General features: G+C 48.2%; 1 protein-coding gene and 1 long non-coding RNA gene across 2 annotated transcripts; one reads left to right on the plus strand and one right to left on the minus strand.

Annotated features, from left to right (window-relative positions):
- Nucleotides 1–10837: 10837 nt before the first annotated feature.
- LOC138737569 (uncharacterized) lies at nucleotides 10838–14819 on the minus strand. The gene is made up of 2 exons (XR_011341026.1): nucleotides 14181–14819; nucleotides 10838–11081 (listed from the first exon to the last, which is right to left on the minus strand). It is a non-coding gene; the product is annotated as an uncharacterized lncRNA (long non-coding RNA).
- LOC138737568 (fatty acid-binding protein, intestinal-like) lies at nucleotides 14541–56141 on the plus strand. Its single transcript, XM_069888233.1, has 5 exons — nucleotides 14541–14790; nucleotides 20173–20265; nucleotides 35052–35224; nucleotides 53413–53523; nucleotides 55895–56141. Exons 2-5 carry the CDS (start codon nucleotides 20199–20201, stop codon nucleotides 55943–55945), a joined length of 402 nt encoding a protein of 133 aa, XP_069744334.1. The 5' UTR covers nucleotides 14541–14790; nucleotides 20173–20198; the 3' UTR covers nucleotides 55946–56141.
- The last annotated feature ends 15948 nt before the right edge of the window (nucleotides 56142–72089 follow it).

Raw genomic sequence — 72089 nt, forward strand, 5'->3', positions numbered from 1 at the left:
ATTAATAGTTTGGACTTACTAACCTAGACTTGTTTTCCCCTTTTACCACTACCACTTGCGCTCTCTACGAGCTGGTGCTAGGTTCGATGAGACCTTCATTGAGCAGACATTGTGTCTCAGACTTTTTAAAATCTCAATCTGCTGCACTGTAATCCTGCTCTTGGTAGCAATAGGTTTGCAGTCCAAGGACAGATTCAGGAAGAGAGGTCGGGGGTGGGGGGGTGGGGGGGATCGATATTTAGTGTGAAGAGGCTGCATGTGGGTTCTGATATTAGGGGCCCTCCGTTCTGAACTGTTACCGGGGGAAGGGACTAGAATACTCCAAGGCCACACTTTTAAGGTGACACAGGAAGTCCAGACCCAATAACACCAGAGCACACAGTTCATCAAGTACATACAGGTGAAATTTACAGAATTCCCCCCTTCAAATGACAGATGTACCATACAATGTAGTTGAACACGCATAGAATGTGAATGAGATGCAAGGAATATGTGGTAATTGGAAGGATACATATTTAGGTTGTACTCTTGCACAACCCGTGAGTCTATGAAGCTTTCAGTAGAGCCCGTGTCGATTAGACATTTAGTGGAATGTCCGTTTACTTTCACAGTCACTATGGAGTTGATGAGCTGATGAAGTCTGTCCTGATCTAGGACCATCGAGGCCAGGACCCCAGGGACTCCATACTCCTCACTTGAGTGGCCCTCACCATCCTGGGTTGCCCTGTGTGGACAAGATGGCCAACTTCCTTCCACCTCCGACTATAATGGCAGTGAGTTTGAATTTGGGTCCCGGCAAGATGGCCATTGACCCTTTTCGTGTCGTTTCCTCACTGCCACCCTCCGTCAGCATGTAGCACAGCAAGTGGGTGGGGCTGGAATCGGATCCAGGAGCGGTGCAGGCTGTGGACTTCCCCAGGCTTCCCCTCGCACGGCAAACCCTCGGCCAATGCCCTTTCTTGCCACAGCTGGAACGCACTGAGTCTTTTGCCGGGCAACGCGATCAGGGATGCTGGCTCTTGCCGGAGAAAATGCACAGAAGTGGCAGTCATTAGGGCTGGAGTTGTGGGAGCAGCTGGTCCTTGGAAGGGTCACCTGGGTGATCGAGCTCGCTGCCTTTGAGGTCATCGTCCCCGAGCTTGGCCTGTTCCAATGATTTAGCCAGTTTAACATGACTAGCCAGGCCCTTCTTATCTGACTCGAGCAGTCACTACCTTGAGCAGAGCCCCGTGATTAGAATGTCCCGGATCTGTTCTTCCTCACGAACACATAGACCCTTTGTACCTGCACTTCTTGGCAAGTGATCCAGCAGGTAGTCATCGATGGAGTCCCCTGGCCACTGGCAACATAGAGCGAGTCAGTGCCTCGCTAGGACCTCGCTTGCAACATTAGGTACCGAGCCTTCAACATATTGATAGCAACATCATAAGTAGAGCAGTCCCTGATGACTGCATACCCTTTCATTCCTACCCTCGAAACGAGTGCAGACCTCCTGAGCTCATCAGTGTGGAAGACGTCTCTGGTCGCATTCAGGTAGGCCTGGATGCAGTCTAGCCAGTACGTGAAGTCCTCCGCTGCGTCGGGGGACAGAGGGTCGATCAGCAGCAGGTCTGGCTTGAGTAGCGCTCCCATCGTTTGGGAATAAGCTAATAAAATTGTAGCGCGAATAACAGCTCTCACGACTGGAGGGAGAACAAATGCTTTTATTAGCTTATAACTAAGGGTAGGGTCTCACAGTTATCTTCAGAAGAGTTCTGGGTTTAGATGGCAATCCAGGGTTATATGTGAGCAGATGGGGTGGAGCTGGGAGGCAGGGCCAGCCATCAGCACAACACACTACCACCGAACCCCAGTTTGCTGCATGCTGACACATTCTCATCCTGTTTTCTTCAATCCCTGCCACTGTATCTTTATGTGAAGGTGTAAACAGGGCACTAGTACAGGGTTGATAGGTTAATTGAGCGTAATTGAGTTTCCTGGGCTGAAAGAGCTTTCTAGTGGCTGTATCGTTCATGCTTAAATCCTTCAGTTGTTTGAGGAAGTGAAGCCAATCTGCTCAAGTTACACAGGATGCAGTCACGTGTTTGAGCACACCCGGCTGGTTCCTGAACAGCTGGTTTTCTTCCAAGGCTGAATAAGATATTTTGAAGATATTTGTCAGTTTTTCCGTGAGTTTCCTCCATACGTTCTAGCTCCCTCCCACCTTTCAAAACATACAGGGGTTCTGTTAATTGGTGTGTTTGGGCGACACGGACTCATGGGCTGGAAGAGCCTGCTATGTATGTCTAAATTAACCAAGTAAATTGTCAACAATTAGAACCATAGAAGAGCCATGCAGCACAGAAACAGGCCCTTCAGCCCTTTTAGTCAGTGCCAAACTATTTTTCACCTAGTCCCACTGACCTCCACTCTGGCCATAGCCCTCCATACCTCTCCCATCCAAGTACCTGTTCAAATTCTTCTTAAAAATTAAAACTGAGCCCACGTTCACCACTTCAGCTGGCAGTTCGTTCCACACCCCCACCGTGTTCCCCTCATGTTCCCCTTAAACTTCTCCCCTTTCACACTGATGCACCATCAATAACTTCAAAGACTAGAAGTTGTTGAGAAACTGATCGGCTTTTATTAACAACAGAGTGGAGGCACGTCCATGCTGGTCGACTGTCCTGGACTGAGGAGGGGGCTGTGGCACAGTCGCCTTTATTCAGGAATCTGTGGGAGGAGCCTGAGGCACAGTCAGCAAGGGCGCGTCTGGAAGAACTATAACAAGAGCTAACACTAACACATTCACCCATTGTTTTAGAAAGAGCCCGGTGGGCTGAAGTGAATTGAATATTCTTACAAACTGAGTCTTTCAAGTAGTCTGGTCTGCCACCGTGACCATCAGAGTACTGGGTGAGGGGCAGGTGTTGAATCCTGGATGGTCTGGGACACCTTATTTTGCTGTCGGTGTCATCTTGGTGATGGATCTGACATGCCATCCACTGGGGCTGGAGTAACAGGCCTTGGCCCTGGTGCATCGTGGGTAGCGCTAGGTGAAGGGGGTGTGGGGTGGTCTCAGGGACTCCTGAGGGCACCACGTCCCGAACAGAGACCATGTCCTCGAGCCCATCAGGGTTCACCACATAGGCATATTGGGGGTTGGTGGAGATGGACCCTTTCGACCAGTGGGTCAGACATGGCTCATCATGAGCTTCCAGAGTAGGACCGGCCCTGCAGACATCAGCCAGGACAGCAGCATGGTCCCTGAAGTGGATCCTTCCATGTGGAGTGGCATCGGTGGTGGTACATAGAAGTGGAGTGCATCGGGGAGGACCTATGCCAGCAGGAGACTGGAAGACTCCAGACCTCAGGGCTAGGAGGATGGTCTTCCAGACAGCAGCATTCCACCTTTCCCCCTGCCGATTCCCTCGGGGGTCATAGCTGGTGGTCCTGCTCATGTCGATGCCTCTAGTCAGCAGGTACTGACACAGCTCGTCACTCATAAAAGAGGACCCCTGGTCACCATGGATATAGCAGGGGTACCTGAACAGGATGAAGAGATTGTGATGGGCCTTGGGGACTATGGCAGTGGTTGTGTCCTGGCAGGGGATGGTGAATGGGAAACGTGAGTACTCATCAATGAGGTTGAGGAAGTACACGTTGTGGTCAAAGGAGGAGAGGGGTCCCTTGAAATTAATGCTCAGGCCTTTATCAGATGCACTCTGTCTGGTCGATAGAAGTACGGTTTGCATTCTGGTCAGAACTGGCAGGTTCTGGTCATGGCCCTGATCTCCTCAATGGAGTAAGGTAGGTTGTGGGCTTTGATAAAGCCGAAGGACCTGACCCCGGGTGGCAAAGGTCATGTGGAGGGCCTTTAACCAGTCTATTTGTGTGCTGGCACATGTTCCATGGGATAGAGCATCTGAGGGCTCATTGAGTTTCCCAGGCTGGTACAAAATATCGTAATTGTAGGTGGAAAGTTCAATTCTCCACCTCAATATCTTGTCGTTTTTGATTTTACCTCACTGCTGATTGTTAAACATGAAAGAGACTGCACGTTGGTCAGTCAGTAAGGTAAATTGTTTGTCAGTGAAGTAGTTCTCCAGTGCCGAACCGCCTCAACAATGACCTGGGGTTCCTTCTCGATCAAGGAGTGCTGAATTTCAGGGCTCTGGAGGGTGTAGGAGAAAAAGGCTATGGGTCTACCCACCTGGTTAAGGGTAGCGGCCAGGACAGAGTCAGACGCATCGGTCTCCATCTGGAACAGGGTGGATTCGTCCACCACGTGCATCGCGGCCATAGCAATCTCTGCCTTGATGTGGCTGTAGGCCGCACAGGGCTCTGATGTCAGGGGAAAAGGTGGATTTGATGAGGGGACAGCCTTGTTCGCATAATTGGGGACCCACTGGGCATAGTAGGAGAAGATGCCCAGGCATCTTTACAGACCCTTGAGGAGTTGGGGAAGGCGTAGTTCCAAATGTGGGCACATGCAGTCAGGATCAAGACCAATTACTCTGTTCTCTACAACATAGCCAAGGACAGAAATCTGTACTTTATATAGCAAAGTTAAAGATACAATGGACAAACAAGAAGATTGGACAATTGGGGCATTGAGAAACATCTAAAATTCAACAACAGCACTGGGATACCTCTATGCTATTGAATTGGCCCACTGCTGTGGAAGTGAGCCCTCCAGTCCTTGGTGCCAAGTAGCGCCGGCAGCCGAGGGAATGGATGTGGTGCAAGGGACGGCTGGCTGAGTTCAAGAAGTGGTGGCAGAACGACCAGTTTTGGAGCTTGGAGGATCGAGAGTCGGGATTTACACGCAGGCTCTCGTGGAGACCTGCGGCTCTGTGGACTGGAGAATGGCGCAGAGACCCACGGAGGAGTGGGAAGGTGAGGTCGGCTGGGGCTACTGGTCACAGCAGGCACTTCAGAGAACAGTGTCAGAGGGAGTCGGTGGCCGTGGACACAGAGTGGGGGGATTCCCCTTCTGGACAATGACGCAAAGTCATTGAACTCTGGGGTCAATTGACTGAATGCGTGTATGTATTGGAAGTCATGGTTGTTTAAGATCTTGCCTGTTACTGTTGTGGAATCAAGCCTGTGTTGGCCCTACTGATTGTTGTATTGTAGTCACTGGGCAGTAATGAGTGGGGGGGGGGGTAATATGTTGATTAGGGTCGTTGGTGAATGTTGTGGGTTTTTTTGTATCTGTTTGGTGTGTCCTTGCTAAAGACGGCTGTGTATATCTACAGCAGCTCTGTGGGCGAGTAAACTGGTTTGGACTTGGTTGTATCTTGGCGCGTAGATTCGCAGTGGCTTCCATGGTTGGCTGAGTGGCGGTGCATGGGGTGTCTTGGTTGGTCTTGGTTGGTCTTAGTTAGTCTTGGCTGATCTTGGTTGGTCTTGGCTGGTCTTGGGCTACTCTTGTCTGGTCTTGTCTGGTTTAGAATAGTCATGGCCTAGTCGGGCTAGTCTTGGCTGGATGGCTAGTCTGGGCTTGTTGGGCTAGTCATGGCTGGGTTTGGCTGGTCTTTGCTAGTCTTGGCTGGTCAGGCTAGTCTTCGGCTAGTCTTGGCTGGTTTTGGCTAGTCTTGGGCTAGTCTTGGCTGGTCTTGGCTAGTCTAGGCTAGTCTGGGTTAGTTGGGCTGGTCTTGGCCTAGTCTTGGGCTAGTCTTGGCTAGTCTTGGCTGGTCTTGGCTGGTCTTGGTTAGTCGGCTAGTCTTGGCTAGTCTTGGGCTAGTCTTGGCTGGTCTTGGCTAGTCTAGGCTAGTCTGGGCTAGTTGGGCTGGTCTTGGCCTAGTCGGGCTAGTCTTGGCTAGTCTTGGCTAGTTTTGGCTGGTCTTGGCTGGTCTTGGTTAGTCGGCTAGTCTTGGCTAGTCTTGGGCTAGTCTTGGCTGGTCTTGGCTGGTCTTGGTTAGTCGGCTAGTCTTGGCTAGTCTTGGGCTAGTCTTGGCTGGTCTTGGCTGGTCTTGTTTGCTAGATTGTTTTTGGCTGGGGCCTCGTCTCGTGTTTAGGGGCACTATTCAGGGAAACGCAGGTTCGTTTTTATCCCTTCAGCATGGAAATGGCAATGAAGTAACTCTGAGTCTGACATAACCAATATTTCAGGCTTGAGCCCTTCGTCAAGGTATGGAAAAATCTTGTCAGGCATCTGAACAAAATGGTAAAGGGGAGTGGTGTGGGGGTAATAGGTGTAGAAGGGAGGGAGGAAACAGCAGCAAGCGGGGGGAGGAGGGATGGCTGGGTGAATAGACAAGGAAGTGGGTGGAGAGCTGAGAGAAATAAAACAGGGGAAGGAAAAGAATGGAGAATGGTTAACAGAAACCGGAGAAGTCGATGTTGATGCCATCCAGCTGGAGGGGGCGCAGACTGAAAATCATGTGTTGTTCCTCCAATTTGCAGGTGGTCTGAGTGGGATAGTACATGAGGCCACGGATGACAAGTGAACGTGGGAGTGTATCACAGAACTGAAATGGTTGGCTACTGGGAGGTCTCTGTCAATGGTGTGGGCAGAGCGAAGGTGCTCAGCGAAGTGATCTATCAATCTGCGCCAAGTCTTGCCTTTGTAGGGAAGGCCACGAAGGGAGCACCAGATGCAGTAAATCAGTCCTGCGGATACGCAAGCAAAGTGTGTTGGGGCCCCAAACTGTTGTGAGGGAGGAGCTGTGGGCATAGATGGGCATAGGTGTGACACCATCGTGGAAGATGCTGGCTGCATGGGGGTGGGGTGAAATTTGGTGGGGAGGGATAAGTGCACGAGGGAGTCATGGAGGAAGCAGTCTCTATAGAAGGCAGAGAGGGGAGGAGAGGGGAAGATAGTGGTAGGATCCTGTTGTAAGTGCTGGAAATTCCAGAGGATAATGTGTTGGATGTGGAGGCTGGTGGGATGGGAGATGACGATGAGGGGGATTTGATGTTTGTTATGTCTGGGGGGTGGGGAAGGGGCAGGGCAGATGAGCAGGACATGGGGGAGATGCGAGTGAGGGCTGAGTTGATGATGGTGGAGGGGAAGCCACATTTGTGGAAGAAGGCTGACATTACAGAAGATCTGGTCTGGAAGATCTGATCTCGGGAACAAATGGGGTGGAGAGGGAGATATTGAGAGAAGGGGATTGAATCCTTGCAGGGGCTGTGATGTGAGGACGAGTAGTCAAGGTAGTTGTGGGAGTTGGAAGGTATGTCGGTGGAAAGCTTGTCTCCTGAGATGGAGACAGAGAGATCCAGTGTTGTTGGAGATGGACCAGGAGGGTTTGAGATCAGGGTGGAAGTTGGTCGTGAAGTTGACAAGCTCATCGTGGGTGCATGTGGCAGCCCCAATGTAGTCATCGAAGGGGTGAGTGGTCGTGCCAGTGTAGGCTTACAGCATGGATTGCTCCACAAAGATTACAAACAAGCTGGCATCACTGGGACTCATATGGGCACCCATGGCTACTCCTTTAATTTGAGACAAGTTAAAGAAGTAGTTTTTTTAAATGAGGACAATTCTGCCAGTCAGTGGAGGGTGGTGGTGGTAGAGGGTGATTGGTTGGGTCTTTGGTCCAGAAAGAAGTGAAGTGCTTTAAGACCTTGTGTATGGGGATTCGACTCCATTGTGAAGATGAGGCGGTCCAGTTTGGGGGAATCTGAAGTTATTGAGATGATGGAGGGCATGTGAGGTATCGTGGATGTAGGTGGGGAGGAATTGGGCCAGTGGATAGAAAATAGAGTCAAGGTAAGATTAAACTAGATTGGTGGGGCAAGAGCAGGCAAAAACAAAGGGTCTACCTGGATGTTTGGGTTTGTGTATCTTGGGCAACCAACCAACCAATCTTCCCTTGCAACCACTGCAACCGTGTCTGCCTGTCCCGCATCGGACTTGTCAGCCACAAACGAGCCTGCAGCTGACATGGATATTACCCCTCCATAAATCTTCGTCCGCGAAGCCAAGCCAAAGAAAGATCTTGGGTAGAAGGTAGAATTGAGCAATGTAGGGATGGGAGACAATGAGGTTAGAAGCCGTGGGAGGGAGGTGACCAGAGGTGATGAGGTTGGAGATGGTGGCTTTATGTGCCGTGGTGGGGTCCTGTGGGGCAGGTAGGAGGATCTGTTTGAGAACTCTCATCTGGCGTTAGCACAGTAGGAGTCAGTGTGGCAGATGACCACAGCACCACCCTTGCCTGCAAGTTTGATAGTGAGGTTCGGATTGTTGTAGAGAGTGTAGAGGGCAGAGGTTCAGGTGAGGTGAGATTAGAATAGGAAAGGGGAGTGGTGACGTTGAGTCGATTATATGTGCAATATAAAATTTGACCTGCTGTGTTTCTACAGTGTTGTGTTTTTCCAATACTCAGTACTTTGATTTATGAAGACCAAGATGCCAAAAGCTCTCTTTACCACCCTGTCCACTGGTGATGCCAGTTTCAGGGAATTATGTATCTGTATTCCTAGATCCCTCTGTTCTACCGCACTCCTCAGTGCCTGACCATTTATCGGGTGTCCTTTCTTGGTTTGTCCTTCCAAAATGTAACACTTCACACTCACCTGCATGAAATTCCATCTGCCATTTTCCAGGTGGTCCAGATCCCTCTGCAAGCTTTGAAATCCTTCCTCGCTGTCCACAACGCCCCCAATCTTAATGTCATCTGCAAATTTTTTGATCCAATTTTTCACATTGATATAGACAACAACGGTCTCACCACCGATCCCTGGGGCACATCACTAGTCACAGGCCTCCAGTCTGAGCAGAAATCATCCACCCACTACTCTCTGGCTTCTCCCGTCCATCCATTGTCGAATCCAATTTATTCATTAATCCCTAGTGTCTGACCCTTCCTGACTAACCTCTCATGTGGGACCTTGTCAAGACCTTATTAAAGTCCATGTTGGCAACATCCACAGCCTTTCCTTCATCAACATTTCTGGTAATCTCCTCGGAAAAACTTTATCAGATTGGTTAAACACGGCCTATAACACACAAAGCCATGTTGACTATCCTTCATCAGTTGCTGCCTATCCAAATATTTGTATACCTGATTCTTATACCTTCCAATAACTTATCTACTACTGACGTCAGGCTTACTGGTCTAGAATTTCCAGGGTTTACTTTTGGAGCCTTTTTTAAGCAATGAAACAATGTGAGCTCCCCTCCAATCCTCTGACACCTCCCCCGTGGTTAAAGATATTTTAAATATTTCTTCCAGAGCTACTGCACTTTCTTCACAAGTCTCCCTCGAGGTCTGAATGGACTTCATCTCAGGCCCTGGGATTTATCCACCCTTATTTACTTTCAGCCAGCAAGCACTTCCTCCTCTTTAATCTGTAAAAGTTGCATGACCTCACTGCTTGTTTTCTTGACTTCCCACGACCTATTTCCTGAGTGAATACTGATTGGGGGAAAAAAGCACAAGATCACCCCCATCTCTTTTCACTCCATACTAAACTGACCATTCTGATCTTCCATGGACCCATTTTGTCCCTTACTGTCCTTTTGCTCTTAATATACTTGTCGAAACCCTTAGGATTTTCCTTCACATTATCTCCCAAAGCAACCTCATGTCTTCTTTTAGCCTTCCTGATTTATTTCTTGAGTTTTTTCTTGCATTGTCTATACTCCTTGAGTACCTTATTACAAGCCTAAATTCCTTGCAATGTTCCAGGCATACTTCCTGACCAGCCCCCCCCCCCCCCCCCCCCCACGAGTGATGAAAATTAAACTCTGGATGAACAGGCCCAATTTATATTTGTATGGAAGAACAAAAAAGTGTAAATGAATTCTTCATTCAAACAGAGTTTGGGTGGTGTGGCAGTCCCACAGCACTACACATCGGTCCAGACCTTTCCATTGAGTTTGCTTGTTCTTCCAGTGACCAGTCTCTTTGGTTTCCCCACATCCCAATGGATGGAGGCTGCTTGATCATTTGGCCTCCATGGATGGTCTTTGGTGTGTCAGTGAGTGGTGGAATCTGGGAAGAGTTGAGGGGGATGTGTAGAGAATAAAGAATGGGATTGATGTACGTAGATGATTCTCGTTTGAAGGTCATGCATTTGAAGGTCCTACATCTGATGGTCCTGCATCAAATGGCCCTGTGGACATACTATGCTCTTTCTGTGCTCTAGGGGCTTGGTCATTAACTCTCCCTAGAATCAACAGTGGGGCCCTCACTTTGACCAACATTGGAGCCATTCAGAAATCATCATAAAATCTACAATATACAGTTCACAAATTTTTTTTTTAGACATACAGCATAGTAACATGCCCTTTTATTTTGAATGGTGGGAAGAAACCGAAGTCCCTACATCAAACCCACACAGACATGGGAGAGAGCATACAAACTCCTCACTCACCAGGCAGAATTTGAACCCCAGTCCCAATCGCTGCCGCTGTAACGTGTTGCACTAACCGCTAAGCCAACCGTGCCCCCCACTTCTGACAACATTGAGGTAAAGAAGTCAGTGCATGCTGGGGCCTAGTACAGATTTGTAGTGCACAGCAGGTCACGGTGATTAACGCTTAAGGCCTGAGCCCTTTGTCAAGAGCAAAAAAAGACAGACTCCAAATTAAAAAGGGTGAGGGGAAAGGGGGGAGGAGAGGAGGGAGGAAGGGTTGGGGGGGGCGATTCCAGGCTAACAAGTCATAGGTAGATACAGGTGAGGGAGTAGAATAGAATAAATCTGAGATGATAAGGGGAGCGATAGCTATCAAAATGGAGAGGGAAGGGAAGGGCTGAGGAGCTGGAGGGAAGGAGAGACAGAGAGAGAGGTTTGGGGGGCAGGGTTAAACGGAGGTTGATGTTCATGCCGTCTGGTTGGAGGATGCCAAGATGGAATATTAGGTGTTTGTAGCACAATCAATAACCACCCGCAGATATGAAGCAAGAAGTCAAAGGCTTTATTAATCAGAAAATCCAGACATGCTTCTACACGCTGCTGGCTCGCATCCAAGGCAGGTATGGTGTAGGTGACAAGGGCTCTCGGCCTTTATTAGGGACCCCATAGGGAGGGGCTACAGGTACGGAAGGCGGTCCGGCCCTGCCTGGCCCAGTGAGGACATGCCCGGACAGTGTTGTTCCTCCAATTTGCAGGTGGCCTCCGTTGTCCCCGGCTGCCCGAGGTCATTTCTATAAAGGAGTGTAACTGAGCTATTATGACAGAAACAAACCCGTTAAACAACAAGTAGACATTTCTACAGAGGCCTTGGGGCAGAGTTGGTGCAGGAAGGAAAACCAATAGCTTTCGCCTCAAAAGCCCTGACAACAGTAGAGACCCAGATATGCCATTATCGAGAGGGAGCTGTTGGCAGCCGTGTACGAATGCGAAAAATTCCACAAATTCCTCTGCGGGAGAGAGTTTGTGGTGGAGATTGATCATTGCCCCCTGGAACACATCCAGAAAAAGAACCTCAGCAAGGTACCAGCCAGACTGCAGACACTACTCATTGGCTCCAATGCTATGACTTCACCTTGAAGGACAAACCAGGAAAGGAAATGGTGCTTGTCGATGCCTTGTAACACTTTTCCCCAAATGAAAAGTCCAAGATGAAGGGCATGGGGATCGAGGTACATCACCTTGTTGGTGTGACCAGCACCAAGCCCGATCAGGGAAGAATCCACTCAGCTGCTCTCCCAACAAGTGCAGCTTGCAATATGTCAGTATTGGTCTGTCAGAAATGACACATCTCTGGGAGAATGGTGTTTTGCTGACGATGCAAAAAGAAATTCTCCAGAAAATAGGCCGCATGTGAAGGGAGAAACGCAAACTTAGAGCAACGTCAGCAATGTCCTGGACGAGCATCTATGAAGGCAGAGAAAAGGTGATGGCTGCATGTCAGACATGCCAATAGGACATATGGTGCGCTGAGGTAGCAGCGAGCAAGCACACACTCAGAAAAAACTGTACAACAGGCTTTATTTCAGTCAAGGTCTGAACACCAGTTCAACCCTTGGTGGCTCCCCATGTGATTGGCTCAGGAGGGGCCAGCTCAGGTTTCTATTCGGGTCGGCTGATTGACAGCCGTCCAGGTGGAGTCAGCCCCTTAGGTGACCTTCCTGCAGGTAGGGAGATCACCCCCCTGCAGCCAGCTGGTGGTCGTATCACCACAATGACGGAACACACAACAGAAGGAGGAGATGATTCTGCTGAAATACCTGCCAGGCCATGGCACACAGTGGGAGCACAGTGAGTACTAAGGGTGGTAGCTAACTGTGTCCTGTTACTACACTAAGTTCCCACCATTTCAGTGGTGCAAGCACTCTTTGCAGAACAGGGGATGCCTGGGCAAGTGATATGTGACAATGGGCCCCAATTCACATCGCATGAATTCAGAGAGCTCTGGCTGCAGGATATGGATTCACTATCACAGCATCGTCCCCACACTACCCCAAGGGCCATGGGTTCACGGAGAGACACGTGCAGACAGTCAAACGCACACTCACCAAGGGTCAAGGGATGAAAGAGCACCCTCACCTCGCTCTTCTGTCACTACGGGCTGACATGAAATCCCCGGCAGGGATTTTGAATGGAAGGAAATACCAAACCACCCCGCCAAGCAAAATTCATCCTTCAGATGATCAGGAGGAAACCAGAGGAAAGTTGGCGGTCGTACAGGAGGGAGGGCGTCAGTACTACTACAGACATGGGCAATCCTTACCAGAGGAGAAAGGGGAGTAGATGGGAGGAGAGAGGGGAGAGAAAGGGAGTAGATGGGGAGGAGAGAGGGGAGAGGAAGGGAGTAGATGGGGAGAGGAGGGGAGTAGATGGGGAGGAGAGAGGGGAGAGGAGGGGAGTAGATGGTGAAGGAGAGAGGGGAGAGGAGGGGAGTAGATGGGGAGGAGATGGGGAGGAGAGAGGGGAGAGGAGGGGAGTAGATGGGGAGGAGGAGAGAGGGAAGAGGAGGGGAGTAGATGGGGAAGGAAAGAGGGGAGAGAAAGGGAGGAGATGGAGGAGGAGAGAGGGGGATTTTGTATACTCGATACCTGTGATGATTTTGTTGCTAGGAGCATGAAGAAACATAGAAACATAGAAACATGGAAGATAGGAGCAGGAGTAGGTCATTCGACCCTTCAAGCCTGCTCCGCCATACAACGAGATCATGGCTGATCTTAAAGTTCAGTACCCCATTCCCGCCTTCTCTCCGTAACCTTTAATACCCTTATACTGAAGAAATAGATCTAATTCCCTCTTAAATATATTTAATGAACCTGCCTCTACTGCCCTCTGTGGCAATGAATTCCACAGATTCACCACCCTCTGGGTATAGAAATTCCTCCTCATCTCGGTCCTAAATGGTTTGCCTATTATCCTCAAACCATGGCCCCGGGTTCTGGATTTTCACATCATTGGAAACATCCCATCTGCATCCATTCTGTCCAGTCCTGCCAGAATTTTATATGTCTCTATGAGATCCCCTCTCAATCTTCTAAACTCCAGGGAGTACAATACCAATTTGTGCAATCTTTCCTCATAAGTCATTCCTGCCATTCCAGGTATCAGCCTGGTGAATCGCCTCTGCACTCCCTCCATTGCAAGAACAGCCTTCCTTAGATAAGGTGATCAAAACTGCACACAATATTCCAGGTGTGGTCTCACCAAGGCCCTGTACAGCTGCAGTAAGGTATCCTTGTTCCTATACTCAAACCCTCTTGATATGAAGGCCTTTTTAACCGCCTGCTGTACCTGCATGCTCGTCTTCAGAGACTGGTGTACAAGTACCCCTCGGTCTCTCTGCACTTCCCCATCTCTTAATCTATTGCCATTCAAATAGTAATCTGCCCTCCGGTTTGTATTTCCAAAGTGGATAACCTCACATTTATCCACATTGTAGTGCATTTGCCATGTATCTACCCAGTCCCTCAATTTATCCAAATCACACTGGAGCTTCCTGACCCCCGGGGAAGAAGAGAGGGGGAGGAGATGGGGAGAGGAGATGGCGGGAGGAGAGAGGGGGAGGAGGGGAGGAGAGGAGATGCCAGGAGGAGGGGAGGAGATGGGGGGGAGGAGAGAGTGGGGTATTGTATACTCGATACCTGTGACTATTTTGTTGCGAGGAGCATGGACTCTAAGGCCCTATCACACTGATGAGCGGTGCCTGTGCACAATCATATTAATGAGTTGTTACACACGCCAGTAAACATGGCATAATTACAACCAGAAAGTTTTAGCTGTAAATTGCATCTCTCGAATGCTTTATTTTGACCCCCCCCCCCCCCCCCCCCACTTACAAAAGGGACACAAGGTGTGTCATGAAATTTGTTGTAAAGCGATACTGCCTCTTGGAGACGTCCTCAATGGAGCTTTAACACTTCCTGAAACTGCAGGGAGAATCCACAGAGATGCACGTCGACATTCCCTCTGGAGGGGAGGTTCCAGGCTGTTAAAGTGGTTGGCTCTGGGTTCATTGTTGCCAACACCACTGGATACTCTGCATCCACCAGCACAGCGCGGGTTAATAAAATCTGCGGCTTTTGTGCTTTTTCCCTTTCCACTGAGGCTTGTCATGAAGCTGGTCATTTCATTGGTAAATTCAAGTCCTGGCAGCCCGTGCTGACATGTCCCATTCCTCCATCAGTGTCAATTCACAGGGTGAGCAAGCAACGACTTGCCGAGACGTCGTTAATACAGTCAGGAAGCAAAGAACAAGTAACAACTAAATCTGGAGCCACCTGAGGAGATGAAACACCCCACATTACCCACCTCACCGTGGCGCTGAGGTGTGAACAGATCCAGCTGAAGTTTTACAGCGCCTCTGTTGATAGTCACCTGGCGCTGAGCGGAACTAGCAGGACTGCGGGAAGGGCACAGCCCATTAGGATCCTGGTGTTCCAGGAACAAGTAAGTGTTTTGTACATTCAAGGGGTACAACGACTTCAACAGCCTATTTCTGCTCCTATGTCTTGTGGTCTTAAAGATATGGGCTTCTCAGACTGAGCCAGTATTGAGTTGGCGTTGAGTAGCCTTCCAGAACCGCTGCAGTCCCTGAGGGGTGGAGACACCCCCCAGAACTGGTAGAGAGGGAGTTCCAGGGTTTACACTCAGTGGAGGTGAAGGAAAGGTGAGATATTTCAAAGTCAGAATGGTGTGTAACAAGAGGGTAATGTCAGGTGGCAACCCTGTGATCTTGCTGCCCTTGGCCTTCTGGAAGGAGTCTCAGAGAGTCGAGGCAGTGCGTCCTGCAGACGGTGCAAACTGCTCCCCCTGGGCGTGGGTGGGGGAGTGAGTGGGGGGAGGGATGTGGATGGAGTGCCTGTCAGACAGGCTGCTGCGATCTGTGTAGTGTCGAGTTTTCTGCGAGCTGTAAAACCTGCCCTCGCCCAGAGCCTTGGAAACTCTGGGGAGTTGGGAGGCTAGTGACGTGCCCCAGAGTTCCTTGTGAAACTGCAAGTACATGATAGCCTTTGCAATGCCCAATTGGGCAGTAATGTTCAGTGAAAACAGACATTCTGAAGGAACATCTGGCCTCACAGCACCCAGTGGAGGTGTACCCCCAGTGGAGGTGTACCCCCAGTGGAGGTGTACTCCCAGTGGAGGTGTACATACAGTGGAGGTGTACACACAGTGGAGTTGTACACGCAGTGGAGGTGTACACGCAATGGAGATATACTACAGTGGAGGTGGAGGTGTACCCACAGTAGAGGTGTACCCACAGTGGAGGTGTACACACAGTGGAGGTATACTACAGTGGAGGTGTACATACCGTGGAGGTGTACTGTGGTGAATGTCTGCCAAGCTGCCTGTCACCCCTCTGGCGAGCCTTGCTGCACTAACATTGGCTGTGCATTATCTCTACTGTTAAGGACACTCCCCTTGGATATAACTGTATATGCACCTATTGTCTTTCATCATGAGTTTCTGATAATAAAAGCCATGATTATTGTTTGACCACATCATCTTTGTTTACTTCATCAACTGGTACTTCATGTACACACAGTGGAGGTATACCACAGTGGAGGTGTACATACAGTGGAGGTATACTACAGTGGATGTGTACATACAGTGGAGTTTTACACGCAGTGGAGGAATACTACAGTGGAGGTATGCTACACTGGAAGTGTACACACAGTGGATGTGTACATACAGTGGAGGTATACTACAGTGGATGTGTACATACAGTGGAGTTTTACACACAGTGGAGGAATACTACAGTGGAGGTATACTACAGTGGAAGTGTACACACAGTGGAGGTGTACCTACGGTGGAGGTGTACATACAGTGGAGGTGTACAACCAGTGGATGTGTACATACAGTGGAAGTATACTACAGTGGAGTTGTACACACAGTGGATGTGTACATACAGTGGAGTTGTACACGCAGTGGAGGAATACTACAATGGAGGTGTACACAAAATGGAGTTGTACACGCAGTAGAGGTGTACACACAGTGGAGGAATACTACAGTGGAGGTATACTACAGTGGAGGTGTACACTCAGTGGAGGTGTACACACAGTAAAAGTGTACACACAGTGGAGGTATACTACAGTGGAGGTGTACACAAAATGGAGGTGTACATGCAGTGGAGGTGTACACACAGTAAAAGTGTATACACAGTGGAGGAATACTACGGTGGTGGTGTACATACAGTGGAGGTGTACATGCAGTGGTGGTGTACATACAGTGGAGGTGTACATACAGTGGAGGTAAATACATTTTTTCCTTTATTTGCCCCTGTGCTCCACAGTGTTAAATTTATAATCAAACAATTCACATGTGATTAATGTATATATTCCAGTTATTTGTATTCATTTTGGTTTGACCATGTAGAAATTGCAGCACTTTTTGTACATCGTCCCTTCATTTCAGGGCACCATAATATTTGGGACAGAGCAATGGTTTATTTATTAGGTTATGTTTCATACTTTGTTACTTATCCCTTTCATGCAATGACTGCTTGAAGTCTATGATTCACAGACATCACCAGGTGCCGAGCATCTTCTCCAGTTATGCTCTGACAGGTTTCTACTGCAGCCGTCTTCAGCCCCTGCTTGTTTCGGAAGCTTGTCTCCTTAAGCTTTTCTCTCTAGAACATGGAAGGCGTGTCCCGTTGGATTTAGATCAGCTGACTGACTTGGCCATTCAAGAATTTTCCAGTTTTTATCTTTGGAAAAACTCCTTTGTTGCTTTAGCAGTGTTTGTCTTGTAGTAGAGTGAAGTGCCGTCCGATAAGTTCGATCCTGAGCAGAGGAGATGTTTCTGTACACTCGAATTCATTTTGCTACTGATATCAGCAGTTACATCATCAGTGAAGATAAGTGTCCCAGTGCCTGTGGCAGCTGTAAATGCCCAGGCCATAACACCCCTCCACCATGTTTCCAGATGCTTTGATCTTGGGCAATTGCTTTATGCCTCCACACTTTGCTCTTGCCATCTCTCTGAAACAGGTTAATCTTGGTCTCATCTCTTCTCAAGACCTTTGTCCAGAATTCTGCAGGCTCTTGGCAAACTGTGATCTGGCCATCCTGTTTCTGTGGCTAACTAATGGTTTGCATCTTGCAGTGTAGCCTCTGTATTTCTGTTCATGAAGTCTTCTGCGGACGGTAGTCATTGACGCAACCACACCTGCCTCCTGAAGAGTGTTTCTGATCTGTCGGACAGGGGTTTGGGGATTTGCCTTCATTACTCTGTCATCAGCACTGGAGGTCATTCCATGGGATAGCAGTCACTTTACGATTACTGAGCTCACCAGGACGTCCTTTCTTCTTAATGATGTTCCTTGAGGTGCACCTGTGTTGATAATCAGTGAGGAGGAGACGTTCCCAATTTGTACTGACTGATCTTCCGATGAGAAAGTCAAGGATCCAGTTGCAGAGGGGGGCATAGAGGCCAAGAGTTTGTAGCTTCTTGACTAGCACTGAGGTAACAATGGGATTGAAGGCTGAGCTGCAGTTGATGAAGAGCAGCCATATTTATGAGTTGCTGTTTTCAGGGTGATCCAGAGCTGAGTGGAGAGCCAGCGATATTGCATCTGCCATGGAGCGATTGTGACGATAGGAGAATTGCAGTGGCTTCAGTTCTTTGTTTAGGTACATGTTAATTCTGGCCATGACCAGCCTCTCGAAGCATTTAATCACAGTAGAAGTTTAGTGCTACTGGGTGGTAGTTATTGAGGCAGATCACACTATTCCTCTTGGGTATCGGGATAATTGATGCCCGATAATTGAAGCTGGTGGGAACCACCAACTGCAGCAATGACAGGTTGAAAATATCCGTTAGTTGGTTGGTGCAGATTTTCAGTCCCCTGCCAGGTTCGCCATCAGGGTCTTGCAAGGGTTTACCCTCTGTCATCGCCCTCAGAGACAGATATCACAGGGTCCTCTGCCTTTTCAGGGATTGTAGTCAGCACTGTTTGGTTCTTCTTCTGGTTTCTGTGGCTTTGTATTTGAGTTGTAATTGTTCTGAATGGAAATATGTTCAGTCAGAATGCTCTCCGCGGAGACAAAGAATGGTTGATGTTTTGAGCCAAAACCCTTAGAAAATTTGATGAGAGCTCTGAGAGGGTCTACACAACAAGTCCTCAGATCCCTTCCAATGTGATTGGAATGCTGGTTCTCAAACACCCGGATGAGTTCCAGGAATCAGGAAGGATGGGACGCAGAGGGATTGCTGGGATGGGATGGGATTTCTGGTACGCAGAGAGATTTTTCCACCTGGGAGTGATGACCTAATAAATGTTTTCTGGTTAATTGGATAGAAAAAAAGTTATTCCCTCTGACGAACAGAACAATAAATGAAGTTTATTATTTCAAAATCACGAGCAAGATATCCAAAGGTGGGGGGGGGGGGAGGGGAGGGGAGGAGGATGAGGAAACATCTTCTATCATGCGGTTGTTGGAGACGAATAAGCTCCTGAAGTGATTCTCAATCATTTTAACACTTAAGTTTGCGAAGAACTTACTGGGGAGGGGGCTTCCAGTATGTGGAACAGAGGGTGGGTGCAGGGGCAAAGCCTTTGAAAGAGCCAGGAAGGTGCAGCAGTGCCTACACTTCCTGAGGAGATGAGGAGGGCAGGGCAACTGGCCCCCATTGTGACAGGACCACAACTGGGGGGTGTCCTGTCTGGCTGGGTGGGACGGGAGCTGCAAAGCATCAGATTAGAACTCAATACAGAGGATCAGCAAAATGGCCCAGAAGATATTTGGGGTCTCCCCTTTCTCCATTGAAGACATGCACTGGGAGTATTGTTGAAACAGGGCTCAAAGAATTATTGAGGACCCTTTCCAAATCTTTAACCCTTTACCTTCAGGAAGGAGGTACAGGGCCTTTAACATCAGGACTTTTTCCCACAGGCTGGGAAATTGTATCCTCTAACCAAGCAAATCATCCCAAAGTATTTTAGCATGGTTACCATAGTGGTTAACAAATCGCTATTACAGCAGGTGGTCGGTGATTAAACCAGCTCCCCCTCCAGGCATGCCTGGCGCAGAGGGTGGCTAGACACCCTGCAGGATGAAAAATTTGTCAAAGGGCGGACGAACCCTCTCGGAGGGTTAGCGGCCATCAAGCAAACGCATGCCATGAGACGTGGACAGGGCATCCCTTGCATCGAAACTCAGTCTGGCCATTCACTGCAACGGAACTTCCCCCAGCCATCGTGGACCTCACCATGCCACTGGATCCGGGAGGGAATATCGAGAGGGTGGGTCTGGACCTGTGCAATCCCCCTCCTCACCTCAATCCATTCACGCACATGCTGTTCTTTTCTGATGAGTGGGGTATTCTCATATCAAATCCCAGAAACTGACTGAAAGGAAGCATCATCATCCTGTGGGATGGACGGCCAGAAGAATTACTGCACCAGTGACCCGGATTTGAATCTGCCGCTGTCAGTCAGGAGTTTGTAAGTTCTCCCCGTATCTGCGTGGGTTTCCTCCGGGTGCTCTGGTTTCCTCCCACTGTTCAAAATGTACGGGGTTGTAGGTTAATTGGTGCATGTGGGTGGCGTGGGCTTATGGGCTAGAAGGGCCTGTTACTGTGCTGTATGTCTAAATTTAAAAATATTTATTTGCCTGTATATTTATTTTAAATGATTTTATTTGGTATTCATGCAATTATTATGTGCTGTGTAAGCATGTGCACCGTGGTCCGGAGAAACTCTGCCTTGTCTGGTTGTAATGTACAGTTGGGTGGTAATGAACTTGAAGATGAGCTGATCTGCTTTCCTTGGGCCCTGTCATTCCATCTCCCAGTTTGGACAGTGCTAATTCTTGCCTCTTTCACCAGGTTCGAGTTTCAAGAAAAACTGAGCCATGGCTTTCGAAGGTGATTGGAAAGTCTGTGAAAATAATAATTTTGAAGCATTCCTCATTGCCTTTGGTAAGTCAGTCCTTCCTCACCTCTGTGGTGTGCTGTCGTACAGAAAGCAGACACAAAACTTAAAGACTGTTCAACAGGCTTTATTCCACTTAAAGTCCCTGCTGCAGTGAGCTGTAGATCTGAGTGACTGACCTCCAGGGGCCAGATGTGGCTTATATCCTGGCAGATGATTGGCAGCCGACTGGGTGGGGCTTGGTCCATTCAGGTCAGCTGATTGACAGCTGGCCATGTGTGGCCTTGTCCTCCAGTGCTCTTCCTGCAGGTACACAGGTCACCCCTGCAGTCGGCTAGTGGTGTATCACCACAACCTCCAGAAGCAACGTCAAAGACTAATTGGTGTGTTACTGTGCTGTCATTCTTGAAATTTGTTTTTGTCACATTGGACATGGTTCAGTGAGAAGGGTTCCTCCTCCTGCCGCAGGTCAACTCTAACGTGCTGCACAAACTCAGCAGTTCATACAGCATCTATCGGAAGTAAAAGGAAACCAACATTTTGGGCCTGAATCCCTTTGTCAAGGTGTGAGGAAACTGATGCTAACCTATAAAATGGAGGAGCCAGACCCAATATTCTGCCTGGGAATTCTCCAAACAGGGGGCATTAACGTCAACTTCCCCAGCCTCCGCTAAAGCCCTCCCCGAGTTGGTGGAAAGCTGAAGAGATTTGCTTTTACCTTGATGAAGAGCTCAGGCCCGAAACATTGGCTTCTCTTTACTTCCTATATGTCTCGCAGCCACCACCCCCGCTCTCCCGGGGCCGTATCCAATGGACCGCTGCCTTTTAAAAAAAAAAATTGACACTTACGCTGTGGGATGAAAATTGTGACTGTCTACTCTATCAACTCCTGGCACGGGTTTATCCATCCTCTCCCTTTATAGTCAATATTTTCCAATCCACTTCTCCTAAACCTGCATATCCTTCCCAAAATGTCGCATCCAGATCTGCACACAACTATGTCAAATGCAGCCTAACCAAGGCTTCATTCGCCTTCAACATGACTTAGAACGTAGCACACAGTCCAGCACAGTACAAGCCCTGAGGCCCACAGTGTTGTGCTGACCCAATGGCCTAGTCTAACAACTACCTAGAATTTCCTGTCTGCAAAACCCTCCATTTCTCTCTGTTCTATTTACCTATCTGTAGTCTCGTAAAAGATCCTATTGTACCTACCTCCACTACCATTGCCAGCAGTGCATTCCATCCACCCACCACTCAGCATTAAGGAAAACATAACCTATAACTTGAGGGGAAGGTACAGCACCTTCCAAAAAATTTGGCAGCTGTACCTAAACCATATAGGAGCTTCGGGGCCCAGTTCTGGGGTGGGGGGGGGGGGTGGGGGGGGTGGGGGGGAAGGGTGGGGGAAACAAGGGGTCTGTCTCAGACCAGCAAGTAAGTCAGGGAAAAAAAAAGGAAAATCGGCCCGATCTCTGACCACTGGACCATTAACTCCCCAACATGATTTTTTCCCATGCTGTGAATGTTTTAATGTCTTAAATCAGGGGTGTCAAACTCAAATTCATGGAGGGTAAAATTAAAAACTTGGACTAAGTCGAGGGCCAAACTAAATATTTATTGAAAATTTTTAACAACATCTGCATGTTTTCTCTTCTTTCAACATATGTAATGTTAAACTTTAGGATATAACTTTAGGAGGATAATGTTACAGGTCAGGAGTAGGTAGCTCAAGTTCACCCTTTGCTTGACCTGAGGGAAACATATTTGGTCCCTGTGGAGATGTAGTCAGCATTCACAGGCTGTGTCCATTTTGGCCTGCATCAGGACTCAGCATTTCCTGCTCACTCCTCAGGCTCTAGGCCTCTATTCACCCTCGACCCACCATCCCTCTACCTGACCAGTCCTTTACCCAACCTCTACTCACCCTTCACTCCACTCGCTCTGCCTCTACCCACCCCATCCTATACACGCCCCTCTACTGCCTCTCCCCTCAACCTGTTCCTCACTCTACCTGTCTCTTACCCTCTAATCACCCCTCCCCTACTCGCCCAGCCCTCCCCTTTTACCTCTTCCCTATCCACCCCTCCTTCTACTCATCCCTCCCTCTAACTGCCCCTCGCACCACTATAACTTCCCCTGCCCATTACTCCTCACCTACACCCTCTGCCCACCCCTGCTTACCCACCCACTCAGGCCCAGCGCGCTGCCGATCAGCCTTTGCGGACAGCCACCATCTCTCTCTTCACGTGCAGGGCCGAACCAGCTATCCCTGGGGTCCGCGCAGGTGCAAGTGCTGAAGGCCGTGGTGACCGGGAGAAGTGCGCTCGCGCTGTGGAAGGGCCATCCGGTGCCAGTCGTGCGGGTCTCGCGCTGCCCGGGGTCCGTGCGCAGCCTGCCATGCCCGTCGCGCCGACAGGAAATCACAGGCGCTCGCCCATCCGCCGCACCGCTCGACAGGTGGGAGAAGTGACTGGTTGTGCGGGGAGCCTTCCAACTGGCTTGCCGGCTGATGACATCGACAGACTTCTCATGTTACAATTTCTCGTGTTACAATGGGGAAGGATGTGCAATGAAGGGGGAGGATGGTGGGGGTGGCATTACTAAAAAACAGCATCGGCTCTCGCTGTAGGGTGGGCCACCTCTAATACATTTTTGAAATGATCTTGCGGGCCAAATATAATTATATCGCGGGCCAAATTTGGCCCGCGGGCCAGAGTTTGACATGTGTGTCTTAAATGTTCAGTTTTGGTTGTTTATGTGTTAAGTGTTTGATGTTGAGGGAATGAGGCGGGAGGGGGGAGAGAAAGGGGAAGGGGTGTTAGGTTTGGACTCGATAGAAAATTTGCATAAATTGGATAAGTTGTAGTTGACACAGATTTGTAAATAATGTTGATGACAGAGTTGTAAACTGATGAGTTCAAATCTGGAAAACTATAAATAAATTATTCAGAAAAAAATCCAGAACTTTCTTCTTGTATCTGTACTTAACTCCCAAGAACTTTAAAACTATGCCCCTTCAGATTTGTCCTGGGAAAGAGCCTCTGGCCATCCATATAATGTCTCTCATCATCTATCAGGCCACCCCTCATCTTCTGACACTCCAAGGAGAAACCTATCCTCATAAGGCATGTTCTCCAATCCAGGTAGCATCCTTGTAAATCTCCTCTTTCTACACCCTCTCCCTAGCTTCCACGTGATATGGGGGCACCTATAGCCCTGAGCGTAAAGCCCTGCAAAAGGTAGTAGGCGCAGCCCAGGACATCACAGGCAAAACTCTCCCCACCATCCAGTACATCTACAGGGAATGCTGCAGCATTCATTAAAAACCCCCATCACCCAGCACACACTCTGTTCTCGCTGCTGCCATCAGGAAAGAGGTGTAGGGGCCACGTGACTCACACCACCAGGTTCAGGAACAGCTGCTACCCCTCCACCATCAGACTCCTCAACAACAAACTCAATAAGAGACTCAATGAAGGACTCTTACTTGATTGATATTTTTCTCTCTGTTTATTGCAATGCTGGTTTGTTTACATTTCTTTATTTGTTTACATGTGCACATTGAGTAAGTTTAACACTACCAATACATGCTAATTCTGTCTTGCCCGCAGGACCAAGAATCTGAGTTATATATGATGTCATGTATGTACTCTGACAATAAATCTGATTCTTCCTGCAGTGAGGAGCCCAGAACTGAAAACAAAGTCCAACACACCATATGCCTTTCAAACACACTTTGAGTGATGTATGGACATGGAGCCCTAGATCTCTTGGTTCTTCCACACTCCCCAGAGTCCTACCATTAACATTCAAACCACCTGCCACTTCTCAGCCCAGCTCTGCGTCCTCTCAATGTCCCTCTGGCAACCCTCCAGACCATCCACAACACCACTCATTTTTGTGCCATCTTACTAACCTGCTCTCATCCAGGTAATTGACAAAAATTGCAAAGAGTAGGGGATCCTTGCGGAATACAATTAGTCGTCGACCTCCATGAAGAATACAAACCATCTACAATGTGTCGGCAACATGCACCCGCCAGCAAACACCCATCACCAGCAACACCCACCCACAACCTTTCCTAGCAACGCCCGCCGACAATGTCAACAGACCCAACCACAACCATCCCCGGAAACCACCATCCACCCAACCACCTTCTGCCTTCTGTATCCACAAAGCAAGGCCTCCTTGGATTCCATGCCTCCTTACCTTCTAAATGAGCCTTGATGGGGAACCTTATCCAATGCCTTACTGACATCCAGATACACTACATTCCCTGCTCTACTTTCATCAATGAGCTTAGATACATCCTCAAAGAATTCAATCAGACTCATGAGACATGACCTTCCCCTGATGAAGCCATGCTGACTGACTATCCCTAATCAGATTTCACCTCTCTAAATGCTCGCAAATCCTGACTCTTAGGATCTTTTACAACAGTTGGCCTGCCTCTGAAGTAAGGTCTATAATTTCCCAGGTTATCTCCACCCCCTTTCTACAACAAGAGGATGGCACTTGCTAACCCTCCAATCCTCCAGTACTTCTCCTGTCCCCGGTGATCATTGCCAGTGGCTTAGTAATTTCCTCCCTCACTGCCCACAGGAGCCTTGGGTAAATCTCATCTGGTCCTGGTGACTTATCTAACTTCATGCTGTTCAAAAATTCCAACACATCCTCTTCCTTAATGTCAACATGCACAAGCGTTTCAGTCCGCTTTAAGTCATCCTCACATTTGCCTAGATGAACATTGAAGCAAAGTATTTATTAAGGACCTTTGCTACCTCCTCCAACTCAATGTCACCCCTGCTGGGTCCTATCCTCACATGACTCGTCCTCCTGTCCTTCACGTACTTGTAGAATATCTTGGGGCTTTCCTTCATCCTGCTTACCAAGCCCTTCTCATGACCTCTTAGAACTCTCCTAACTCCTTCCTTAAGCTTTCTCCTGGCAATCTTGTAATTCTCAAGACCTCTTCTTAAACCTCTCATAAGCTTTTATTTTCTTTTTAACTGGAGTTGGTATATCTCATGTACATCATGATCCTTTCACCTTTCCAACCATTCGCTGCCTCAATGTATTTGCCAAGTTTCTCCCATTCCTTTCCCCAAATACATCTACTCCAAATGTATGCTCCCGAGTTCCTGTCTCGTCGCATTGTTTTCTCCCCTACCCCACTGAAATTGTCTATTCTTGCCCTTCTCCAGTGCTACAGTAACAGAGAGAGAGTTATGATCACTCTGTCAGAAATGATCACCCTCTGAGAGATCAAATGCAAAGCGGTGCCTTACAGTGGCAACTCTGCCCTTTCAGAACTCCTAAAACCCGAACAAAAAGCGAGAAACATAAAATCAAACTTACCCAACGACACAGAGGTCCTAAGATCACTTGGAATCGGCAGAATTGGCAATCTCCGACAGGCTGAGGGACCTTTAAACAGCTCACCCAGGTACAAAAACAACTCCAGCCAGTACAACAACAACCTCTGCAGGTATAATAACAACTCTTGCAGCGGATCCTCAGGCCAGGTAAAGAAGACCCGACCATGTGGATGCAGAGTGATATGGGGGTGGGGCTATAGGTCAGGCTGAGATGCCGGGTCTTGAGGCTTCTGCTCCCTACCATCCTCCTGCCCAATGTAGTTTTTGGTGAACAAACCTGATGAACTCCAAGCTACAACATCAGGGAGTGCTGCATGACATACTTTACAGAAGCATGGCTAAACGTGGATGTTCCAGACATGGTGCTGCTGCCCAAGAGCTACATCTTCCATCGCGCTAACCGAACACCAGCGTCTGGAAAACCCAGGGGAGGCAGCGTTTGTGTCATCATCATTTCAACATGGTGCACAGACGTAACGGTCATGACCCAATCCTGTTCCCCCTGACCTGCAACATCTGGCGATCAAGTGTCGTCCATTCTACCTGCCGAGGGAGTTCACCGCCATCATCCTGGTCCCAGGGCACTGGAGGGACTGAGTACTGTGATAAACAGCAATGAGACAACACATCCTGATGCCTTCTTGATCATTGTGGTGGGGGGGACTTCAACCAGGCCAACCTGAAGAAGAATCTGACAAACTACCACCAACACATCACATGTGAGGCCAGGGGAACCAACACACTCAAGCACTGCTACACCACCATGAAAAAAGTACACAGAGCCATACCTCGACTGCAGTGATAATCTGGCTGTACTTCTACTCCTGGCAAACAAGCAGAGACTGAGGACCACAGCACCAGTGGTGAAGACGGTGATAGGATGGTTGAGGGAGGTGAAGGAGCATCTGCGGGACTGGTTTGAATCAGTGGACTGGAACATATTCAAGAACTCATCCATAGTCTTGAATGAATATGCAACAGATGTCACCAACTTCATCAAGACCTGCGTGGATGAGTGTGCGCCCATGCACAAATACCGGGTGTTCCCCAATCAGAAGCCCTGGATGAATAATAGGATTTGCGACCTGCTGAGGGTGAGAACAAGGGCGTTCAAGGCCAGGGATCGAAATATTACAAGGAGTCCAGGTTCGACCATCTCTGAAGCAAAGTGGCAATTCTGGAGGGAGCTGGATACAGATAGAGCTATGGTAGGGAATGCAGGACATTACAGGCTACAAAATGAGAGCGAACACTATAGATGTTTGTGATGCTTCATTACCCGATGAGCTGAACACCTTCTATGCTCACTTTGAGAAGAACTAAACATTACCTACTAGAATCCATGAAAAGGCTGAAGACCCTGTGATTTGTCTCTGAGGATGAACGCTCGCAAGACGTCAGGCCCTGACAGCAAAACTGGCTGGGGACTGAAAATCTGCACCAACCAATTAGGACATTTTCAACTTCTCATTGCAACAGTCAATGCTTCCCATTGGCTTCAAAAGGGAATCAATCATCCCCGTACCAAAGAAGAGTAGACAACTACCGCCCAGTAGCACTAATTTCTACTGTGATGAAATGCTTTGAGAGGCTGGTCATGGCCAGAGTTAACATGGACCTAAGTAAAGATCTGGACCTGCTGCAATTCACCTATCATCTCAATCGCTCTACAGCAGATGCAATATCGCTAGTTCTCCACTCAGCTCCGGATCACCTCGAAAACAGCAATTTATACAAACGGCTGCTCTTCATCAACTACAGCTCGGCCTTCAACACCATTATTCCCTCAGTGCTGGTCAAGAAGTTACAAACTCGGAGGAGTCACGTGATGGAGTAGTGGCCGGACGGTGAACTCCAGCCCTCTCCAGAAAAGTCGGGAAAAACAAGAGAAAATACAAAGGCACAGAAATACAAGTTAAAGAAAAGTGAGTATAAAGGTGGAAAGAAGATGGAGACAAAAGGAGAAAAAACAAAATCAACGGAAAGAAGAGAGGAAGAGAAGACAACGGAGGAAAAAGGTGAAGGCCTTACCTGTCCGAAGAGGCCCGCTGTGGAGAGAAGACCCCACTACCTCAGGTCGGTAGAAAGAGAACTACAACAATGGCTCACAGAGCCGAGTAAAAGTGCGCAACCGCGCATGCGCGACTCCTCGCGCATGCGCGATGCGCATACAAAAAAACACACCGACGGGAGGGGGGACCAGCTGGGGAGTCGATCTCCACAGCCGGCAACGACAGCTGCAGAACACCTGCAGCAAGAAGAGACCACAGAAGACAATAGAAACAAGAAAGAAGAGGAGGAAAGGGCAGCAAAGAAACAACAGATGGTCAACCTAGAGGAAGAAGAAGAGGAAGAGGAAGAGTACAGGGAAATAGAAGAAGAAAAGATAGGCAAGGTAAAGGAGGTACTTGCTCTTGTTAGAGGATACATGGAGTCATTTAAAGAATGGCAAACACAGGAATTCAATGATTTAAGAAGAAGAATAAACAACACAGAAAAGAAAATAAATAAAATGGATATGACCTTAACAGAAATGGGGAAAAAAATGGACAAGATGGAAGAACGGGCAATAGCAGCAGAAATGGAGGTAGAAGACTTAAAAAAGAAATTGGAGGAATCTAATAAAAAAACTAAAGAGACACAAGAATTACTAGCCCAAAAAATAGATATAATGGAAAATTATAACAGAAGAAATAGCATAAAGATAGTGGGCCTTAAGGAAGATGTAGAAGGCAAGAATATGAGGGAGTTTATAAAAGAATGGATCCCTAAGGCCCTAGGATGTCCAGAACTACAGCAAGAAATGGAAATAGAAAGGGCACATAGAGCATTGGCCCCTAAACCACAACCACAACAAAAACCAAGATCTATTGTAGTAAAATTCCTAAGATATACTACAAGAGAAAAGGTACTGGAGAAGACAATGGAAAAAGTAAGAGAGGGCAACAAACCACTGGAGTATAAAGGGCAAAAAATCTTCATTTATCCAGATATAAGCTTTGAACTCCTAAAGAAGAGAAAAGAGTTCAATGCAGCAAAAGCGATTTTATGGAAGAAAGGATATAAATTTACACTGAAGCATCCTGCGGTATTGAAAATATTTATTCCAGGACAACAAAACAGACTATTCTCGGATCCAGAAGAAGCACGAAAATTTGCAGAACAATTACAAAAATAGACTGAGGGATGAAGACGGGTAATGAGAGCAAAAATTATCACGATTGATATGTATGTGGGTAAAGACAAAAATAGACTGAGGGATGAAGACGGGTAAGGAGGGTAAAAATGACCACGATTGATATGTATGCGGGTAAAGAGGTATAAGAGTGAATAGAGACAATGGGCATATGTGAAAGTATCTGTAATTAGAGGAAAACATAGAAAGTATAGACAAGAATTAATAAGGGAAGGTAATGGAATAGAGAGAATAAGGAGGGAACTAAAAGAGTGACCTTTGTGACATATAAAAAACGAAATCTTTTCTGGGGGGGGCTGGGTGGGGGGAAAAGAGCGGTCACTGCAAAATCAGTTGACGCTTGCGAGTGGATTCGCAAATCCAAATGGAGAGGGGAGATGTGGTTGTCCGACAAGGGATAAAGGGCAACTCAGGAGGGGAAGGGGAGATTGGGGATAAAGAAGATAGAAATAGGAGAATAAGGAAAATGTTGGATGTTGTAGGAATGTTGTCTGGTAAAGAGTTGAAAATAAGAAAACAGAAATGGAAAAGGAGGAAAGGTAATGATGGAAAAACGGAAAGAGAAGATAAACAAAATATAAAATGGCTACGCTAAACTATATGACTCTAAATATTAATGGAATACATAACCAAATTAAAAGGAAGAAACTACTAAATTTACTGAAAAAGGAAAAAATAGATATAGCATTTGTCCAAGAAACACATTTAACTGAATTGGAGCACAAGAAATTAAAGAGAGATTGGGTAGGACATGTAACAGCAGCATCGTATAATTCAAAAGCAAGAGGAGTGGCTATATTAATTAGCAAAAATGTGCCATTTAAAATAGAAGAGGAAATAATAGATCCAGCAGGGAGATATGTTATGATAAAATGTCAGATATATTCAGAGCTTTGGAATCTACTTAATATATATTCACCTAACGAAGAAGATCAAAAGTTTATGCAAGATATCTTTTTGAAGGTAGCTAATACGCAAGGGAACATACTAATAGGAGGGGATTTCAATCTGAATTTGGATCCAAATATGGATAAAACGGGGAAAAAAATTAACAGGAAGAACAAAGTAACCAAATTTATAATTAAATCAATGCAAGAAATGAAACTTGTGGACATATGGAGGAAACAAAACCCAAAAGAAAAGGAATACTCATACTACTCGACTAGACATAAAACATACTCAAGGATAGACCTATTCCTGTTATCAGCCCACATACAAGGGAGAGTTAGGAAAACGGAATATAAAGCTAGACTATTATCGGACCACTCACCCCTGTTATTGGCAATAGAGCTAGAAGACATCCCTCCAAGAATGTATAGATGGAGATTAAACCCCATGCTACTTAAAAGACAGGATTTTAGAGAATTTATTGAAAAACAATTAAAAATGTACTTTGAAGTAAATACGGAATCAGTGGAAGATAAGTTTATACTATGGGACGCAATGAAAGCATTCATTAGAGGGCAAATAATAAGTTATGCAACCAAGATGAAGAAGGACTATAATCAGGAAACAGAGCAGTTGGAAAGGGAAATAATAAACATAGAAAAAAAATTAGCAATAAAGGAAGATACAACCAAAAGAAGAGAATTGGCGGATAAAAAAATAAAATATGAAACATTACAAACATATAAGGTGGAGAAGAATATAATGAAGACAAAACAGAAATATTATGAACTAGGGGAAAAAACACACAAAATCCTAGCATGGCAGCTTAAGACAGAGCAAACTAAGAAAATGGTATTGGCAACAAGGAAAAAAGACAAACAAATTACATATAATCCAAAAGAAATTAAGGAAAACTTCAGAGAATTCTATGAACAATTATACCGAACCGAAAACGAAGGGAAAGAAGGGAAAATAGATGAATTTTTGACTAAAATTGAACTACCAAAACTACAAATAGAGGAACAAAATAAATTAACAGAACCATTTGGAACAGTAGAAATACAAGAGATAATAAAAAATTTACCAAATAATAAGACACCAGGAGAGGATGGACTCCCAATAGAATTCTACAAAACATTTAAAGACCTAATAATACCGCCCCTCCTGGATGTAATCAACCAGATTGATGAGACACAAAACTTACCAGATTCATGTAAAACAGCAATAATTACAGTGATACTAAAACAAGGGAAAGATCCACTCTCACCAGCGTCATATAGACCAATATCTTTGCTAAACACAGATTATAAGATAATAGCTAAACTATTAGCGAACAGATTAGCAGAACAGGTACCGAAAATGGTAAATTTAGACCAAACTGGATTTATCAAAAAAAGACGCACAACAGACAATATTTGTAAATTTATTAACTTAATTCATGCAGTAGAAGGAAATAAAGCACCGGCAGTAGCAGTTGCTTTAGACGCAGAGAAGGCCTTCGACAGAGTAGAATGGAATTACTTGTTCAAAGTATTGCAAAAATTCAGTTTACCGGAGAAGTATATTAATTGGATTAAAGCATTATATAAGGGACCGTTAGCGAAAGTGACAGTAAATGGACATGTATCAAAGCAATTTAACTTAAGCAGGTCAACGCGGCAGGGATGCCCACTATCACCATTATTGTTTGCGCTAGCTATAGAACCACTAGCAGAATCGATAAGAAGAGATAATAATATAAAAGGAATAAAAATAAAAGACAGGGAATATAAAATCAGTCTGTTTGCGGATGATGTGATAGTGTACTTAACAGAACCAGAACTATCAATAAAAGAACTATATAAGAAATTGAAGGAATATGGAGAAGTGTCGGGATACAAGATAAACGTAAATAAAAGTGAAGCAATGCCTATGAATAACGCGGATTTCTCAAAATTTAAGGAGGAATCCCCATTCAGATGGCAAACGCAGGCAATAAGATACCTAGGTGTGCAAATAAACAAAAATCTAGGCCAATTATATAAACTCAATTACAATCCACTAATGAAAAAATTACAGGACGATTTAGAGCATTGGAAAGAGCTACCACTAACACTGATAGGAAGGATAAACTGTATTAAAATGAACATTTTTCCAAGGATACTATACTTATTTCAGGCATTGCCAATACAACTGACAGAAAAATTCTTCAAAGAGTTAAAGAAAATAATAAGGAGATTTTTATGGAGAGGGGGGAAACCGAGGATAGCACTAGACAAATTAACAGAATGGTATAAACAAGGAGGCTTACAATTGCCAAACTTCAAAAATTATTATAGAGCCGCACAATTAAGGTACCTATCAGATTTTTATCAAACAAGGGAAAAACCAGACTGGACGAGACTAGAATTAGATAAAATAGGGGAAAAGATACCTGAACACATATTATATAAATGGGACGAAAAATTGGTACAACATAGAACTTCTCCAGTATTACACCATCTCCTCAATATATGGAAGAAGATTCATGTAGAAAGAAATAAAATAAATTACCAAATACCAAAACTAATATTGACGCAAAATAAGCTACTCCCTTTTACAATAGACAACCTTGCCTTTAGAAAATGGGAAAAAAAAGGAATTAAAAGAATAGAAAATTGTTTTTCAGGAAGTAGATTCTTATCCTTTGAACAAATGAGAGATAAGTACAATATAACGGGAGATACAGCGCTGGCATATTACCAACTGAGATCCTACTTGAAAGATAAATTAGGAAGCAACTTGAGTTTACCAGAGGGAAGTAACCTTGAATATGTGATTACAGATACAATGTTAATCAAAAGATTTATAAAAAATATGTATATTAAACTGCAAGAAAAGGAAAATGAGGAAACAAATGGTAAAACTAAACAAAAATGGGAACAAGATTTAAATATAAAGATAAAAAAGGAAACATGGGAGAAGTTATGCTCTGGAACGATGAGAAATACAATAAATACGAGGCTGCGTATGATACAATATAATTGGTTACACAGACTATACATTACACCGCAAAAGTTAAATAAATGGGACCCAACAGTATCTGATAGATGTTTTCGATGTAAAAAAGAAAGGGGAACAACAATTCATGCAATCTGGACATGTGAGAGAGTAGAAAAATTTTGGGATGATCTCAATCAGATATTAAATAAAATAACAGAAAACAATATACCAAAGAATCCAGAGATCTTTCTCCTAAGTAACATAAAAAATAAAGAATTTGGAATTGACTTGGAGGATGCACAAAAAAGATTTGTTAAGATAGCCCTAGCTGTAGCAAAAAAATGTATTATGTCAACCTGGAAATTGGAAGATAATTTGAAAATACAACAATGGTATATAGAAATGAATAAATGTATTCCATTAGAAAAAATAACATATAGTTTAAGAAATAATATTGAAATATTCGAACAAGTATGGGAGCCTTACATTAAATACAATAGCGAAAACCTACCGGGAACAAACATTACCTAAGTTGATGGAAGGAGAAGAGAAGAAAAGAATGGACTCAGTAGAATTTCTGGTGTATTTTTGTTGAATGACAACATTGTCTAACTGAATTAAAGCAACCTAGATTGTATAACTAAAATGGATGAGAGGGGGGGGGGATGGGGGGGTGGCTTGGGAGGAGGGAGGGGGGAGGGAGAAAAAGTCACTGTAAATGTGTGGAAAAGAAAAAGTGTATATCATGGCTATTGTGATTTATGGTGTGAAAAATAAAAAATTAAAAAAAAAAAAAAAAAAAAAAAAAAAAAAAAAGAAGTTACAAACTCTCGGCCTCTGTACCCCCCTCTGCATCTGGATTCTTGACTTCCTCATCAGAAGACCACAGTCAGTAAGAATTGGAAACAACATCTCCTCTTCACTGATCAGCAACACAGGCACACCCCAATGACATGTGCTTAGCTCACTGTTCTACTCGTTATTATACACCCATGAATGTTTGGCCAGGCACAATTCCTCCAATGCCATCTACAAGTTTGCCGATGACAACACAGTTATCGGCAGAATCACACAAGGTAATGAGGAGGTGAACAGGAAGGAGATAGATCAATTCATTGAATAATGTAAAGACAACAACCTTGTGCTCATCCTCACCAAAACCAAGGAGATGATTGTGGATTCAGGAGGAAGTCAGGGGAACACAACGCAGTCATCATCGAGGGCTCAGTAGTGGAGAAGGTCAAGAACTTTAAATTTCTGGGTGTCAACATCTCCATCTTAGAGCTTTCACGTTGATGCAATCACAAAGAAGGCTCGCCAGCGGCTATACTTTGTGAGGTGTCTGAGGAGATTCGGTTCGTCACCAAATATTCTCATAAACTTCTAGGGGTGTACTGTGGAGAGCATTCTGGCTGGTTGCATCACTGCCTGGTACAGAGGCACCAACTCTCAGGACAAGAATAAACTCCAGAGGGCTGTTAACTCGGCCTGCGACATCACAGGTACCAGGCTTCACTCCATCAAGGACATCTACATGAGGTGGTGTCTTAAAAAAGCAGCCTCTTTCCTCAAAGACCCCCACCACCCAGGCCATGCCCTCTTCACTCTGCTACTATTGGGGAAAAGGTACAGGAGCTTAAAGACGAGCACTCAGCAGCTCAAGGACAGCTTCTTCCCCGCTGCCATCAGATTCCTGAATGATCAATGAACCAAAGACACTGCTTTACTTTTTGTGCGCTGTTATTATAGTAATGTCGTAAGATAGTCATAATATGAATGTTTGCGCTGTGACTTGTTCAAGACAAGAAATCCTGATTCTGATTCTGACACCTGACCTGGTTCTTCACCAATACCAGGTGAAGTATAGCCTCTTCTCCAGTTGGCCTATCTACATATTATGCCAGGAAACCTTCCTGAACACACCTACAAAATTCCATTCCATCCAAACCCTTCGCTCTATGATGGAGCCAATTAATATTAGGGACGTTAAAATCACCCACCACAAAACTTTATTGCTTTCACACCTTTCTCGAATCTGCTTCCTTCTCTGCTCATCAGTGTCTCTGTCACTATTTGGGGGGGGGGGGTCTATAATAGACACTCAGTTGGGTTATTTCCCCTTTTCTGTTCCTGACTTTAATATTTAATGCCCAGACCGATCGTCTCCCAGACCATCATATGCTGACTTTCCCCAGCACGTGTCTGTACTGCACTCGACCCCAGCAGCTGTTGATTTTCTTGTTCATCTGAAGGCTGTTCTGATCTCGTCCATCATTTCTCAATGCTGGCCGTCCAAGGCGCTTGTGATTGAGCAGGCGCGGTCTCGGTTATGGTCTGGTCCTCTAACCACACTCTCAGACAGCCTCCTGCTGATTACGAATGTTGGCTTTGTGCTCTCATTTGTCAGGGGTACCTGAGAAGCAGCGGGCGATGATGCTCGAAGCCCTGATGGAAATTAACATAAAGCAAGTCGGAAACCAGTTCACAATCGTTGAGAAAAGCTGCTTCTGTACCAAGACCTCGGAGTGGATTCTGGATGAAGAATTTGAAAACACTCTTGCGGATGGGAGTCTGGTGAAGGTACTGAAGAAGGAATTGATTTCCCCATTCTCTAATATTCCCCGTTCCCATCTCGCTCTGAGCATGACAGGCCCACTGATCCTCAGCAAACGTTTCACACTCCGTGTAAAGTATGGGAAAATTACAACCAGGCTGGCTACTTGGGCACACCCATCACATTGGTTCCAAACCACTCCCCGCTGAGACATTAAACCAAGGCCCAAATTAACACACATGGTGGCTTTTGGTGGAAGGTGGAGGGGAGAGGAGAGCTCGCGGATTGCCACTGAATTAAGGGATCATCTCCTCTTTCTTCTCCAGTGCCACCCTACAGATCCCACAAGTCCAAAGGGGATGAATTCACAGTGCACCCTTTATGGACTGTCAAGCCAAGGCTGCCCGTAAATTGGAGGAGCCACATTTTATATTCTGACAGGGTACCCTCCAACGTTGACTCCTCCCTTGCCTCCTCCCTTGCCTCTCTCTCTCTCTATCTCCTTTCCTCTAGCTCCCTGCCCCTTCCCCTCCTTCTATGCTCTCCCCATCACCTCAGCTTCCACCTTCCCACCCGCATCCACCTGTTACATCTCATCCATTAGCCCATTCTCCTCCACCTTCCTCCCTCCCTCCTCTCCTTCTCCCCTCCTCCCTCCACCTTTCCATTCAGACACCTGCCTGTTTTTGCTCATATCTGACCAAAGGCCCAGGCCTGAAATGCTGGTTCCCTTTATTTCCAATGGAGGCCGCGTGACCTGCTGGGTTCCTCCAGCACGTTGGTGTATCGTATTCGTGTTGAGTTTGGGAAGTTCAGTGAGAGGCGAGTCTGGACACAAATATTACAATCAAAGGTAACTTTATTGAACACATGGGAGACAAACAGGAAGACGGCAAATTATATTACTCTATGACTCAACAACTATGTAGGCATTCACTTCAGACCCAGGTTGGACTTTGATACCACTGGCCGCCTATCTTCTACATGCTCTCGCACGCGTACACTCTTGACAGATAAGGACTTTCAAACACACTCCTAATTCCCTGTACTATTGGGAGTACAGCTCTCCGCCAGCATTGATGTATCACAGTACTAGGGCTCAGCTTCAGCGTAGTGCACTCCTTACCCGCGACTCCTCCAGCGATGTCCACAGTAGCGACCTGTCGTGCCCCACACTTGGACCAAGAGGCAGAGAGAATGTGGCATGTACCGATCTTTATACTGTTCTGAGCTGGGTGTCTGTATGACGCTGAGTCATTTAAATAAGCCCACGGTAAGGTGTGCACTAATGAGTGGCTGGAGTCCAGCCTTGATTGGCAGGTGATGCAACTTCCAAATAAGTTTCCAACAGGAAGGTCATGTGACCATCTGCAATCCACAGGGAGGGTGGCCACGTGTTTCTCCACAATTCACATACAATGACCCACCACTCCCCAGCGTCTGCAGATTTTTTTGGTTTAACTCACAGTGCCCCTGTCCAATCTTTAGAGGGCTTCCTCACAACTCCTCGAATCCTGTTCCTATTTTATATTCTTGGGCTTTCAAACACAAAGAGTTTTCAGTCGGTCCTTCATGATGTCATCAAGACCTGCCGTGTTCATATTGAAAGTGGCCCCGCTGGGTTGGCAGAGATGTCCGGGTGGCCTGTAGTATGGGGCAAGGTAAGTCCCAAGTCCTTCAGGGGTATTACTGACAAACTGCTGCTATGTGTCACTCTGGCCAAGTGGATGGGCTAAAGCTGACACCAATACTTGAGGTCAGTCTGGTAACAGGTGACAGGCCCATCCAGCCCATCAGCCAGCCCACCAGACAGCACTGCCCAAACACATTAATTAATCTACAAGCACCATACCTTGTTGGAGTACGGGAGGGAAACCAAACTCCATACAGATAGCCTTGGATTTATACATGGGCCACTGGTGGTAACAGCCTCACTAAATGTGCCATCAACCCCATCCATGGAGTTCCCACCAAACCGGGATGAGAGCCACACAGTAAGCAGGGAGGCAGAAGTGTCTGTGTTCGAAAGGGAGGAGGTTGCCTTAGCTAGTTCTCAGCAATCCCAACCTGCTATGTCAGCAGCAATGTCAATGAGGAAAAGGCAACAGCAGACGGTAAATGTCAGGAGCCTGCAGTCATCAGTTTCCCCAGGACAGGGAGACTGTAGACACTGTCATTCCAGGAAAGGGAGACTGTAGACACTGTCATGCCAGGACAGGGAGACTGTAAACACTGTCATCCCAGGACAGGGAGACAGAAGGCACTGTCATCCCAGGAAAGGGAGACTGTAGACACTGTCATGCCAGGACAGGGAGACTGTAAACACTGTCATCTCAGGACAGGGAGACTGAAGGCACTGTCATCCCAGGACAGGGAGACTGTAGACACTGTCATCCCAGGACAGGGAGACTGTAGGCACTGTCATCTCAGGACAGGGAGACTGAAGGCACTGTCATCCCAGGACAGGGAGACTGAAGGCACTGTCATCCCAGGACAGGGAGACTGTAGACACTGTCATCCCAGGACAGGGAGACTGAAGGCACTGTCATCGCAGGACAGGGAGACTGTAGACACTGTCATCCCAGGTCAGGGAGACAGAAGGCACAGTCATCCCAGGACAGGGAGACTGTAGGCACTGTCATCTCAGGACAGGGAGACTGAAGGCACTGTCATCCCAGGACAGGGAGACTGAAGGCACTGTCATCCCAGGACAGGGAGACTGTAGACGCTGTCATGCCAGGACAGGGAGACTGTAAACACTGTCATCCCAGGACAGGGAGACTGTAGACACTGTCATCCCAGGACAGGGAGACTGAAGGCACTGTCATCGCAGGACAGGGAGACTGTAGACACTGTCATCCCAGGACAGGGAGACTGTGGGCACTGTCATCCCAGGACAGGGAGACTGAAGGCACTGTCATCCCAGGACAGGGAGACTGTAGACACTGTCATCCCAGGACAGGGAGACTGTAGACACTGTCATCCCAGGACAGGGAGACTGAAGGCACTGTCATCGCAGGACAGGGAGACTGTAGACACTGTCATCCCAGGACAGGGAGACTGTGGGCACTGTCATCCCAGGACAGGGAGACTGAAGGCACTGTCATCCCAGGACAGGGAGACTGTAGACACTGTCATGCCAGGACAGGGAGACTGTAGGCACTGTCATCCCAGGACAGGGAGACTGAAGACACTGTCATCCCAGGACAGGGAGACTGAAGGCACTGTCATCCCAGGACAGGGAGACTGTAGACACTGTCATCGCAGGACAGGGAGACTGTAGGCACTGTCATCCCAGGACAGGGAGACTGAAGGCACTGTCATCGCAGGACAGGGAGACTGTAGACACTGTCATCCCAGGACAGGGAGACAGAAGGCACTGTCATCCCAGGACAGGGAGACTGTAGGCACTGTCATCTCAGGACAGGGAGACTGAAGGCACTGTCATCCCAGGACAGGGAGACTGTAGACACTGTCATCCCAGGACAGGGAGACAGAAGGCACTGTCATCCCAGGACAGGGAGACTGTAGGCACTGTCATCTCAGGACAGGGAGACTGAAGGCACTGTCATCCCAGGACAGGGAGACTGTAGACACTGTCATCGCAGGACAGGGAGACTGTAGGCACTGTCATCCCAGGACAGGGAGACTGAAGGCAGTGTCATCGCAGGACAGGGAGACTGTAGACACTGTCATCCCAGGACAGGGAGACAGAAGGCACTGTCATCCCAGGACAGGGAGACTGTAGGCACTGTCATCTCAGGACAGGGAGACTGAAGGCACTGTCAACCCAGGACAGGGAGACTGTAGACACTGTCATCCCAGGACAGGGAGACTGAAGGCACTTTCATCCCAGGACAGGGAGACTGAAGGCACTGTCATCCCAGGACAGGGAGACTGTAGACACTGTCATCCCAGGAAAGGGAGACTGTAGACACTGTCATGCCAGGACAGGGAGACTGTAAACACTGTCATCCCAGGACAGGGAGACTGTAGACACTGTCATCCCAGGACAGGGAGACTGAAGGCACTGTCATCGCAGGACAGGGAGACTGTAGACACTGTCATCCCAGGACAGGGAGACTGTGGGCACTGTCATCCCAGGACAGGGAGACTGAAGGCACTGTCATCCCAGGACAGGGAGACTGTAGACACTGTCATCCCAGGACAGGGAGACTGTAGACACTGTCATCCCAGGACAGGGAGACTGAAGGCACTGTCATCGCAGGACAGGGAGACTGTAGACACTGTCATCCCAGGACAGGGAGACTGTGGGCACTGCCATCCCAGGACAGGGAGACTGAAGGCACTGTCATCCCAGGACAGGGAGACTGTAGACACTGTCATCCCAGGACAGGGAGACTGTAGGCACTGTCATCCCAGGACAGGGAGACTGAAGACACTGTCATCCCAGGACAGGGAGACTGTAGACACTGTCATCCCAGGACAGGGAGACTGTGGGCACTGTCATCCCAGGACAGGGAGACTGAAGGCACTGTCATCCCAGGACAGGGAGACTGTAGACACTGTCATCCCAGGACAGGGAGACTGTAGGCACTGTCATCCCAGGACAGGGAGACTGAAGACACTGTCATCCCAGGACAGGGAGACTGAAGGCACTGTCATCCCAGGACAGGGAGACTGTAGACACTGTCATCGCAGGACAGGGAGACTGTAGGCACTGTCATCTCAGGACAGGGAGACTGAAGGCACTGTCATCCCAGGACAGGGAGACAGAAGGCACTGTCATCCCAGGACAGGGAGACTGTAGACACTGTCATCCCAGGACAGGGAGACTGAAGGCACTGTCATCGCAGGACAGGGAGACTGTAGACACTGTCATCCCAGAACAGGGAGACAGAAGGCACTGTCATCCCAGGACAGGGAGACTGAAGGCACTGTCATCCCAGGACAGGGAGACTGAAGGCACTGTCATCCCAGGACAGGGAGACTGTAGACACTGTCATCCCAGGACAGGGAGACTGAAGGCACTTTCATCCCAGGACACGGAGACTGAAGGCACTGTCATCCCAGGACAGGGAGACTGTAGACACTGTCATCCCAGGAAAGGGAGACTGTAGACACTGTCATGCCAGGACAGGGAGACTGTAAACACTGTCATCCCAGGACAGGGAGACTGTAGACACTGTCATCCCAGGACAGGGAGACTGTGGGCACTGTCATCCCAGGACAGGGAGACTGAAGGCACTGTCATCCCAGGACAGGGAGACTGTAGACACTGTCATCCCAGGACAGGGAGACTGAAGGCACTGTCATCGCAGGACAGGGAGACTGTAGACACTGTCATCCCAGGACAGGGAGACTGTGGGCACTGTCATCCCAGGACAGGGAGACTGAAGGCACTGTCATCCCAGGACAGGGAGACTGTAGACACTGTCATCCCAGGACAGGGAGACTGTAGACACTGTCATCCCAGGACAGGGAGACTGAAGGCACTGTCATCGCAGGACAGGGAGACTGTAGACACTGTCATCCCAGGACAGGGAGACTGTGGGCACTGTCATCCCAGGACAGGGAGACTGAAGGCACTGTCATCCCAGGACAGGGAGACTGTAGACACTGTCATCCCAGGACAGGGAGACTGTAGGCACTGTCATCCCAGGACAGGGAGACTGAAGGCACTGTCATCCCAGGACAGGGAGACTGTAGACACTGTCATCCCAGGAGACTGTAGACACTGTCATCCCAGGACAGGTAGACAGAAGGCACTGTCATCCCAGGACAGGGAGACTGTAGGCACTATCATCCCAGGACAGGGAGACTGAAGGCACTGTCATCCCAGGACAGGGAGACTGTAGGCACTGTCATCCCAGGAGACTGTAGACACTGTCATCCCAGGACAGGTAGACAGAAGGCACTGTCATCCCAGGACAGGGAGACTGAAGGCACTGTCATCCCAGGACAGGGAGACTGTAGACACTGTCATCGCAGGACAGGGAGACTGTAGGCACTGTCATCTCAGGACAGGGAGACTGAAGGCACTGTCATCCCAGGACAGGGAGACAGAAGGCACTGTCATCCCAGGACAGGGAGACTGTAGACACTGTCATCCCAGGACAGGGAGACTGAAGGCACTGTCATCGCAGGACAGGGAGACTGTAGACACTGTCATCCCAGGACAGGGAGACAGAAGGCACTGTCATCCCAGGACAGGGAGACTGTAGGCACTGTCATCTCAGGACAGGGAGACTGAAGGCACTGTCATCCCAGGCAGGGAGACTGTAGACACTGTCATCCCAGGACAGGGAGACTGAAGGCACTGTCATCCCAGGACAGGGAGACTGTAGACACTGTCATCCCAGGAAAGGGAGACTGTAGACACTGTCATGCCAGGACAGGGAGACTGTAAACACTGTCATCCCAGGACAGGGAGACTGTAGACACTGTCATCCCAGGACAGGGAGACTGAAGGCACTGTCATCGCAGGACAGGGAGACTGTAGACACTGTCATCCCAGGACAGGGAGACTGTGGGCACTGTCATCCCAGGACAGGGAGACTGAAGGCACTGTCATCCCAGGACAGGGAGACTGTAGACACTGTCATCCCAGGACAGGGAGACTGTAGACACTGTCATCCCAGGACAGGGAGACTGAAGGCACTGTCATCGCAGGACAGGGAGACTGTAGACACTGTCATCCCAGGACAGGGAGACTGTGGGCACTGTCATCCCAGGACAGGGAGACTGAAGGCACTGTCATCCCAGGACAGGGAGACTGTAGACACTGTCATCCCAGGACAGGGAGACTGTGGGCACTGTCATCCCAGGACAGGGAGACTGAAGGCACTGTCATCCCAGGACAGGGAGACTGTAGACACTGTCATCCCAGGACAGGGAGACTGTAGGCACAGTCATCCCAGGACAGGGAGACTGAAGACACTGTCATCCCAGGACAGGGAGACTGAAGGCACTGTCATCCCAGGACAGGGAGACTGTAGACACTGTCATCGCAGGACAGGGAGACTGTAGGCACTGTCATCTCAGGACAGGGAGACTGAAGGCACTGTCATCCCAGGACAGGGAGACAGAAGGCACTGTCATCCCAGGACAGGGAGACTGTAGACACTGTCATCCCAGGACAGGGAGACTGGAGGCACTGTCATCGCAGGACAGGGAGACTGTAGACACTGTCATCCCAGGACAGGGAGACAGAAGGCACTGTCATCCCAGGACAGGGAGACTGTAGGCACTGTCATCTCAGGACAGGGAGACTGAAGGCACTGTCATCCCAGGACAGGGAGACTGTAGACACTGTCATCCCAGGACAGGGAGACTGAAGGCACTTTCATCCCAGGACACGGAGACTGAAGGCACTGTCATCCCAGGACAGGGAGACTGTAGACACTGTCATCCCAGGAAAGGGAGACTGTAGACACTGTCATGCCAGGACAGGGAGACTGTAAACACTGTCATCCCAGGACAGGGAGACTGTAGACACTGTCATCCCAGGACAGGGAGACTGTGGGCACTGTCATCCCAGGACAGGGAGACTGAAGGCACTGTCATCCCAGGACAGGGAGACTGTAGACACTGTCATCGCAGGACAGGGAGACTGTAGACACTGTCATCCCAGGACAGGGAGACTGTGGGCACTGTCATCCCAGGACAGGGAGACTGAAGGCACTGTCATCCCAGGACAGGGAGACTGTAGACACTGTCATCCCAGGACAGGGAGACTGTAGACACTGTCATCCCAGGACAGGGAGACTGAAGGCACTGTCATCGCAGGACAGGGAGACTGTAGACACTGTCATCCCAGGACAGGGAGACTGTGGGCACTGTCATCCCAGGACAGGGAGACTGAAGGCACTGTCATCCCAGGACAGGGAGACTGTAGACACTGTCATCCCAGGACAGGGAGACTGTAGGCACTGTCATCCCAGGACAGGGAGACTGAAGGCACTGTCATCCCAGGACAGGGAGACTGTAGACACTGTCATCCCAGGAGACTGTAGACACTGTCATCCCAGGACAGGTAGACAGAAGGCACTGTCATCCCAGGACAGGGAGACTGTAGGCACTATCATCCCAGGACAGGGAGACTGAAGGCACTGTCATCCCAGGACAGGGAGACTGTAGGCACTGTCATCCCAGGAGACTGTAGACACTGTCATCCCAGGACAGGTAGACAGAAGGCACTGTCATCCCAGGACAGGGAGACTGTAGACACTGTCATCCCAGGACAGGGAGACTGTAGGCACTGTCATCCCAGGACAGGGAGACTGTAGGCACTGTCATCCCAGGACAGGGAGACTGTAGACACTGTCATCCCAGGACAGGGAGACAGAAGGCACTGTCATCTCAGGACAGGGAGACTGAAGGCACTGTCATCCCAGGACAGGGAGACTGTAGGCACTGTCATCTCTGGACAGGGAGACTGTAGGCACTGTCATCCCAGGACAGGGAGACTGTAGGCACTGTCATCCCAGGACAGGGAGACTGTAGGCACTGTCATCCCAGGACAGGGAGACTGAAGGCACTTTCACCCCAGGACAGGGAGACTGTGGGCACTGTCATCCTGGGACAGGGAGACTGTAGACACTGTCATCCCAGGACAGGGAGACAGAAGGCACTGTCATCCCAGGACAGGGAGACTGTAGGCACTGTCATCCCAGGACAGGGAGACTGTAGGCACTGTCATCCCAGGACAGGGAGACTGTAGGCACTGTCATCCCAGGACAGGGAGACTGTAGGCACTGTCATCCCAGGACAGGGAGACTGAAGGCACTGTCATCCCAGGACAGGGAGACTGAAGGCACTGTCATCCCAGGACAGGGAGACTGTGGGCACTGTCATCCCAGGAGAGGGAGACTGTAGACACTGTCATGCCAGGACAGGGAGACTGTAGACACTGTCATGCCAGGACAGGGAGACTGTAGACACTGTCATCCCAGGACAGATAGACTGTAGACACTGTCATCCCAGGACAGGGAGACTGTGGGCACTGTCATCCCAGGACAGGGAGACTGTGGGCACTGTAATCCCAGGACAGGGAGACTGGAGGCACTGTCATCCCAGGACAGGGAGACTGTAGACACTGTCATCCCAGGACAGGGAGACTGTAGGCACTGTCATCCCAGGACAGGGAGACTGTAGACACTGTCATCCCAGGACAGGGAGACTGTAGGCACTGTCATCCCAGGACAGGGAGACTGAAGGCACTGTCATCCCAGGACAGGGAGACTGTAGACACTGTCATCCCAGGACAGGGAGACTGTAGGCACTGTCATCCCAGGACAGGGAGACTGAAGGCACTGTCATCCCAGGACAGGGAGACTGTAGACACTGTCATCCCAGGAGACTGTAGACACTGTCATCCCAGGACCGGGAGACAGAAGGCACTGTCATCCCAGGACAGGGAGACTGTAGACACTGTCATCCCAGGAGACTGTAGACACTGTCATCCCAGGACAGGGAGACTGTAGGCACTATCATCCCAGGACAGGGAGACTGAAGGCACTGTCATCCCAGGACAGGGAGACTGTAGGCACTGTCATCTCAGGACAGGGAGACTGTAGGCACTGTCATCTCAGGACAGGGAGACTGAAGGTACTGTCATCCCAGGACAGGGAGACTGTAGACACTGTCATCCCAGGACAGGGAGACTGTAGGCACTGTCATCCCAGGACAGGGAGACAGAAGGCACTGTCATCCCAGGACAGGGAGACTGTAGGCACTGTCATCTCAGGGCAGGGAGACTGAAGGCACTGTCATCCCAGGACAGGGAGACTGTAGGCACTGTCATCCCAGGACAGGGAGACTGTAGGCACTGTCATCTCAGGATGGGAGACTGAAGGCACTGTCATCCCAGGACAGGGAGACTGAAGGCACTGTCATCCCAGGACAGGGAGACTGAAGGCACTGTCATCCCAGGACAGGGAGACTGTAGACACTGTCATGCCAGGACAGGGAGACTGTAGACACTGTCATGCCAGGACAGGGAGACTGTAGACACTGTCATCCCAGGACAGGGAGACTGTAGACACTGTCATCCCAGGACAGGGAGACTGTGGGCACTGTCATCCCAGGACAGGGAGACTGTGGGCACTGTCATCCCAGGACAGGGAGACTGTGGGCACTGTAATCCCGGGACAGGAAGACTGGAGGCACTGTCATCCCAGGACAGGGAGACTGTAGACACTGTCATCCCAGGACAGGGAGACTGTAGGCACTGTCATCCCAGGACAGGGAGACTATAGACACTGTCATCCCAGGACAGGGAGACTGTAGGCACTGTCATCCCAGGACAGGGAGACTGAAGGCACTGTCATCCCAGGACAGGGAGACTGTAGACACTGTCATCCCAGGACAGGGAGACTGTAGGCACTGTAATTCCAGGACAGGGAGACTGAAGGCACTGTCATCCCAGGACAGGGAGACTGTAGGCACTGTCATCCCAGGACAGGGAGACTGTCGGCACTGTCATCCCAGGACAGGGAGACTGTAGGCACTGTCACCCCAGGACAGGGAGACTGAAGGCACTGTCATCCCAGGACAGGGAGACTGTGGGCACTGTCATCCCAGGACAGGGAGACTGTAGGCACTGTCATCCCAGGACAGGGAGACTGTAGGCACTGTCATCCCAGGACAGGGAGACTGTAGGCACTGTCATCCCAGGACAGGGAGACTGTAGGCACTGTCATCCCAGGACAGGGAGACTGTAGGCACTGTCATCCCAGGAAAGGGAGACTGAAGGCACTGTCATCACAGGACAGGGAGACTGAAGGCACTGTCATCCCAGGACAGGTAGACTGAAGGCACTGTCATCCCAGGACAGGGAGACTGTAGACACTGTCATCCCAGGACAGGGAGACTGTAGGCACTGTCATCCCAGGACAGGGAGACTGTAGACACTGTCATCCCAGGACAGGGAGACTGAAGGCACTGTCATCCCAGGACAGGGAGACTGTAGACACTGTCATCCCAGGACAGGGAGACTGTAGGCACTGTTATCCCAGGACAGGGAGACTGTAGGCACTGTCATCCCAGGACAGGGATACTGTAGGCACTGTCATCCCAGGACAGGGAGACTGTAGACACTGTCATCCCAGGACAGGGAGACTGTGGGCACTGTCATCCCAGGACAGGGAGACTGAAGGCACTGTCATCCCAGGACAGGGAGACTGTAGACACTGTCATCCCAGGACAGGGAGACTGTGGGCACTGTCATCCCAGGACAGGGAGACTGAAGGCACTGTCATCGCAGGACAGGGAGACTGTAGGCACTGTCATCCCAGGACAGGGAGACTGTAGGCACTGTCATCCCAGGACAGGGAGACTGTAGGCACTGTCATCCCAGGACAGGGATACTGTAGGCACTGTCATCCCAGGACAGGGAGACTGTAGACACTGTCATCCCAGGACAGGGAGACTGTGGGCACTGTCATCCCAGGACAGGGATACTGTAGGCACTGTCATCCCAGGACAGGGAGACTGTAGACACTGTCATCCCAGGACAGGGAGACTGTGGGCACTGTCATCCCAGGACAGGGAGACTGTAGACACTGTCATCCCAGGACAGGGAGACTGAAGGCACTGTCATCGCAGGACAGGGAGACTGTAGACACTGTCATCCCAGGACAGGGAGACTGAGGGCACTGTCATCCCAGGACAGGGAGACAGTGGGCACTGTCATCCCAGGACAGGGAGACTGTAGGCACTGTCATCCCAGGACAGGGAGACTGTAGACACTGTCATCCCAGGACAGGGAGACTGAAGGCACTGTCATCCCAGGAGAGGGAGACTGTAGGCACTGTCATCCCAGGAGAGGGAGACTGAAGGCACTGTCATCCCAGGAGAGGGAGACTGTAGGCACTGTCATCCCAGGAGAGGGAGACTGTAGGCACTGTCATCCCAGGGCACGGAGACTGTAGACATCGTCATCTCAGGACATGGAGACTGTAGGCACTGTCATCCCAGGAGAGGTAGACTGTAGACACTGTCATCCCAGGACAGGGAGACTGTAGGCACTGTCATCCCAGGACAGGGAGACTGAAGGCACTGTCATCCCAGGACAGGGAGATTGTAGACACTGTCATCCCAGGACAGGGAGACTGTAGGCACTGTCATCCCAGGACAGGGAGACTGTAGGCACTGTCATCCCAGGACAGGGAGACCGAAGGCACTGTCATCCCGGGACAGGGAGACTGTAGACACTGTCATCCCAGGACATGGAGACAGAAGGCACTGTCATCCCAGGACAGGGAGACTGTAGGCACTGTCATCCCAGGAGAGGGAGACTGTAGGCACTGTCATCCCAGGAGAGGGAGACTGTAGCCACTGTCATCCCAGGAGAGGGAGACTGTAGGCACTGTCATCCCAGGACAGGGAGACTGTAGGCACTGTCATCCAAGGACAGGGAGACTGTAGGCACTGTCATCCCAGGAGAGGGAGACTGTAGGCACTGTCATCCCAGGACAGGGAGACTGTAGGCACTGTCATCCCAGGACAGGGAGACTGAAGGCACTTTCACCCCAGGACAGGGAGACTGTGGGCACTGTCATCCTGGGACAGGGAGACTGTAGACACTGTCATCCCAGGACAGGGAGACTGTAGGCACTGTCATCCCAGGACAGGGAGACAGAAGGCACTGTCATCCCAGGACAGGGAGACTGTAGGCACTGTCATCTCAGGGCAGGGAGACTGAAGGCACTGTCATCCCAGGACAGGGAGACTGTAGGCACTGTCATCCCAGGACAGGGAGACTGTAGGCACTGTCATCTCAGGACAGGGAGACTGAAGGCACTGTCATCCCAGGACAGGGAGACTGTAGGCACTGTCATCCCAGGACAGGGAGACTGTAGACACTGTCATCCCAGGACAGGGAGACTGAAGGCACTGTCATCCCAGGACAGGGAGACTGTAGACACTGTCATCCCGGGACAGAGAGACTGTAGACACTGTCATCCCAGGACAGGGAGACAGAAGGCACTGTCATCCCAGGACAGGGATACTGTAGGCACTGTCATCCCAGGACAGGGAGACTGTAGACACTGTCATCCCAGGACAGGGAGACTGTGGGCACTGTCATCCCAGGACAGGGAGACTGAAGGCACTGTCATCCCAGGACAGGGAGACTGTAGACACTGTCATCCCAGGACAGGGAGACTGTGGGCACTGTCATCCCAGGACAGGGAGACTGAAGGCACTGTCATCGCAGGACAGGGAGACTGTAGGCACTGTCATCCCAGGACAGGGAGACTGTAGGCACTGTCATCCCAGGACAGGGAGACTGTAGGCACTGTCATCCCAGGACAGGGATACTGTAGGCACTGTCATCCCAGGACAGGGAGACTGTAGACACTGTCATCCCAGGACAGGGAGACTGTGGGCACTGTCATCCCAGGACAGGGATACTGTAGGCACTGTCATCCCAGGACAGGGAGACTGTAGACACTGTCATCCCAGGACAGGGAGACTGTGGGCACTGTCATCCCAGGACAGGGAGACTGTAGACACTGTCATCCCAGGACAGGGAGACTGAAGGCACTGTCATCGCAGGACAGGGAGACTGTAGACACTGTCATCCCAGGACAGGGAGACTGAGGGCACTGTCATCCCAGGACAGGGAGACAGTGGGCACTGTCATCCCAGGACAGGGAGACTGTAGGCACTGTCATCCCAGGACAGGGAGACTGTAGACACTGTCATCCCAGGACAGGGAGACTGAAGGCACTGTCATCCCAGGAGAGGGAGACTGTAGGCACTGTCATCCCAGGAGAGGGAGACTGAAGGCACTGTCATCCCAGGAGAGGGAGACTGTAGGCACTGTCATCCCAGGAGAGGGAGACTGTAGGCACTGTCATCCCAGGGCACGGAGACTGTAGACATCGTCATCTCAGGACATGGAGACTGTAGGCACTGTCATCCCAGGAGAGGTAGACTGTAGACACTGTCATCCCAGGACAGGGAGACTGTAGGCACTGTCATCCCAGGACAGGGAGACTGTAGACACTGTCATCCCAGGACAGGGAGATTGTAGACACTGTCATCCCAGGACAGGGAGACTGAAGGCACTGTCATCGCAGGACAGGGAGACTGTAGACACTGTCATCCCAGGACAGGGAGACTGTGGGCACTGTCATCCCGGGACAGGGAGACTGTAGACACTGTCATCCCAGGACATGGAGACAGAAGGCACTGTCATCCCAGGACAGGGAGACTGTAGGCACTGTCATCCCAGGAGAGGGAGACTGTAGGCACTGTCATCCCAGGAGAGGGAGACTGTAGCCACTGTCATCCCAGGAGAGGGAGACTGTAGGCACTGTCATCCCAGGACAGGGAGACTGTAGGCACTGTCATCCAAGGACAGGGAGACTGTAGGCACTGTCATCCCAGGAGAGGGAGACTGTAGGCACTGTCATCCCAGGACAGGGAGACTGTAGGCACTGTCATCCCAGGACAGGGAGACTGAAGGCACTTTCACCCCAGGACAGGGAGACTGTGGGCACTGTCATCCTGGGACAGGGAGACTGTAGACACTGTCATCCCAGGACAGGGAGACTGTAGGCACTGTCATCCCAGGACAGGGAGACAGAAGGCACTGTCATCCCAGGACAGGGAGACTGTAGGCACTGTCATCTCAGGGCAGGGAGACTGAAGGCACTGTCATCCCAGGACAGGGAGACTGTAGGCACTGTCATCCCAGGACAGGGAGACTGTAGGCACTGTCATCTCAGGACAGGGAGACTGAAGGCACTGTCATCCCAGGACAGGGAGACTGTAGGCACTGTCATCCCAGGACAGGGAGACTGTAGGCACTGTCATCCCAGGACAGGGAGACTGAAGGCACTTTCATCCCAGGACAGGGAGACTGTGGGCACTGTCATCCCGGGACAGAGAGACTGTAGACACTGTCATCCCAGGACAGGGAGACAGAAGGCACTGTCATCCCAGGACAGGGAGACTGTAGGCACTGTCATCCCAGGACAGGGAGACTGTGGGCACTTTCATCCCAGGACAGGGAGACTGTAGACACTGGCATCCCAGGACAGGGAGACTGTAGGCACTGTCATCCCAGGACAGGGAGACTGAAGGCACTGTCATCCCAGGACAGGGAGACTGAAGGCACTGTCATCCCAGGACAGGGAGACTGTAGACACTGTCATGCCAGGACAGGGAGACTGTAGACACTGTCATGCCAGGACAGGGAGACTGTAGACACTGTCATCCCAGGACAGGGAGACTGTAGACACTGTCATCCCAGGACAGGGAGACTGTGGGCACTGTCATCCCAGGACAGGGAGACTGTGGGCACTGTCATCCCAGGACAGGGAGACTGTGGGCACTGTAATCCCAGGACAGGAAGACTGGAGGCACTGTCATCCCAGGACAGGGAGACTGTAGACACTGTCATCCCAGGACAGGGAGACTGTAGGCACTGTCATCCCAGGACGGGGAGACTATAGACACTGTCATCCCAGGACAGGGAGACTGTAGGCACTGTCATCCCAGGACAGGGAGACTGAAGGCACTGTCATCCCAGGACAGGGAGACTGTAGACACTGTCATCCCAGGACAGGGAGACTGTAGGCACTGTAATTCCAGGACAGGGAGACTGAAGGCACTGTCATCCCAGGACAGGGAGACTGTAGGCACTGTCATCCCAGGACAGGGAGACTGTAGGCACTGTCATCCCAGGACAGGGAGACTGTAGGCACTGTCACCCCAGGACAGGGAGACTGAAGGCACTGTCATCCCAGGACAGGGAGACTGTGGGCACTGTCATCCCAGGACAGGGAGACTGTAGGCACTGTCATCCCAGGACAGGGAGACTGTAGGCACTGTCATCCCAGGACAGGGAGACTGTAGGCACTGTCATCCCAGGACAGGGAGACTGTAGGCACTGTCATCCCAGGACAGGGAGACTGTAGGCACTGTCATCCCAGGAAAGGGAGACTGAAGGCGCTGTCATCACAGGACAGGGAGACTGAAGGCACTGTCATCCCAGGACAGGTAGACTGAAGGCACTGTCATCCCAGGACAGGGAGACTGTAGACACTGTCATCCCAGGACAGGGAGACTGTAGGCACTGTCATCCCAGGACAGGGAGACTGTAGACACTGTCATCCCAGGACAGGGAGACTGAAGGCACTGTCATCCCAGGACAGGGAGACTGTAGACACTGTCATCCCAGGACAGGGAGACTGTAGGCACTGTTATCCCAGGACAGGGAGACTGTAGGCACTGTCATCCCAGGACAGTGATACTGTAGGCACTGTCATCCCAGGACAGGGAGACTGTAGACACTGTCATCCCAGGACAGGGAGACTGTGGGCACTGTCATCCCAGGACAGGGAGACTGAAGGCACTGTCATCCCAGGACAGGGAGACTGTAGACACTGTCATCCCAGGACAGGGAGACTGTGGGCACTGTCATCCCAGGACAGGGAGACTGAAGGCACTGTCATCGCAGGACAGGGAGACTGTAGGCACTGTCATCCCAGGACAGGGAGACTGAAGGCACTGTCATCCCAGGACAGGGAGACTGTAGACACTGTCATCCCAGGACAGGGAGACTGTGGGCACTGTCATCCCAGGACAGGGAGACTGAAGGCACTGTCATCCCAGGACAGGGAGACTGTAGGCACTGTCATCCCAGGACAGGGAGACTGTGGGCACTGTCATCCCAGGACAGGGAGACTGTAGACACTGTCATCCCAGGACAGGGAGACTGTAGGCACTGTCATCCCAGGACAGGGAGACTGAAGGCAGTCATCCCAGGACAGGGATACTGTAGGCACTGTCATCCCAGGACAGGGAGACTGTAGGCACTGTCATCCCAGGACAGGGAGACTGTAGGCACTGTCATCCCAGGACAGGGATACTGTAGGCACTGTCATCCCAGGGCAGGGAGACTGTAGACATCGTCATCTCAGGACATGGAGACTGTAGGCACTGTCATCCCAGGAGAGGTAGACTGTAGACACTGTCATCCCAGGACAGGGAGACTGTAGGCACTGTCATCCCAGGACAGGGAGACTGAAGGCACTGTCATCCCAGGACAGGGAGATTGTAGACACTGTCATCCCAGGACAGGGAGACTGTAGGCACTGTCATCCCAGGACAGGGAGACTGTAGGCACTGTCATCCCAGGACAGGGAGACCGAAGGCACTGTCATCCCGGGACAGGGAGACTGTAGACACTGTCATCCCAGGACAGGGAGACTGTAGGCACTGTCATCCCAGGAGAGGGAGACTGTAGGCACTGTCATCCCAGGAGAGGGAGACTGTAGCCACTGTCATCCCAGGAGAGGGAGACTGTAGGCACTGTCATCCCAGGACAGGGAGACTGTAGGCACTGTCATCCAAGGACAGGGAGACTGTAGGCACTGTCATCCCAGGAGAGGGAGACTGAAGGCACAGTCATCCCAGGAGAGGGAGACTGTAGGCACTGTCATCCCAGGACAGGGAGACTGTAGGCACTGTCATCCCAGGACAGGGAGACTGTAGACATCGTCATCTCAGGACAGGGAGACTGTAGACATCGTCATCTCAGGAGAGGGAGACTGTAGGCACTGTCATCCCAGGACAGGGAGACTGTAGACATCATCATCTCAGGAAAGGGAGACTGTAGGCACCGACATCCCAGGACAGGGAGACTGTAGACATCATCACTCCAGGGAAAGGAGACTGTAGATACTATCACCCCAGGAGAGGGAGACTGTAGACTATTACCGTCACCCCAGGAGAGGGAGACTCTAGACATCGTCATCTCAGGAAAGGGAGACTGTAGACACCATCATCCCAGGACAGGGAGACCGTAGACCGTCACCGTCACCCCAGGAGAGGGAGACTGTAGACACCGTCACTCCAGGAGAGGGAGACTGTAGACATCGTCAGCCCAGGGCGGGAAGACTGTAGACCATCACTGTCATCCCAGGGCAGGGAGACTGTAGACACCGTCACCCCAGGAGAGGGAGACTGTAGACATCATCAGCCCAGGGCAGGAAGACTGTAGACCATCACTGTCATCCCAGTGCAGGGAGACTGTAGTCCATCACCATCACCCCAAGGCAGGGAGACTGTAGACACCATCACCGCACGGCAGGGAGACTGTAGACACTATCACCCCACGGCAGGGAGACTGTAGACACTGTCGCCCCAGGACAGGGAGACTGTAGACACCATCACCCCAGGGAAGAGAGACTGCAAACACCAATAATTTTCCAATAATTGCTTCTTTCTGTTTCAGGGAAAATTTGCCCTGTCGAAATCAAATTGCCTCACTGGACATTTTAAGAGACTTTCAGATGGAAAAGAGTTTACCATCACCAGAGAAATTCATGGTGATTTGCTGGAGCAGGTAGGTCAGTGATGAACCGAGATACACTGGACTGCAACAGAGCCGGTGGTGTAACCGGGTGTTACACAGTAACAGACTCATCTCCACCAGTACAGTTCCACAGTGTTACACGGTGACAGACCTGTCCCCACCAGTACTGTACCCCACTGTTATACAGTGGCAGACCCATCCCCACCAGTACTGTACCCCAGTGTTATAGTGACAGACCTATCCCCACTAGTACTGTACCCCAGTGTTACACAGTGACAGACCTGTCCCCACCAGAACTGTATCCCAGAGTTACACAGTGACAGATCCATCCCCACCAGTATTGAACCTCAGTGTGATACAGTGACATAACTGTCCCCACTAATACTGTAACCCAGTGTTATACAGTGACAGACCCATCCTCACCAGTACTGTACCAAGGTGTTATACAGTGACAGATCCAACCCCACCAGTACTGTACCCCAGTGTACTGTAATTACAGACCTGTCTCCACCAGTACTGTACCCCAGTGTTATTCAGTGGCAGGCCTGTCCCCACCAGAACTGTATCACAGTGTTACACAGTGACAGATCTGACCCCACCAGTACTCTACCCCAGTGTAATGCAATGACAGACCTGTCCCTACCAGTACTGTACCCCAGTGTTATACAGTGGCAGGCCCGTCCCCACCAGAACTGCATCTCAGTGTTACATGGTGACAGATCCATCCCACCAGTATTGAACCTCAGTATTATACAGTGACATACCTGTCCCCACTATTACTGTAACCCAGTGTTATACAGTGACAGACCCATCCTCACCAGTGTTATACAGTGACAGACCTATCCCCACTAGTACAGTGACAGATCCGTCCCCACCAGTACTGTACCCCATTCTTATACAGTGACAGACCTATCCCCATTAGTACTATACCCCAGTGTTATACAGTGGCAAGCCCGTCCCCACCAGAACTGCATCCCAGTGTTACATAGTGTCAGATCCATCCCCACCAGTATTGAACCTCAGTGTTAAACAGTAACATACCTGTCCCCACTATTACTGTAACCCAGTGTTATACAGTGACAGACCCATCTTTACCAGTACTGTACCACGGGTGTTACACAGTGACAGAACTGTCCCCACCAATACTGTACCCTAGTGTTATACAGTGACAAATCCATCCCCACCAGTACTGTCCCCCACTGTTATACAGTGACAGATCCATCTCCACCAGTACTGTACCCCAGTGTAAAGCAATGACAGACCTGTCCCCACCAGTACTGAACCCCAGTGTTATACAGTGGCAGGCCCGTCCCCACCAGTACTGTACCCCATTGTTATACAGTGACAGACCTATCCACATTAGTACTATACCCCAGTGTTATACAGTGGCAGGCCCGTCCCCACCAGAACTGCATCCCAGTGTTACATAGTGACAGATCCATCCCCACCAGTATTGAACCTCAGTGTTATACAGTGACATACCTGTCCCCACTATTACTGTAACCCAGTGTTATACAGTGACAGACCCATCCTCACTAGTACTGTACCACGATGTTACACAGTGACAGACCTGTCCCCACCAATACTGTACCCTAATGTTACACAGTAACAGATCCATCCCCACCATTACTGTACCCCAGTGTAATGCAATGACAGTCCTGTCCCCACCAGTACTGTACCCCAGTTGTTATACAGTGACAGACCTGTCCCCACCAGTACTGTACCTCTTTGTTACACAGTGACAGACCTATCCCCACCAGTACAGTACCCCATTGTAATGCAATGACAGACCTGTTCCTACCAGTACTGTACCCCAGTGTAATGCAATGACAGACGTCCCCACCCGTACTGTACCCTAGTGTTAAACCGTGACTTATTGAGAGGATCACTTGCATGGTGTGCCCCAGGTACAAGGCCCGAGATTTCTATGGTACAGGGCTCACATCTGAAGTTCCAGGAGCCCAGTTTTGTTAAGAACTGGGCAGATGTGCTGGGCGACGGAGGTGGGAGATTCTGGGGACAGGTTCAGAGTCGTCTGGCGCATGAGTTGCGTGATAGGTTTGACTTTGGAATGGTGGGTCTCTGGGACGGAGTGGGCTATCAGAGGGTAAACTGGGGTTGTGATTAGGGCTGATTGAGGCTACTGTTCCCCTCAAGTCCCTTGATCTACCCCTTACACAGGCAAACCTCTCCACAGCAATAGATCCACAGAGCAGCTGAATCCGTGGACATCCTGTTGTTTGAGGTATGGTCACCATGAACTCCCAACCATGTTAGCCTACAAGGTGTGAGCTGAATGGTTACATGCTCCTGACTCCAGCTCATGCACCTGCTGGGTGCTACTGATCTCTCCCGCACTATGGAGAAAATCCTCATCAAAAATCTTTTCCTCTAAATGTAGGTGATTATAATTGATGGACAGGAAGCCAAACTAACCTTCAAGAAACAGTAGAGCTCGTTGATCAGGATCTGAGTACAAAAATGCCCCAACATCGTACATCCCTTGAGCGGTGGTCAGCACGTGTTGAACCAGATTCCACCTGCTGATCTTTAATGTGCAAATCGTATGATATAATTCTGCCTGGAGTTGATGACAGTGTTTGACAAATAGAAAAGAGCTCTGAAGCAATAAAAACGTGACCAAGTAAGCCAGTGTTGCCTTGTTATTCCTCGAAGGGCCAAGCACCTTGGCCTCCTGATTCAGGGATGAGAGACAGCTGGACTGGCTAACGGAACATTCTCTGACCTCTGCACTGGCCAGGGATAATTATAAAAAAAACACATCAACCCTGACCGGTCACCCCAAGAGTCTTCCCTGTGAAACAGCCATTGCACTTCGTCCAACCTCATGCCTGCATTTGGTGTTCATAATCCGATCTCCCGTACACCAGAGAAAACAAATGCTTTGAGGAGCACCTGCTCTCAGTCTGCAGAAGTGACCCTTCATTCACCATCTCCCATCAACTCTGATCTTTCTGCTCTGTGGCCCCCTGCCCTGTTACAATGAGATCCAACTCAAGCTTGAAGAACACCTCATCTTCCATGTTACAGTCATATGAACAACATCTAATCCGCCAATTATCTTTCTGTCCACTTAAGAATCATTTCTGCAAGTTATCCTTCTGGGGAGTAGAAACTCACCCTCCCCAACTTTCACTGCTACCACATTCACTTGTTTTTTTCTTTCTCACATCTGATGAAGGGTCTCTCATTTGAAACTTGAACCCTAATCTAGTGCTGGAAATTTAACAGGTTACACAACATCCATAGGAAATAAAAGGTGAACAACATTGCGGGCCTAGGTCCTTCATCGGGGCTTGTTAACTCATAGAACAATACAGCAGTCTACAGGCCCTTCTGCCCTCAATGTTGTGCCAACCCATATATTCCTAAACCCTCCCTACCCTGTAACCCTCTATTTTCCTTTCATCCATGTGTCTCTTAAATGCCTCCAATGTTTTAGCCTCCACCACCATCCCTGGGAAGGCATTCCAGGCCCCCACAACTCTGTATAAAAAAAACTTACCCCTGACATCTCCCCTAAACTTCCCTCCCTTCACTTTGTACACAAGTCCTCTGGTGTTTGCTGATCCTGCCCTGGGAAACAGGTGCTGGTTATCTATGCCTCTCAAAATCTTGTAGACCTCGATCAAGTCTCCTCTCATCCTTCTACACTCCAAAGAAAAAAGTCCCAGTTCGACCAAATGCTTCATAAGACTTATTTTCCAATCCAGGCAACATTCTGGTGAATCTCCTCTGCGCCCTCTCCATAGCTTCCATATCCTTCCTATAATGAGGTGACCAGAACAATTCTCTAAGTGTGGTCTTGTTCAACTCTCCCTTAAATTTACCTCTCACAGACGCTACGAGACCAGCTGAGTTCCTCCAGCATTGCTGTGCTTTAATTATCTCTGACCTACTTAGTTTCATCAGATTTCCCATTTTTATATCACGTTGACTCCGTTTTTCATATCCTGCATGTAACCTCCGGTTTGTGGCCTTAACATTCACCACATGTTGCACAGAACAGGAAGTGTAATGTGCTGATAACTGCCCCTTCCACTTGCCTCACCCCTCATTCCTTCTGTCCTCCACCTCAGTGATAGCAAATGGATCATCAGACAGCCTCATTCATTCATGTTGGGATTCCAGGGCATAGTGGTCAATGACACCACAGTGGATTCTGTTACAGGGAGCTTAATCCTCATTGTGTTGCCAGAATGATTAGGCCATTGAAATTAAACAGGCAAGTCTGCAGCTGCTAGAGTCGAGGGCAATGTGCATATGTTCCAGAGAAACTCCGCACCATCCATGGGGAAAATGGTTAAAGTCATTGTCACAGTCAATGACAACCAAGGTTTTGGGCCTGAACTCCAAGTCAGGGATCAGGAAAAGGAGGTAGACGCATGAGGAAGGGCTCAGGCCCAAATCGTTGTTTACTATTTCCTTCTTATGGATGCTACATGACCTGCTGAGTTTGTTTGTCGCCCCGGTAGAATGAGGCGAGTGGGGAGAGGGGCCCATCCTGTTGATGACAAGGCGTCCCGCACCAAAGGGTGGTGGTGGAACTAGCACACAGCAAAGGCAAGTGGCCAGTCCCTTGTCTGGGTCAGTCACCACCCTTCCCAGGACCATGGATCACCCACTCAGATTGGGTGTGAAGGATTGGATTCTTGTCTGCAGGCGTCAGTGAGCCTCATCATCTTCATTTGCTTTTCCAGTATCTGAAATCGGATCCTCCAAAATCCTCATTTATCCAAATTGTTTTCGGAACTGAACTGTCTGGGGACGTCGGGCTCCCAGGGGTAGTGGGGACATTGGGCTCCCACAGAAGTGGGGACCTCGGGCTCGTGGCAGGAGCAGGAACCCCTCAGGCTCCCAGAACCCAGAGGGTAGGTGTCGGTGATCGCCCAGCATTTTATTGGAGAGAATTAAACATTATTTTAATGCTTAAGAAGCCTTGCCTTGTTGTTTAAACAAGTGATTTGCTGTTGTTACTGTGCTGTTTTTTAAAAACTGACCAATTTGCAGTGGGACGAACATTTTTAGGCTGCCCGAATCGCCGCCTCAGTCGGTTGGCGCCTTCTCAGGAGAAGCCTGCGTTTGGCACACACGTTGCCTAGGTAGTGTCGCCACTTCCTGGTCATGGAGCACTGAGCAGGCAGTGACTCCGCAATGCGCTGACGTCACTCCCACAGACCAACACATTCCAGTCAGGAAGTGACTCGTTCCCTTAAAGCAGCGTGTGAAATTTAATAAAGTCAGTCATTGGTTTATCCTTGAGTGTGTGTGGATGTTCTTCAACTCAGCAGCGCTGCTGTGGGCAGATGCTATAAGTTCCCTGAAAAAAATGTTTATCCGACATGGGCCCAGTCCCGGCCATTTCGGGTAATGTATTTTATAGTTTAAGCTGCACAAAATCAGCATATTTAGCAAAAATTGACTTGTGCCTTGTTGGAACCAAGGGGTTAAGTAATCATGGAAAATATGCCTATGAATTATTCATTATGTATTCATTAATCCATTACTATGTAACAATTTACTATTTACTTCAATTATACTGTTTAAGGGAAATATTAATGCAATTAAGTAACAGCCACAGTATGTAGTAAAGTTGGCTGATTATAGTATGTGTAGAATTTGCTGCCTCCAAATACAAAGAGAGAAAATACTTTCATCCCCAAGGTTACACTGTTAATTGAAAAGCACAAGACTGGAGAGAAAACATCAAAAACACACATGGGAGTAACAGGATAGCAGATAGGAGAAGTTAGACAGGATGAGGTTGGAGGAACCATAGGGACAGTGATTTATTCTGAAACAGGCCAGTGACAGAAAGATAAGTGTATTTCAAGGATAAGTGATAAGAGTACCATAATTGAGAACGTCAGAGTAAAACAAAATGAATAAACCACTTGTGTAGGAATGAGGAGTCATAAGGGTACACGGGAGGTGTTGATTAAACAATAGAATGTTCTGGCCTGGGAGATTAAGATGGGAGGTCTACACCATAGATAATTGCAGAGCAGGAAATTGCTTGAGATAAATCTTATGCAATGAGTTTATCAAAGAAAGCCAACTCTTGGTGCAATGTAACAATGTATAAACAAGAGACTGGACAGTAAGAGTCAGTCTTGGGGAATAGCTCACCGAGAAGGTGACCTATGAACTAACGACTGAACCAGAGCTCTGTTCAGCTTTAATCTTGTAGTATGTAATAAACTGATTGTGAAACTGAATACCTTCTCCTATCACTTCATTCAATGAGCACGCTGGACTCAGACGACACATAGACCAAATTGAGGGTAGGGTAAAGCTAGAGTCCGACAGCCTTTCATGCTGAATCTGGTTCTCACTGTACAAGTATCACGCCAGGAGTTTTTATTTAAATCCAGCTTTCCTTTGTTCTTTTTTTTGGAGAAGTTCATTTTGTTGCTCAACTTCATTTCCATCTTTACCCACTCTGGATCCTCGACTTCGTCATCGACTGAGCCTGATCAGTGCGGATCAGCAACGCCACCTCCTCCTTGCTGACCATCGACACACGGGCACGTTGGGCCTCCTGCTCTGTCCCTGCTGCATTCATGCACGCTCGGCCAAGGTCAGCTCCAACTCGATCTGTCAATTCCCCGGCGACATCACCATTGTTGGCCGCAAATGAGAGGCAATGACGAGTCGGACTACAGGAGGGAGATTGAGAGCTTCATTGGGTGTTGCCAAAGCAACAACCCTGCTCTCCACGTCACCGAGACCAAGGATGTTAGGAAGGAAAGGGTGAGGGGGCCACACACCTGTCCACATTGATGGGACAGAGGTGGAGGGGTCGGCACCTTTAAGTTCCTGTGAGCCCATATTTCAGAAGACCTCTTGTGGAGCCAGTGCACAGAGGCAAGCATGGAGAAAGCACAGAGACACCTCTACTATCTGAGGAGATTTGGCATGTCGTCAGATAATCTATCAGGGTGCTCTGTGTTCGCATCACAGCCTGGCTTGGCAATACAAGTGTCCAGGAGCAAAGAAGGTTGCAAAAGGTAGCAAACATCGCTAGGTCCAACTCACGTCAAGTGAAGACTGGAGATGGGTGGTATATTGCCTCCCAAGTCCCAGGGTCAGAGACATCTCTGATCAAGTCCATAGAATTCTTCAGTGGGAAGGTGAGCAGCCAGAGATCATTGCACTCGTTTGTACCATTGACATAGATAGGAAAAGTGATGAGGTCCAGACAAGTGAATGTAGAACATGGAACAGCACATGACAGGCCCATCGCCCCTCAAAGTTGTGCCGACCCATATATTCAGAGTGACTCTAATTGGGCTCCATCTAAAAGAAAGAATGGCTGCATTAGAGGATAAGAATATATTGATACAATTAAAAAAGCAACCTGAAGAGTCTCTTTGTGATAAGGAATTGGAAAATGCAACCATCTCCTTCCAACTACAAAGTTTAAAGGAGCTGCCACACAACTGGCAGTTCTGTCATCCAGTGCAGCAGCTGTGGCCAAGAATGAAGCTCACAGAGTTGTTTAATGGATAAGTTGAAGCCCAAGCGAAGAATATGAATGGGTGCCAAAATCTGCTAAATTGGAAGATGCCAGGAAGGAAATTCGTCATTTACAAAAATGTACTGATGAGGCGAACAAGCTTGCTTCATTATTCAACAGGGAGAATAGAGTGTTTTTGATGGAACTAGGTGCGCGAGGAAATCATATTTTACGCGAAGCTGAAGATAGTTGTGCTGACATAAGCAGTCCCCCTGAAGTGATTTCTCAGCATCTGGTGACCTATTATAATGTTGAGGAACTCCAACAGCAAAATTAACAGCTACTGTTCATGAACTTGTTGATAAACAGGAAAAGGAAGAGCAGGGAAAAAAACAACCTCTTCACCGATTTCTGAACTTCAGCTGAATTTTGCGGATGGCCTGAATGAACTTGAAGTCATCAACTGGTGGAAAGAGACTGGCCACGGAATGCAGATACTTTTGTAATGTAGATATTGTATTGTGTTTGTGGTTTTTATTATGTGTTTAAATAGAACTACATTTCCCAGATATGTAGAAACCAGAAGTGACATATGGCAATGAGGAAGCATGCAAAAGAGAGATGGATCAGCTCGTTGAATGGTGAAATCGTTGAATATTTTCTGTGACCAGTCTTTTTCCACCAGTTGCATCCGATGACTTCTGGCTTAATCACAACAACCTTGCGCTCAATGTCAGCAAAACCAAGGAGATGACTGTGGACTTCAGGAGGAAATCAGGGGGACATGATTCAGTCCTCATCGAGGGGTCAGTCGTGGAGAAGGTCAAGAACTTCAAATTCCTGGGTTTCAACGTCTCCAAGCATCTGTCCTGAAGCCTCAACATCGATGCAATCACAAAGAAGGCTCACCAGCGGATATACATTTTGAGGTGTCTGAGGAGATTTGGTATGTACCCGAAGCCTCTCAAAAACTTCTACAGGTGTACCGTGGAGAGCATTCTGGCTGGTTGAATCACTGTCTGGTATGGAGGCACCAACTCTCAGGACAAGAATAAACTCCAGAGGGTTGTTAACTTGGCCTGTGACATCACAGGCACCAGGCTTTACTCCATCAAGGACATCTACATGAGGTGGTGTCTTAGAAAAGCAGCCTCTTTCCTCAAAGACCCCCACTACCCAGGCCAGGCCCTCTTCACTCTGCTACTAGTGGAAAAAAGGTACAGGAGCCAAAAGACGAGTACTCAGTGGCACAATGACAGCTTCTTCCCCGCTGCCATCAGATTCCTGAGTAATCGATGAACCAAAGACACTGCCTCACTTGTTCGTGACAATAAATCCTGATTTTGATTCTGATTCTGACGGGAGTCAGTTGGAAGTCAGTCAAAGAGAATAAAGTCGTTTAAGTGTTAAATTCATTCTTCTTGAAGGTACAAGCACAGAAACAGGAGCCCCCAGAGGAAACCCACGCAGATGCGAGGAGAACGTACAAACTCCTTCCAAACAGCGTAGGATCTGAACCCTGGCCCCAATTGCTTGTGTTGTCATGGCATTGTGCTAACCACCATGCCAACCCATGCCACCATAAATCCAGAGAAATTGATCCCATTGGAAGCAGCATCAAGAACACGTGCTGAGGGGAGTCACGTGATGGAGTAGTGGCCGGATGGTGAACTCCAGCCCTCTCCAGAAAAGTCGGAAAAAACAAAGGAAAACACAAAGGCACAGAAATAAAAGTTAAAGAAAAGTGAGTATAAAGGTGGAAAGAAGATGGCGACAAAAAAAGAAAAATCGAAATCAACGGTAAGAAGAGAGGAAGAGAAGACAACGGAGGAAGAAGGAGAAGGCCTTACCTGTTCGAAGAGGCCCGCGGTGGAGAGAGAAACCCGCTCCCTCAGGTCGGTAGAAAGTGGACTACAAAAATGGCTCACTGAGCCGAGTAAAAGTGCGCAACCGCGCATGAAAAAAAACACACCGACGGGAGGGGTGACCAGCTGGGGAGTCAATCTCCACAGCCGGCAATGACAGCTGCAGAATACCTGCAGCAAGAAGAGAACACAGAAGACAATGAAAACAAGAAAGAAGAGAAGAAAAGGGCAACAAAGAAACAACAGATGGCCAACCCAGAGGAAGAAGAAGAGGAAGAGGAAGAGTACAGTAAAATAGAAGAAGAAGGGAAAGGCAAGATAAAGGATATACTTTCTCTTATTAAAGAATACATGGAGTAATTTAAAGAATGGCAAACGCAGGAATTTAATGATTTAAGAAGAAGAATAAACAACACAGAAGAGAAAATGAATAAAATAGATATGACCTTAACAGAAATGGGAAAGAAAATGGACAAGATGGAAGAGCGGGAAGCAGCAGTAGAAATGGAGGTAGAGGACTTAAAAAAGAAATTAGAGGAATCTAATAAAAAAGTTATAGAGACACAAGAACTGTTAGCTCAGAAAATAGATATAATGGAAAATTCTTCTTTGGCTTGGCTTCGCGGACGAAGATTTATGGAGGGGGTAAAAAGTCCACGTCAGCTGCAGGCTCGTTTGTGGCTGACAAGTCCGATGCGGGACAGGCAGACACGATTGCAGCGGTTGCAAGGGAAAATTGGTTGGTTGGGGTTGGGTGTTGGGTTTTTCCTCCTTTGCCTTTTGTCAGTGAGGTGGGCTCTGCAGTCTTCTTCAAAGGAGGTTGCTGCCCGCCAAACTATGAGGCGCCAAGATGCGCGGTTTGAGGCGTTATCAGCCCACTGGCGGTGGTCAATGTGGCAGGCACCAAGAGATTTCTTTAGGCAGTCCTTGTACCTTTTCTTTGGTGCACCTCTGTCACGGTGGCCAGTGGAGAGCTCGCCATATAACACGATCTTGGGAAGGCGATGGTCCTCCATTCTGGAGACGTGACCCATCCAGCGCAGCTGGATCTTCAGCAGCGTGGACTCGATGCTGTCGACCTCTGCCATCTCGAGTACTTCGACGTTAGGGGTGTAAGCGCTCCAATGGATGTTGAGGATGGAGCGGAGACAACGCTGGTGGAAGCGTTCTAGGAGCCGTAGGTGGTGCCGGTAGAGGACCCATGATTCGGAGCCGAACAGGAGTGTGGGTATGACAACGGCTCTGTATACGCTTATCTTTGTGAGGTTTTTCAGTTGGTTGTTTTTCCAGACTCTTTTGTGTAGTCTTCCAAAGGCGCTATTTGCCTTGGCGAGTCTGTTGTCTATCTCATTGTCGATCCTTGCATCTGATGAAATGGTGCAGCCGAGATAGGTAAACTGGTTGACCGTTTTGAGTTTTGTGTGCCCGATGGAGATGTGGGGGGGCTGGTAGTCATGGTGGGGAGCTGGCTTATGGAGGACCTCAGTTTTCTTCAGGCTGACTTCCAGGCTAAACATTTTGGCAGTTTCCGCAAAGCAGGACGTCAAGCGCTGAAGAGCTGGCTCTGAATGGGCAACTAAAGCGGCATCGTCTGCAAAGAGTAGTTCACGGACAAGTTTCTCTTGTGTCTTGGTGTGAGCTTGCAGGCGCCTCAGATTGAAGAGACTGCCATCCGTGCGGTACCGGATGTAAACAGCGTCTTCATTGTTGGGGTCTTTCATGGCTTGGTTCAGCATCATGCTGAAGAAGATTGAAAAGAGGGTTGGTGTGAGAACACAGCCTTGCTTCACGCCATTGTTAATGGAGAAGGGTTCAGAGAGCTCATTGCTGTATCTGACCCGACCTTGTTGGTTTTCGTGCATTTGGATAATCATGTTGAGGAACTTTGGGGGACATCCGATGCGCTCTAGTATTTGCCAAAGCCCTTTCCTGCTTACGGTGTCGAAGGCTTTGGTGAGGTCAACAAAGGTGATGTAGAGTCCTTTGTTTTGTTCTCTGCACTTTTCTTGGAGCTGTCTGAGGGCAAAGACCATGTCAGTGGTTCCTCTGTTTGCACGAAAGCCACACTGTGATTCTGGGAGAATATTCTCGGCGACACTAGGTATTATTCTATTTAGTAGAATCCTAGCGAAGATTTTGCCTGCAATGGAGAGCAACGTGATTCCCCTGTAGTTTGAGCAGTCTGATTTCTCGCCTTTGTTTTTGTACAGGATGATGATGGTGGCATCACGAAGATCCTGAGGCAGTTTACCTTGGTCCCAACAAAGCTTTAAAAACTCATGCAGTTTGGCATGCAGAGTTTTGCCGCCAGCCTTCCAGACTTCTGGGGGGATTCCATCCATACCTGCTGCTTTGCCACTTTTCAGTTGTTCGATTGCCTTATATGTCTCATCCAGGGTGGGAACCTCATCCAGCTCTAGCCTTAGGGGCTGTTGAGGGAGCTGGAGCAGGGCGGAATCTTGGACTGAGCGGTTGGCACTGAAAAGAGATTGGAAGTGTTCTGACCATCGGTTGAGGATGGAGATCTTGTCGCTGAGGAGGACTTTGCCGTCTGAGCTGCGCAGCGGGCTTTAAACTTGGGGTGAGGGGCCGTACACAGCCTTTAGAGCCTCGTACAAACCCCTGAAGTTGCCAATGTCCGCGCTGAGCTGGGTTCGTTTGGCGAGGCTAGTCCACCACTCATTTTGGATCTCCCGGAGTTTGCGCTGAAGATGGCTGCATGCACGACGGAAGGCTTGTTTCTTCTCTGGACAGGACGGCTTTGTAAGGTGAGCCTGGTGGGCAGCTCGCTTCTTTGCCAGCAGCTCCTGGATTTCCTGGCTGTTTTCGTCAAACCAGTCCTTGTTTTTCCTGGAGGAGAAGCCCAGTACCTCTTCAGTGGATTGCAGTATGGTAGTCTTCAACTGATCCCAGAGGGTTTCAGGGGACGGGTCCGTGAGGCGGGTTGCAACGTCGAGCTTTGCTTTGAGGTTTGCCTGGAAGTTTCCTCTCGCTTCGTCTGACTGCAGGTTTCCAACATTGAACCTCTTTCTGGGGGCTTTATTGTTCCTGGGCTTTGGCTTGAAGTGAAGGTTGAGCTTGCAGCGAACCAGCCGGTGGTCAGTGTGGCATTCCGCGCTAGGCATGACCCTGGTGTGGAGCACATCTTGTTTGTCACTTTCTCGCACCAGGATGTAGTCCAGGAGGTGCCAGTGTTTGGATCGGGGATGCATCCAGGTGGTCTTAAGGCTGTCCCTCTGCTGAAAAAGGGTGTTTGTAATGACAAGTCGCTGTTCTGCGCAGAGCTCCAACAGGAGGCGCCCATTGTCGTTGCACTTGCCGACGCCATGCTTGCCCAGGATTCCTGGCCAGGTTTCTGAGTCTTTGCCGACACGAGCGTTGAAGTCGCCCAGGATGACAACCTTGTCGGCTGTAGGGGTACGTTGGATGAGGTTGCGCAGGTCGGTGTAGAACTTGTTCTTTTCTGCTGGTTCCACCTGGAGGGTTGGAGCATAGACACTGATGAGGGTGATGTGACGCTTGTTTTGAAGTGGGAGTTGCATGGACATGATTCGGTCCGAGAGGCCTGTCGGAAGGTTTTCGAATTTGGAGGCAATGAAGCTCTTGACCATGAAGCCTACACCAGATAGGCGTCGTTCATCCGAAGGCTTGCCAGACCAGTAGAGTGTGTAGCCCGCGCCGCGTTCTTGGAGGCTGCCTACATCTGCCAGGTGGACTTCACTGAGAGCGGCTATGTCGATGTCAAGTCTGAGGAGTTCATGTGCAATGAGGGCAGACCGACGTTCAGGTCGGTGGCTGTCAGCCTTGTCTAGCATGGTTCTGATGTTCCAGCATGCTAGCTTGAGTTTGTGAGCATCTTTTGAGGGGGAGGACGTGGAGGGGGAGGACGTGGAGGGGGAGGACGTGGAGGGGGAGGACGTGGAGGGGGAGGACGTGGAGGGGGAGGACGTGGACCTGTCCTCGGGCCTGCGCAAAGGAGCTTTTAGGTGGAGTGCAGTGCGCGCAGTACTGGCCCCACCCTTTACACCCATGGTTCGTGTGCCGTGGCCAAGCAAGCTGGGACGTGGCAGCGAGGTCCTTGGGTCGTAGGTTTTATATCGGAGTGGCCTTCTCCTATGCAGGTTTCTTACCCGGGCTGGAGGGGCCTGCCTCCCCTCCTAGGTCGGTCCATACTGCCCGGACCGGGGCTGAGACCGCTGCAGTTCACCCTGTGCCTGGATTGGGGCCGCTGCCTCCCACTCTCTGCCCGGATCGGGGCCTTCGCCTGCCCCACTCGACCGAGGCCGGGGCCGCCGTCTCCCCCTTGCTCCTGCCCGGATCGGGGCCGCCGCCGTCTACCCTTCGCCCGGACCGGGGCTGGGGCCGCTGCTGCTCTCCCTGTGCCTGGACTGGGGCCGCCGCCTCCCACTCCCTGCCCGGACCGGGGCCTCCGCCTGCCTCACTCGACCGAGGCCGGGGCCGCCGTCTCCCCCTTGCTCCTGCCCGTATCGGGGCCGCCGCCGTCTACCCTTCGCCCGGACCGGGGCCGGGGCCGCTGATAACATAAAGATAGTGGGCCTTAAGGAAGATGAAGAAGGCAAGAATATGAGAGAGTTTATAAAAGATTGGATCCCTAGGATCCTAGGATGTCCAGAACTACAGCAAGAAATGGAAATAGAAAGGGCACATAGAGCATTGGCCTTTAAACCACAACCACAACAAAAACCAAGATCTATTTTAGTAAAATTCCTAAGATATACTGCAAGAGAAAAGGTACTGGAGAAGACAATGGAAAAAGTAAGAGAGGGCAACAAACCACTGGAGTACAAAGGGCAAAAAATCTTCATTTATCCAGATATAAGTTTCGAACTCCTAAAGAAGAGAAAGGAGTTCAATACAGCAAAGGCGATTTTATGGAAGAAAGGGTATAAATTTATACTAAAGCATCCAGCGGTATTGAAAATATTTATTCCAGGACAACAAAACAGACTATTCTCGGATCCAGAAGAAGCACGAAAATTTGCAGAACAATTACAAAATAGACTGAGGGATGAAGACGTGTAATGAGATTAAAAATGACCACGATTTATATGTATGTGGGTAAAGAGGTATAAGTGTGTATATGTATAATGTGCATACGTGAATGTATCCGTATTTAGAGGAAAATATAGATAGTATAGACAAGAATTAATAAGGGAAGGAAATGGAATAGAGGGAATAAGGAGGGAACTAAAAGAGTGACCTTTGTTACATATGAAAAGTGAAATCTTTTCTGGGGGGGGCTGGGTGGGGAGGAGTTGCGGTCACTGCAAAATCAGCTGACACTTGCGAGTGAATTCGCAAACCCAAATGGAGAGGGGAGATGTGGTTGTCCGACAAGGGATAAAGGACAACTCAGGAGGGGAAGGTGAGATTGGGGCTAAAGAAGTTTTAAATAGGAGAATAAGGAAAATGTTTGATGTTTTAGGAATGTTGTCTTATAAAGGGTTTAAAATAAGAAAACAGAAATGGAAAAGGAGGAAAGGTAATGATGGAAAAACGGAAAGGGAAGATAAACAAAGTATAAAATGGCTACGTTGAACTATATGACTTTAAATATTAATGGAATACATAACCAAATTAAAGGAAGAAACTGCTAAATTTACTGAAAAAAGAAAAAATTGATATAGCATTTGTGCAAGAAACACACTTAACTGAATTGGAGCACAAGAAATTAAAGAGAGATTGGGTAGGACATGTAACAGCAGCATCGTATAATTCAAAAGCAAGAGAAGTGGCTATATTAATTAGTAAAAATGTGCTATTTAAAATAGAAGAGGAAATAATAGATCCAGCAGGGAGATATGTAATGATAAAATGTCAGATATATTCAGAGTTTTGGAATCTACTCAATGTATATTCACCTAACGAAGAAGATCAAAAGTTTATGCAAGATATCTTTTTGAAGGTAGCAAATACACAAGGGAACATATTAATAGGAGGGGATTTCAACCTGAATTTGGATTCAAATATGGATAAAACTGGGAAAAAAATTAACAGAAAGAACAAAGTAACCAAATTTATAATTAAATCAATGGAAGAAATGCAACTTTTGGATATATGGAGGAAACAACACCCAAAAGAAAAGGAATATTCATATTACTCGGCTAGACATAAAACATACTCAAGAATAGACCTATTTTTGTTATCAGCTAGTATGCAAGATAGAGTAAGAAAAACAGAATATAAAGCTAGAATACTATCGGACCATTCACCCTTAATATTGACAGTAAAGCTAGAGGACATCCCTCCAAGAATGTATAGATGGAGATTAAACCCCATGTTACTTAAAAGGCAGGATTTTAGAGAATTTATTGAAAAACAAATAAAAATGTATTTTGAAATAAATACGGAATCAGTGGAAGATAAGTTTATACTATGGGATGCAATGAAAGCATTCATTAGAGGGCAAATAATAAGTTATGTAACCAAGATGAAGAAGGACTATAATCAGGAAACAGAGCAGTTGGAAAGGGAAATAGTAAATATAGAAAAAAAATTAGCAATGAAGGAAGATACAACTAAAAGAAGAGAATTGGCGGATCAAAAAATAAAATATGAAACACTACAAACATATAAGGTGGAGAAGAATATAATGAAGACAAAACAGAAATATTATGAACTGGGTTAAAAAAGGCACAAAATCCTAGCATGGCAGCTTAAGACAGAACAAGCTAAGAAAATGGTATTGGCATCAAGGAAAAAAGACAAACAAATTACATATAATCCAAAAGAAATTAAGGAAAACTTTAGAGAATTCTATGAACAATTATACCGAACTGAAAACGAAGGGAAAGAAGGGAAAATAGATGAATTTCTGACTAAAATTGAACTACCAAAACTACAAATAGAGGAACAAAATAAATTAACAGAACCATTTGGAATAGTAGAAATACAAGAGATAATAAAAAAATTACCAAATAATAAGACACCAGGAGAGGATGGATTCCCAATAGAATTCTACAAAACATTTAAAGACATTAATTCCGCCCCTCCTGGATGTAATCAACCAGATTGATGAAACACAAAGCTTACCAGATTCATGTAAAAGAGCAATAATTACAGTAATACTAAAGCAAGGGAAAGATCCACTCTCACCAGCGTCATATAGACCAATATCTTTACTAAACACAGATTATAAGATAATAGCTAAACTATTAGCAAACAGATTAGCAGAGCATGTACGGAACATGGTAAATTTAGACCAAACTGGATTTATCAAAAAAAGACGCACAACAGACAATATTTGTAAATTTATTAACTTAATTCATGCAGTAGAAGGAAATAAAGCACCTACAGTAGCAGTTGCTTTAGACGCAGAGAAGGCCTTTGACAGAGTAGAATGGAATTATTTGTTCAAAGTATTGCAAAAATTCAGTTTACCGGAGAAGTATATTAATTGGATTAAAGCATTATATAAGGGACCGTTAGCGAAAGTGACAGTAAATGGACATGTATCAAAGCAATTTAACTTAAGCAGGTCAACGCGGCAGGGATGCCCACTATCACCTTTATTGTTTGCGTTAGCTATAGAACCACTAGCAGAATTGATAAGAATAAGGAAATTTAGTACAATAGGAGTTTCCAAGATAAAATGACTTAGGCCAAAAAATCTCCGGAATTGAAACCATATACGTAGTGTATGTTTAGCCATTGGATTATCAATTTGTTTATATAATTTAGTAAGAGTAAAAGGGAGAGCAGCTCCCAAAATAGAGCTAATTGAAAAATTTTGTATCGGTTTAATTTCTAAATTTACCCAATGGGGATTTAGAGATAATTCTGAATAATTCAACCAATACCTTAAGTAACTAATATTAATTGCCCAGTAATAAATTCTAAAGTTGGGTAATGCCAACCCTCCCTCTAGTTTAGATTTCTGTAAATATTTTTTCCCCAATCTAGGATTCTTGTTTTGCCAGATATACGAGGACAATTTAGAATCGACCTTATCAAAAAAAGATTTAGGAACAAAAATTTCCTTTTTCATCCCTCTCTAATTGATCAAGCTTATTTACTCTGGAAAGTTAAAGAATTGATAATATAAAAGGAATAAAAATAAAAGACAAGGAATATAAAATCAGTCTATTTGTGGATGATGTTATAGTGTACTTAACAAAACCAGAACTATCAATAAAAGAATTATATAAGAAATTGAAGGAATATGGAGAAGTGTCGGGTTACAAGATAAACGTAAATAAAAGTGAAGCAATGCCTATGAATAATGCGGATTTCTCAAAATTTAAGAAGGAATCTCCATTTAGATGGCAAATGCAGGCAATAAGATACCTAGTTGTACAAATAAACAAAAATCTCGGCCAACTATATAAACTCAATTATTATCCACTAATGAAAAAATTACAGGACGATTTAGAGCATTGGAAAGATTTACCACTAACACTAATAGGAAGGATAAACTGTATTAAAATGAACATTTTTCCAAGGATATTATACTTATTTCAGGCATTGCCAATACAACTGACAGAAAAATTCTTCAAGGAGTTGAAGAAAATAATAAGGAAATTTTTATGGAGAGGGGGGAAACCGAGGATAGCACTAGATAAATTAACAGAATGGTATAAACAAGGAGGCTTACAACTGCCAAACTTTAAAAATTATTATAGAGCCGCACAATTAAGATACCTATCAGATTTTTATCAAACAAGGGAAAAACCAGACTGGACGAGATTAGAATTAGATAAAATAGGGGAAAAGATACCTGAACACATATTATATAAATGGGACGAAAAATTGGTACAACATAGAACTTCTCCAGTATTACATCATCTTCTCAATATTTGGAAGAAGATTCATGTAGAAAGAAATAAAACAAATTATCAATTACCAAAACTAATATTGACGCAAAACAAGTTACTCCCTTTTACAATAGATAACCTTTCCTTTAGAGAATGGGGAAAAAAAGGGATTAAAAGAATAGAAAATTGTTTTTCAGGAAATAGATTCTTATCCTTTGAACAAATGAAAGATAAGTACAATATAACTCAAGATACAGCGCTGGCATATTACCAATTGAGATCCTACTTGAAGGATAAATTAGGAAGCAGTTTGAGTTTGCCAGAGGCAAGTAACCTTGAATATGTGATTACAGATACAATGATAATCAAAAGATTTATAACAAATATGTATATTAAACTGCAAGAAAAGGAGAATGAGGAAACAAATGGTAAAACTAAACAAAAATGGGAACAAGATTTAAATATAAAGATAAAAAA

The sequence above is a fragment of the Narcine bancroftii genome, chromosome 6 (assembly GCF_036971445.1).
Source record: "Narcine bancroftii isolate sNarBan1 chromosome 6, sNarBan1.hap1, whole genome shotgun sequence".
In the NCBI taxonomy this organism is placed as follows: Eukaryota; Metazoa; Chordata; class Chondrichthyes; order Torpediniformes; family Narcinidae; genus Narcine; species Narcine bancroftii.

Excerpts from the sequence above, each read along its gene's own strand:
- LOC138737568 (XM_069888233.1), top strand. The coding sequence starts at position 20,199 with ATGGCTTTCGAAGGTGATTGGAAAGTCTGTGAAAATAATAATTTTGAA. Across the intron at positions 20,266-35,051 it reads AGCATTCCTCATTGCCTTTG|GGGTACCTGAGAAGCAGCGG; the intron begins GTAAGTCAGTCC and ends CTCATTTGTCAG. Across the intron at positions 35,225-53,412 it reads CGGATGGGAGTCTGGTGAAG|GGAAAATTTGCCCTGTCGAA; the intron begins GTACTGAAGAAG and ends TTTCTGTTTCAG.